Source organism: Oncorhynchus nerka, linkage group LG11, assembly GCF_034236695.1.
Source record: "Oncorhynchus nerka isolate Pitt River linkage group LG11, Oner_Uvic_2.0, whole genome shotgun sequence".
NCBI classification, from domain to species: Eukaryota; Metazoa; Chordata; class Actinopteri; order Salmoniformes; family Salmonidae; genus Oncorhynchus; species Oncorhynchus nerka.
This window is the reverse complement of record NC_088406.1, coordinates 59,311,991-59,384,079: the sequence shown is the minus strand read 5'-3', so window position 1 is coordinate 59,384,079 and position 72,089 is coordinate 59,311,991. Positions and strand designations below refer to the sequence as shown.

The 72,089-nt window shown below is 42.5% G+C and overlaps 1 protein-coding gene across 1 annotated transcript; it reads right to left on the bottom strand.

The window, feature by feature from the left end:
- Positions 1-26,947: 26,947 nt before the first annotated feature.
- LOC115137252 (neuromedin-K receptor-like) lies at positions 26,948-68,679 on the bottom strand. The gene is given in 6 exon segments (XM_065024697.1): positions 26,948-27,071; positions 27,074-27,342; positions 28,952-29,148; positions 60,414-60,564; positions 61,978-62,166; positions 68,020-68,679. Coding segments are annotated over 6 exon segments (1,215 nt in total). The 5' UTR covers positions 68,394-68,679; the 3' UTR covers positions 26,948-27,036.
- Between the last annotated feature and the right edge of the window lie 3,410 nt (positions 68,680-72,089).

Here is a 72,089-nt window from a genome sequence, read left to right as displayed (position 1 = left end):
GAATAAGAACAAGTCTTTGATATTAATTACTAGTCTGCAGCTAGGAATTCGAACGCGAAGAACGACAACCGCCGAAAAATCCATTCTATAACGAAACGAATGAATGTCACTCTGAACTTACCACTATAACCACGAGAGAGAGAGAGAGGGAGAGAGACGGACAATTCTACAAAAGAAACAAACTTTTCACCAGCGATCAAGATGACACACTGACCGTAAATATATATATTGATTGCAATTGTTCCCAAATGAGTGAGCGTTCATGTGCAAAGGATTAGCATTTCAATTGTTATAATTATCACTCTGTAGTGACTTCTTAGTCGACCCCCACGTCCCCTTTTGTCTAACAAGCCGCCATGCCGGTTTAGCCCACTAGGGCACATTCTCCTATCATTTCATGTAACCACATTTACCTTGTTTGTTTGTTTGTTTATGCATTTCTATGAATTACTTAGTTACTAATAAATAAATTATTTAAGACAATTGATGTATGGATGACTCATAGTGAAGACTGGGTTCGTGCAGATAACCAACAATTTACGATGTTTGGAATGAGACTAACGTGAGGTAAAGTAAATAATGAATTAATTCGAAGACTAATTGATAAGATAAAATATCTGAAAAGTTATTTTAGGAAATTATAACTTTGTAATCTGAATATTTTTCCTTGGTGCCCCGACTTCCTAGTAATTATGGTTACATGATTAATCAGTCTAATCGCGTATTAACTAATTACAGAGAATCTTTGATAAATCTATCAGTCTTCAATTAATGATAGTAAAGACACGACACTGGTTTCCGAGCTGGTCATGGGTGCACCTCAGCCACGCTCAAGGTCCTAAACGATATCATAACTGCCATCGACAAAAGACAATACTGTGCAGCCATCTTCATCGACCTGGCCAAGACTTTTAACTCTGCCAATCACCTCATTCTTATCGGCAGACTCAACAGCCTTGGTTTCTCAAATGACTGCCTTGCCTGGTTCACCATACTGTGACCAGTATGCTCTCATTGGCTGGCCCTCACTTCATTTTCATCGCCAAACCACTGGCTCCAGGTCATCTATAAGTCTTTGCTAGGTAGAGCCCAGCCTTATCTCAGCTTACTGGTTACCATAGCAGCACCCACCCGTAGCACGCGCTCCAGCAGTTATATTTCACTGGTCACCCCCAAAGCCAATTCCTCCTTTGGCCGCCTTTCCTTCCAGTTCTCTGCTGCCAATGACGGGAACGAATTGCAAAAATCACTGAAGTTGGAGGCTCATATCTCCCTCACTAACTTTAAGCATCAGCTATCAGAGCAGCTTACAGATCATTGCACCTGTACATAGCCCATCTGTAAATAGCCCATCCAACTACCTCATCCCCATATTGTTATTTATTTTATTTATATATTTTTTTGCTCCTTTGCACCTCAGGATCTCTACTTGTGTCACGACTTCCGCCGAAGTTGGCTCTCCTGCCTGTTCGGGCGGTGCTCGGCGGTCGTCGTCACCGTCCTACTAGCCACTACCGATCCCTTTTTCGTTTGTCTATTGGTTTTGTCTTATTAGTTTCACCTGTGTGTATTTTAGTTTAATTAACGTCCTTATATGTAGTAGGTTGTCCCGCCCTTGTTTTGTGCGGGATTGTTTTTGTATTCATGTCATTTGGTGTAGTGCTTGTGTTTTATTCTCCGGTCTATTTTTGATCCTGTGTTGGATTATTCACCCTGTGTGTTGGGTTGACCGTGTTTTTTGTGCGCCGGAGAATAAACGGTCAAATATCTGAAACCTGCTCTCTGCGCCTGATTCCACCCACCTTGATAAAACGTGAAAACTTGCACATTCATCTTCTGCACATCTATCACTCCAGTGTTTATTTGCTAAATTGTCATTATTTTGCCACTACGGCCTATTTATGGCCTTACCTCCCTAATCTTACTTCATTTTCACACACTGTATACAGACATTTCTATTGTGTTATTGACTGTATGTTTGTTTATTCCATGTGTAACTCTGTGTTGTTGTTTGTGTCGCACTGCTTTGCTTTATCTTGGCCAGGTCGCAGTTGTAAATGAGAACTTATTCTCAACTGGCTTACCTGGTTAAATAAAGGTTCAATCAAATTAAAATAAAAATATTTGAGTGTCAAAACCCACAAAACCTACCACGGTAGTTATTTTATTGCTGGTTATGACACATTGTCACGACTACCGCTGAAGTCGGCTCCTCTCCTTGTTCAGCCGGCATTCGACGTCACCGGCTTTCGAGCCATCGCCGCTCCATTTTTCATTTATCCATTTGTATTGTCTTGTTTTGCACACCTGGTTTACATTCCCCAATGACACTGCATGTATTTATTCCTCTGTTCCCCCTCATGTCTTTGTGTGATATTGTTTGTTTTACGTGTTTTGTAATGCGCCAGGCTGACGTTCTTTATTTCCGTGTTACTTCACAACGCTTGTTTGAATTGTTAAACATTCATGTTTAGTGACTGTTTTTGCTCGCTTTACACCTTTGCCTTGTTGGCTGGAGGTTTTTGACGCAGCTGCGTCCGTCTGTAATCTTTCTCCTGCCGAAATAAAGTGTGCACCTGTTCACAATTATCTGCTCTCCTGCACCTGACTTCACCACAAGTACGCACATGCCTGACACACATACTTTACATTAGAGTGTCAAAACCCACAAAAGCTACCACAAAATACAAAGCATTACGTTACACCATAGCCTAGGTATCAACAGTATGTCTTTGTTATATAATGTTTTGGGAAATTGACCATATAATATTATAATTGTTATTGTGCACACATTGATGTCAGACATGCTCCTACCCCAATGTTCTGTTGCTGATGACTGGGATGAATACAGGAGCAGATTTCAGGAGCAGGACAACTCTCTTTTTGACTGATGAATGATATAAGAGCAGGTACGTGATAGGCTTATCTGGCTTTTATGATTATGATGGTCATAAGTGTCATAAAGTGTATTTTCCTAGTCCAAGAAAAGTGACACAGGGTGGTCATGCTTCTTGACAGTGTCATAAAGTGATTTTTCTTAGTCCAAGTAAAGTGACACAGAATGGTCATAATGCTTCATGAAAGTGTATTTTCTACAAGTTATTTAATTCCTCTTAAATGTAAAGTCCCCATATTTGGGTGCCCTATTAAAATTCAATTCAGACTGGTATTAGACCGGTAGCCCCTATCTGCAAAAGCAGTGTCTGCGGAAAGCTTAGTATCTTGGCTATTGATCTGGGCCTTAAAGTCTTTGGTGTGACATACTACCATATATGGGCATACGAATGTGTAAGGACAGGCCGAGCCGATGACCTCATTTCAAGGTGGCTGCCACCTACATTCCGGTTAGCTTTGTGAAGGATAAACAAAAGGAACACAGATTACGTTGGTTCACACCGAAAGCCGGGACTCCACAGAGCATGAGGATATTTTATTTGTCTGCTTGTGACCTACCGTTAATTCATCACCAGCCCCGAGAGTCAAAATGTTTATTTATTACAACGTTTTCACCAAACCGCAAACATGTTACAAGGTAAGCTTCTATTTGGTCTGTGTTTGAGCTATAGCTACATGGTGGGTATCAAATTAATCCTTATGTTGGTATGAACAAATCTAGCATATTGCCAATGTTATCCGATGACGTATGACGTAATGGCAACATCGAATGTCCACCGAGTGACTATCTTTGCGCATGAAAAATATGATGAAAACACTTGGATATCCCCTTGTATGTCCCCCGACACCACCACAATGTTTGAAAGAGGTTGGTGTTGTAGACATGTCGTTTTTATAGTGAACAACAACGTTAGGAACTTTAGGAACATCTAGTGTGCAAAACCAGTGCAATTACCACATTTGGACACTTTGGAGGGGTTGTAAAGACACGTGAATGTACCCTGGATACCCCATAACACCACCACTATGTTTGAGTGAGGTTGAAATGGTGTTTTTATACTGAACAAATAGCATTTAGGGATTGCAAATATGTAATAGCACTAGAATGATCTAATTTCAACCTCACTGGAGAGGTTTAAGGACACTTGGAAATGTCTTGTAACCACACCTGACACCACTTACTAAAACAGCTGCCCATTTCGAGTTGTTAGGTCTATCAATCCCATTTTGTTTTCTGATATTCTCACATGTTGTGGAAGCCGTATGATATGTTTACAGCTCTGGGCATCAATGATTCACTTATAGCTTGTCAATGAAAGATGACTTTCTAAATAAATAAATAAATAAAAAATGCATTTTGTGTGTGCTTGATCTTGTGTGTTCTGAACTAGTAACTCCTATCTATCTTCTGGTAATTTCAGATGTTTTTTTTTCCAAATATACCAAGTTTTAGCATGTCAGAATCATGTAATTACACATGAATATTACAAAAAATGACAAAACATATGAAGAAAAACAGACACGTTCAACATAGAGGTCTCTGATCATTTCTCTGAACTGACCAATAGGGGGCCAGAACATCTCATTTCAGAGATCTCTGTGAGATGTTCCACGTAAATGGCGCAAAATAAAAAACTAAAAGCAGCTTAACCCAACTCTGTGGAGACCGACGGGGCCTCCAGTGTTATCCAAGCGTGTGAGCGGGTTTGGTAATTTGTACGTTTAAATTGAATTAATGATGATAGATACATAGGAAGTTTCTGCATGAGTGCTTTGTAAATAAACACAAGAGAATGCTGCTCTCTCCTTACATACAGAGAGGCCCAACCTGCTTTTTTGGTAGAAAACACAATGGTGAGTTCTATAACCATCACCAGTAATAAACCTAAGGGCACAATGGAAAACAGCATCTAGTTGTTAAAGTGTAGATGATGCTGCATGCATGTAGATAATAGCACAATAATCTCAAATAGACTTTAAAGTGGCCTGGTCAATTTACCTCCTTTTAACAAAAGTCAGACATTCTTTGTTTCTTGAAAAGAAACCAACCTTCAAGTTCAATTTCTTCACCAACTCAGTGACAGGTTTTATAAATGGCAGTTTGTCATCATGCCAGATACCAAGATATTTGTAGGAAGGAACTCACCGTTCAATCTAGTCATTACAAATTCATTTAAATTTGGGTTATGGGAGCTATTAATAAAAGCATGAATTTTGTTTTCATTTAGCATTAACTTTACATCCAATAGTGACCTCTGCCGTACTAGAAAATCTGATTTCAGATGTGAAAAGGCTTGGCCAACCGATGGAGCAATGGAATACGACACTGCATGCATTTGCATACAAATTAATTAATAAATAAATAAATTACAGCGTTACCACTGTTATTTATATAGATTGTAAACAGTAGTGGGCTGAGTATCAAATCTTGGGGTTTATCTTTATGTAAATCAAGGAACTCAGATTTGACCACATCTACCTTGATGGCCCGAGTTCTGTCATTAAGATAATTACATTTACATTTAAGTCATTTAGCAGACGCTCTTATCCAGAGCGACTTACAAATTGCGAAACCATCGGCAAGCATTAGTACGGAACCCTATCGAGGACAGCTTATTCAACAAAATAACATGGTCTACAGTATCAGAAGCTTTTGACAAGTTTACACACAATTCTTTTTATTATCTAAAGGTTATCTAAGGGTTTGCAATATCATGTACAACAAGCATGGTAGCCGTAGTGGTACTATGTTTAGGTCTGAATCCGGATTGATTAACATTAAGAACACTGTGTACAGATAGAAAATAACGTAGCTGTTTGTTGACCAATGATTCTAGGATTTCCGCAAGACAAGGGAGCCTGGAAATATGTCCATAATTATCGAGATCACTACTATCTCCGCCCTTATGGAGTGGCAGCACAAAGCTGCTTTCCACACTTTTGGAATATTTTCTGACACTGAAGTTTAATAAAACAAATGTGTGCCACTGAGCCAGTAACGAGCGGCGCTGCATACTTAAGCAAAGATGGGTCCAAATGGTCTTCTTGGTGTCAATAGCTAATAAGGCTAATAAGAACTTCTGTTTCTGTGAGTTGCCGAAAAGGAAAACACTGACTACCATTTCCTGAGTCACGTGAGATTGACCGATCATCCATCGAGGCAACTGGAGGCTGTATGTGGGAAGAACAGTCAAGACCAGTATGACCACCATTTATTTCAAGGAGGAAACCAGCTGAGATAAAACACTGGTTAAAAGCATCACAAATCTGAACTTTTTCAGTAATGATGCAGGAGTCTAAAACTACTTGCTTAGGCAGGGAAGTAGAGGGATTAACCCGCTTCAGTGAATTAACGGTTTTCCAGAATTTAGAGAAACAGAGTTTCCAGCTCAGCCCAGTCCATGCTCTTCTCTGTCCTGACACTCCAATGGTGGAACCAGCTTCCCCCTGAAGCTATGACAGCAGAGTCCCTGCCCATCTTCCCCATGTCAATCTTGGTGGGGCAAACAACCAAGTTTTTTTTAGATGCATGCCAGTGAAGCCACTGAACAATACATTAAATTCACTATAACGGTGACAAACGGTGGCCACAAACTGTTAGGGTTTACATAAAGCTGTCCCAACTGGGGATGTATGGCTGACTTGATTAAATAAATATGGTTTCTATTGACTCCTTGTGGATTTGTGTAATGTCGACATGAGTTTTGACTTTTGAACCACACACAAACATTATTACATGTATGTTCAGTAAATTCACATGTTTGTTGAACAACAAGTATAAGCAAGACCAAGCAAACGAGCTTGTGGTAGGCCTATTCGTTCAGCAATTTTGAAATGGACAGCGGCAGAAATTCCGATAGACATTAGTTCAGGTAAATTCAGCAAGATGTTGAGGCCTTAACTTTACTCTTCTTTAAGTCACCACAAAGTCGCCCAGACTCAGCGGTTAGCCTACCAACTGAAGTAGTAGCTGGTCTAAAAAGGAAGGACAATACAATCATGAGGATCCGCTTTTATGGACAATATACAGACGCGCTGACAGAGCATTGAACAAACAAAACAGCCCTCGTAATATGAACTGGAATTACGTGGGTCTATTACTGAACTTTTTGTTTTACAAAAATACTTGAATGGGAAGAGACTGTCACTGACCAACATGGTTACGAGGAGGGGATACTATACTATCATGTTGCTGGATCTGTAAGTTATAGGCATAGTGTCCCCATGAGTGACAGAACACTGAGCCAATCATGGGGCAACTAGAGAACATTACCAACCCTTACGCTCTGTATTTTTCGCTGGCTGCCCCACCCCCACAGAAAGCGCTAAGCTAGGCTGAAACACCTGCATTTTGGAGCGTCATTTCCCCTTCCCCACTATAAATTCATGTTTAAATTGATGTTGTTTTCAACTATAGTAGGTAGTCCATTAGTTGGCTGCACCGCATGAGTTATCACCCATTTGTCCATTTTCGATTGTCATGATGTACTTTATAGAGGCACTCTTGTAGTCATACAAAATTAAACATTCTACACACAAACACATAGAATATTTGTCTAATGGTAGTCACACATTCAAAAATAACCATTAATCAGTCATGAACAGTGCAGTTGGCCCTGCAATCATACAAGCACTTCTCATTGGCCTTCCACAGGCACGGAGTTGCGCTCTGTCAAACTGCGATTAAGACCTACAGAACGTTCCGGCTCCTTCACTGGGATGAAATGGGCGTTCCCGCTGGATCAGGACATTCCACTCGATTCAAAGCGGTGCATTGGAGAAATAACCTGCACAACTCAACTGAGCCTTAGACACCGCACACGGTTGCTGCCTCCCCTGCTGCAAAACAATGATCTACTGCATCCCGATTTTCCAGACTGAGCTCAGGAGTATTTTCTCAGCTTCCTCTTGGGAGTTTTTAAAAGCAATGAACAATAGATTTTAAAAAACAATTGTATTAATTTGAGAAGATTTCCTCTGCATTCAATATCTAAAATATTGCTCCGGGGCAATAACCAAGCGCCTCAGAATCAATTCAAGTACTATCTTATCGTCTCGTTGTTGCCTATGTCTTATTTTGCTCCGGTCTTTTGAGATGAGCCGGTCCTTGAAAACAATGCTCAAAGCAATGCTGCTCCTACTCAAGGTCCTGATGGACCTCCGGGTCCCAAATTAAAGAGTGAGGCCTGCCAGGCACTCACAAAGCAATCACACCCCTATCTGTGCTGCCCCTCTAGCTCAGCAAGGCTAGATTGCTCAGAGAAAGAACATTGGGTCGGGGGAGGGGGATTTAACTTCTCTATGCTATCTTGGAGTGGAGTGGCTCTTTAACAGAACAGCACATGGGGTGAATGCAGCAGTGCACAATTTCGACCCATGAGGGCCATCGTCAACGTCTGCTTGTTTTCGTTCTCTTCTGTTGATCATCAGCTACAGAGTTTCGACCAGGCCCCAAAAAATAGGTGTTTGATCTCCACGGGTGATCATGGAATGTTTGTCAAAAAGCAAGGAGCGAAAACCAGCAGGAGTGTGGAGCTTCGAAGATTGCTGTGGTGCATCCTTGGTTCTATGTGATGTAGGGTGATGCGGTGCTGTCGTCCCCACCTCATGAGTCAGAGGATACCTGACGTAACACATCATGCATCCTCTTGTCCCCTTTGATTCCAGTTCTGATATCAGCAGCCATCCATGCTTTTTTTTTTTTTTTTTCAAAACCTCAGTGTGAATAATCAGACTCGCTTTCCCAATTCATGTTAAATTTGATGTTGTTTTCAGAGGACATTGAGGAAGAGATCGCTTTTTGAAGATGTGAATGCCTTTCGGTGTTAGTTTTCAGTCTTGGGCTGGTGTGCCCAGTCAGTGAGGAAGCAAACCATGTTGATTTCTGAAGAAGATCAATACTTCATGACATATCAATATGTCTATCCTCATTGATTGATCTTATATGCACTGTTGGTTAGAGCCTGAAAGTAAGCATTTCACTGTAAGGTCTACTACACCTGTTGTATTCAGCGCACGTGACAAATAAACTTCGATTTGATTTGATGGGGACTAACCATCCCCAAAAGTATTTGGCTAGTGTTGTTTTTACAAATGATATCAGTGACCACTGTCCTATTGCTTGCATTAGAGATATCAAATTGAAAAACTCTGACCATCGTATTATTGTGAAGAGAAATTTTAAGAAATTCTCACCACAGGTGTTCCTTCATGATCTATATTTTTCAGATCTTTTTTCTACTAGCAGCATACCAAACCCTGTTTTGGCACTTATGCTTCTCTCATCCATTTGTACCTCTCTGGATAATAAACATGCCCCTTTCAAACAACTCAGAGTCAAAAAACTGAACTAATCCATGGTACCCTCCTGCACTCTCAGACCTCCTCTTTATAAGAAATCAAGTCTGGGCCAAGGCTTGTCAGACTGTTAGCTAATTGGCAGCTATTTAGGAGATTGAGAGATAGGTGCAATGCCTCGGTTAAACAGGCCAATCAAACTACTTTCTTAGCGTTATGGCAGACTCTGTTAATGAGCCCTCTAAATTCTGGAAAAACGTTAAATGTACAATATGTTGGCCTTTGTGTGTATCTAACTCGTCCGGAAATAGTTGACTTGAGTAGAACTTTTGTCGGACAAAAACGGACAATGATGAATTGTGTATCCGTGAATGTGTATCCTGTTAGGCCACAGCCTAGCAAAGGCTCAATATTCTTGGCAACAGACAGCACTAAATGTAGCTAATCTCTTTCTAAAGGTTATCATACAGTGTGTAGACTGTATCATAGTAAGGTGCTGTTTGTGATATCGACAGGATGTTGTCCAGGGTGACGCCAAGGTTCTTTGTACTCTGGGAGGGTAACACTGTGGAGTTGTCAACTGTGATGGAGAGGTCTTTGTTCATTGCTTTTAAAGATTCCCAAGAGGAAGCTGAGAAAAAAAACTCCTGAGCTCAGTCTGGAAAAATCTCTCAATGTGATTGACCATTGTTTTGGGAGGCAGCAACCATTTTCACTGTCTAAAGGCTCAGTCAGGCGGCACAGGTTATTGCTCCAATGCTCCGCTTCGACTTGAGTGGAACGTCCGTCGGTCACTAAAGCCAGCGGGAAAACCCATTTCATCCCAGTGAAGGAGCCAGAACGTTCTATAGGTCCTAATCACAGTTTGACAGAGCACCACTCTGTGTCTGTGGCAGGCCAATGAGAAGTGCTTGTATGATTGCAAAGCCCGCTGCACTGTTCATGACTGAGTAATCTGCTTGTGGAGAACATGATAGTCTGTCTCACTGACATCTTCCTGAGGAGGAAAGTTTGTGTGTGTGTTCTTGCATGCGTGTTTGTGTACTGTGTGTTCACGCTTGTGTGTAAGCCACTGCCATTCAAGGATAAATTGCGCTTTGAGGTGAGGTTGATGAAAGCAAAAGAAGAGAAGAGTTAATTAAAACACAACAACAACCCAATGGGAATAGTGTTCTGTGTGACTATGTCGTTAGAGCATGGCACTTGCAACGTCATGGGTTCGATTCTCATTGGGGCCACCCACACGGAAAATGTATGCACGCATGAATGTACGTAGCTTTACATTGGATATATTGTTATTATAATGTAAGGCTGCAGGCAGACAGAAATTTTGTCTCCGAAAATGACGTATTAAGCCTAAATCAACGATGTAATCTCCGTACTTAAAGATAAAAAATTGCCATTAGAGCCAATATTGATGTTGCTTTGTGATGACTTGGACAGTGCAGTTGGCAGGAACCACAGCTGCTAAGTACATTAGAGTGTCTCGTTTGAGAAACAGACGCCTCACAGGTCCTCAACTGGCAGCTTCAATAAATAGTACCCGCAAAACACCAATCTCAACATCAATAGTGAAGAAGCGACTCTGGGATGCTGGCCTTTTAGGCAGAGTTGCAAAGAAAAAGCCATATCTCAGACTGGTCAATAAAAATAAAATAGATGAATAAAATAGGTGCTGTTTGTGGTACCTCTCTGTACTGCTTAACAGAGGTACTGGAGATGATCTATCCATCCATCCATCCATCCATCTGTGTTGAATGGATTGTGCCTTCTGTTTGATCAGGCCCCAAGCCTAGCCGCAGGTGATTCTCCAAATGGCAGCCATGATTAATGTAAGAATGCCAGCTCTCTTTAGGGGCTGGCAACGAGCACGGTTTTAAATGGCTGGTGCTGGCAACTGATTTATTTATACTGGTGGCATATCTGACTGACTGTAGACATATGATATGTGTTTGTGCATTGCATGGAATGTTTAGTTTTGTATGTGTGACTAGCATTATAATCAGGAGTGGATATGTTCCATTCCACTTCCCAAGGACCTTAGAGATGCTTTCAATTTGCCACTCAGAAATCTCAAAATGGTGGTCTGAAAGGAAGATGGAAAGTGGTGAAAATAACGGACAGCAATGCAGGAAAAGCTTCCGATCGTTCATTCAACACAGAACCACACTTAACTACCAGCTCTCACAGCTTTATGCTCACCCTTTTAAGTCCAGGAAGGTGCCGGTTCTTGTCTTCCCTGGTGACTCATTTATAAGGTGTGAGTGTGTGTGTAAGTAGTTTTCTTGATAAGCTTGACTCTCTTTTGTTTGTGTGTGTTCCTCTCCCCTATGGGAATGTACTATGTGAGGCTAGATACATTAACTGCGTGTCTATAGTTGATTGTTCAACTTGATTGTGAGGTCAAATCTGCTGCACAAAAATGGGATTCATTTAAGCCTTTAAATGGATTTATCGTGATGTCGGGCACTTTGCCAAGTGATACCCCCGTTTTCTGGTGAAAAGTAATTAGTCAATGTAAATGAGGCATTTCGATTTCAAAAGGTAACAACAGAAGGTAACAGATTACTTGATCGTTTTGAACAATTATCTCATAATTACATGTTGAGTTAATACAATACAATACCATAACACCTTGGGAAAGTCTCTGTCGATCACTTCTTTGCCCAAATGCCAGCCAAACCCCTACACTTCACATTCTTACGCCTGACTGGTCATTTGAAAATACATCTGGCTTGTCCTACCAAAACACAAATCCCTTTTTCCAATTTCATTGACCTTTCAAACAAAAAAATTGTTGGCCAATAGGCATTTGTCCACGGATAATTAAAACAGAAAAGTTCAACAGGCATTATGCGACATGCATATTTACATCATTGCATATTCATAGCTACAGGCTCTTGTCAAGCTTACCAAAAAGTGATAGAGGGCGAGGGTGAACCCACTGGGCACACACTGGTTGAATCAACGTTGTTTCCACTTCATTTCAATGAAATGACATTGAACCAACATCCGTGCACACTGGGGAATAGAGAGATGGACTAAACCAATGCATCTGCTCCACAAAACAAGTCTCCCTTCAACCTCTACATTGTGATCGACCTCATTGGTATCATTTATCAAACTAGAAAAAATACATTTCCTGAAGAAAATGTGTGTGCTTGCTTCATCTTTTAGTTGTCTTAGATGTATAGTCTAGTTGGAAGTGTGGTTAATATAATTGATTTAGATCGACAAGTCTAGTTGGTCTACATTGTCTCCATTAAAAGTAGTTACAAGCACTATACCAAACTGGCTGACATGGTCTGAGAGATCTTGTATATCCGTTGACACTTAACCCTGCATCTAATCCTACCAGCACCACCATACCCGTATCGCTATGCCTCTCAAACATGCTCTCCCAAGGGCTACTTTCAAGAGATCCTCCACCTACGTCAGGAAGTCCAACTGTGGGAGTAGTGGAGCACAAAGCACAGTGGGGAAGCTGCTATCTGTCCCCAAACAGCACACACACACACACACACACACACACACACACACACACACACACAAACACAAATGCAGGAAGTGCAGCTTAAGGGTATCTTCTACTAGGTACACTCCTCTGTAGGAGCTAGAGGCACTCGTACTCATGTAGGAACATGCTGTGAACACATGGTGAGGCTTGTGGGGGAATATGAACGTCCCCAAGCATTTCATGCAGTAGACCAACATAAAGAACATCACTCTCCCACCACTTCACGCCAAGACTATATGGATTTAGTACTTAATACTTTAGGATTTAGTCGTTGTTTTTCCTTTGTTTTATATCATGTGGTACAACAGCTGATGAAACAAAAACATAAAAATGTGAAGAAACTGGATCCGTGTTATTTCCTGATAGTTACTGATTGAAAATACAATCTACACAGGACCCTCTAATCAGTAGGTTTTCAAGGGCGGGACTTTCGGCATTCTATGGTGACATCACCATGCGGTAAATTGGTTAATAGATCAAAAACAAAGAGAGTTCCAAATTACAGCTAGTTTTCAGTTTTCCTCTCCCCACTCAGACCACTCCCAGACAGTCCTAGCCAAATTATTGCTTGAGAAATTGTTTTTTTGTTAAAAAGCTATTTTTGCCTATTTGAATGGAAATCTGTTACAGTAAGGTTAGCCAGAAGTGATTTGATACTGACATAAAAACTACTGCATTAAAGTAATACTCCCCCCTGTGTATCAGCTATTCAGTGGTAAACAGACATGGGCTTCATTCTCTGTCCTTTTGGGAGAAGCACTGCTGTTTCAAAACAGCACCAAAGAAAAAGACACCAAATGTACGCAAATCGCAACAGCCAATCAGACTCCAAAGAGAGAGTGATACGATTGAGCTACATTGCCAGAGCTCAAATTTATGAAAATGAAGGCATAAATGCATATATAAACGTATACAAATCTCTGGGTGACCTTTCGATCAAAAAAAGGGAGAAATGACAGCCTAAATAATATGTCTTTATCAAAGCCCATCAATACATCCTGTGACTCAGACACACATCAGTGTAGGTTGAAAGATGTGCAAATTAGAATAGATAGTTGGATAGCAGGCGAGGAAGATGAATGCAAATGATAGAAGTGCTGTTGTTGTATTGATGATCAAGGGTACGTTCTCAACGGAAAAAAACGACATCTAAGAAATGTGTGTGTGTGTGTGTTGCGTGTGTATGTGTGGGGCGATCATTTCCATGGGCCCGTGAAAGTAAATGGTGGGAATTCTGTGTTATAGACTCCTCAATAATTCATAGGAAATATCATCATAAAGTCATCAAGCACTTTCACCCTTTCTTTTTATTTGAAAAGAGAGTTTGTCACTTTATTGAGGTCTTGAAGTCTCTGCCTTGATAAAAGTCAACAGAATGCATCTTTACATAATCAAAATCCTTAGAGAAGAGGCTTGGCTCAATATCAATGTACACAAACTAGATATTGTGTCTCTAGTGTGAATCTCTGGGATTTTCCACCTCACACTCTATATTTCACGAGGGACATACTTTCAGGGGCCCAGAATGTTTAATCCACATCTTAAGGATTGTGGGTTGTGTTGAATTCTATTCCTCCCTTCAGATGTGGTCCCTCATTGCTTTTGGATGAAATTGGGGGGGGAACAAAATCATTATTAAACCGCATATACTGTGTTTATTCCCTTTGTTTCTTTTAAGAATGAACATAGGGGATTGGAATTAAGACAAAACAGGATCTTCTTGATCTAGATAAACATTCTGAAAAACGGACCCCTGAATATAGGATTAAACAGGATAGTTGAGGGACTCAGGGAACTGTCTTTTAAAAGACAGGAAAGTGTTTCATTCCATTGTCTGGGGGAAAATTCGAAAGATTGAGGAGACTCCAGTGGTGAATGAAAGTGGATATTTCCAGTACATCTCTGCCAGCCCAACCCTTTCAAAGCAAAGAATCTCGCCTGAGAAGAAGAAAAACACATTTTCTTACGTAAAGGGACTTTCATTTCCACACCAGTGCTCCCCTCTGATTCTTGTTGCATGTCTCACGAAAATGGGTCTAATTTCGAAAAGGAAATTAGTTCCCTTTTGAATTTCAAATAAAAAAATAAAAAAATGTCCAAGAAAGGCTGTTCATTGTGAGTCAAACACGTGTACAGGCATTATTATCAAGCTATGCTGCCTTGCTAGCAGCCATGGGACTGAATTGACAGGTATGTGACATTTTCCACAACTGCCTATGGCAGTAAGGCCTGTCTATATACCTTAATACTTAACCTGACAAGAGCACAGACACAGAGCAGCCACAAGCTGTCGCGCGCACATGCACATGCTGCTCTGCCATGTAGTGCGTAGGTGATAGGATATATTGCTAGGCTGTTACAGTAACAGTACCCTCCAAAGAGCCTATGCATGCCAATTGCCTTATTTAGTGGTGTGATTCCAACCATGACTTGTGTGAGTTTGAAAGAACACTTCCATGGAATCACAGTAGCTGTTATCCAAGATGACATCAGGGCCCGTATACACAAAGCTGCTCAGTGTAGGCATGCTGATCTAGGATCAGTTCTGCCTTTTAGATCAAAATGAATCATTTTATAAAGACAGATGGGGACCTGATCCTATATGGATAATCAAATCAAATCAAAGTGTATTTGTCACGTGCGCCGAATACAACCTTACAGTGAAATGCTTACTTACAGGCTCTAACCAACAGTGCAAAAAAGGTATTAGGTGAACAATAGGTAAGTAAAGAACTAAAAATAACTGTAAAAAAAAGTGAAAAATAACAGTAGCAAGGCTATATACAGTAGTGAGGCTATATACAGGCACTGGTTCGTCGGGCTGATTGAGGTAGTATGTACATGTAGATATAGTGACTATGCATATATGATGAACAGAAAGTAGCAGTAGCGTAAAAGAGGGGTTGGCGGGTGGTGGGTGGGACAAATCAAATCAAATCAAATTTATTTATATAGCCCTTCGTACATCAGCTGATATCTCAAAGTGCTGTACAGAAACCCAGCCTAAAACCCCAAACAGCAAGCAATGCAGGTGTAGAAGCACAATGCAGATAGCCCAGTTAGCCAATGTGCGGGAGCACTGGTTGGTCGGGCCAATTGAGGTAGTATGTACATGAATGTATAGTTAAAGTGACTATGCATATATGATTAACAGAGAGTAGCAGCAGCGTAAAAGAGGGTTTGGGGGGGGCACACAATGCAAATAGTCCAGGTAGCCATTTGATTATCTGTTCAGGAGTCTTATGGCTTGGAGGTAAAAACTGTTGAGAAAAACTGTTGAGTGCCATCCTATACTTGGCACTCCAGTACCGCTTGCCATGCGGTAGTAGAGAGAACAGTCTATGACTGGGGTGGCTGGGGTCTTTGACAATTTTTAGGGCCTTCATCTGACACCGCCTGGTGGATGGCAGGCAGCTTAGCCCCAGTGATGTACTGGGCCGTACGCACTACCCTCTGTAGTGCCATGCGGTCGGAGGCCGAGCATTTGCCGTACCAGGCAGTGATGCAACCAGTCAGGATGCTCTCAATGTTGCAGCTGTAGAACCTTTTGAATATCTGAGGACCCATGCCAAATCTTTTTAGTTTCCCGAGGGGGAAGGCTTTGTCGTGCCCTCTTCACGACTGTTTGGTGTGTTTGAACCATTCTAGTTTGTTGGTGATGTGGACACCAAGGAACTTGAAGCTCTCAACCTGCTCCACTCTGGGATACGATCCCAGATCTCTGAATTATGCATTCAATCAGTGGTGGAAAAAGTAAAAGGTACCTTAATAGAAAAAGGTACCTTAATAGAAAATGACTCAAGTAAAAGTGAGTCACCCAGTAAAATACTACTTGAGTAAAAGTCTAAAGGTATTTGGATTGAAATATTCTTAATTATCAAAAGTAAATGTAATTGCTAAAATATACTTAAGTATCAAAAGTAAAAGTATAAATAATTTCCCATTTCTTATATAAAGCAAACCAGATGGCATCATTTTATTGTTTTTTAAAATGTATAGATAGCCAACACTCATACATAATTTACAAACAAAGCATGTGTTTAGTGATATCTCAAAAAACTACTTATGTAGTACTTTCAAGTATTTTTACTTAAGTACACCACTGCATTCAATTTAGAAGAATGTGTTTCTTATTTTTTATTTTTTATCTCGCTAAACAAGAAGAAATCTAACCTTTGAAATACACATAACATTTTCAGTTTTTCAAAAAAATACTAGATATTAGAATTAATTCCACGTTGTAAAACAAGAAAACGGGGAAAAGTCCAAGGGGGGGGGGGGGCAATAATTCCTGGAGACACTGTAATGTAAAGGGCTCAAATGAAACATTCATATGACCAAAAACATATTCAAGCTAGAGCAGATGCTGGGGGGTGAAGTGTGGGAAGATGAGAGCGAATGGAAGGACGGAGAAATAGCTTTATTGTGCTTCATTACTTCTGCAATAACAACAACAGCTTCAATGACAGCAAGAGATAAACATGATGGCCCTAGTACAATAAGTCTCTTCGCTACATTAGTAACCATGTCACTTTAGACTGCGGTGATGATGTCACTTTAGACTAATGTAATGAGTAACGCCATCAACCCTGCATCGTCCCGTGGCTTCCTTCTACCCTCTTCAGGGAATCACCACACAGAGAAATATTGAAATGATGACGTTTGAGGATAATTATACTGTCAATGCTAAGCATATAGAACTGAGAGAAAGGGAGAGGCAAAGGAACACTAAAACATCTGACCGCAACCAAATAGTTTTCAAAATGTAATAATGTCGAGGGAAATTGTATGTAAGTCGGAAAAGTAAGTAGAACAACCATAGAGTATATCTTGTTCCAACCTTTTTCTGTGTAGTTATCTTTCTTTCAAAAAAGATTTCAACACCAACGCTTCCACCTCAGCTCATGGGGCGGCAGGGTAGCCTAGAAGTTAGAGCGTTGGACTAGTAACCGAAAGGTTGCAAGTTCAAATCCCCGAGCTGACAAGGTACAAATCTGTCGTTCTACCCCTGAACAGGCAGTTAACCCACTGTTCCTAGGCTGTCATTGAAAATAAGAATTTGTTCTTAACTGTCTTGCCTTGTTAAATAAAGGTAAAAAAAAATAATTTTTTAATAAAATAAAAAAATGGTCATGAACAGTGAACACCCAGTTGATACCAAGTGAGGCATGCCTAAAAATTCAGTCTGTCAATTTACCTACTACGATGTACTAAAAGGAAAGGATGTAATAGCTTTACAGGGAGGTAATAGTACATGTCGATGCAAATATGTGGGCAATTAGCTTAAAGTCATGTCTGTCTGTCTGTCGGTCGAAGATCTTGTAAATAGCTCTATAAGTAAAGACAATTGAATAAGGAAGCTCATATGAGGCTGAGGCTGAAATGGCATCCTATTCCCTATATAATGCATTACTTTTGACCAGAGCCCTATGGGTCCTGGTCATGAGTAGGGCACTTACTAGGTAATAGGGTGCCATTTGAGATACAGACAGGGTTTGAAGTGAGTGGCGATTACGACTGAGTTAGTTTTGGTTTCATTTGGAGTGCAGTCAAGTGGAATTATCCGATTGTCGTGTGAGGGTTTCAAGGCAAGGCAAGTCATGGTGTTGGCTCTGCTTCTTGAATATCAATACATTTTCACAAGTCTCTGAACTAAGGGGTAGACAGTAACAGCACAACAGTAGCCTAACCTCTGGCATTTCAAAACCAAAAAAACATGATATTTCAGCTTGACCATGTGGCAAAACCGACCAAAGGTTAAGGTTTTTTTTTCAAATATTGTACTTTAACTATGACTGTTTGCGGTGCCAGGTAGGTTGCATTTGCCTTTTTGGGACTATTTCATTGGTTCCACTGTGCCTGGCAAGCTCAATCGAGCAAACTGCAGCTAAATTATTTGGAAGAAATTAAAACCACTACAGTCAGAAAAGTTCTTCCACAGCTTGTCTTCTGTCCTTCCATGAAGTTGCATAAAGGATGCACATGGAAGATGCAAAGATGAGTCCTCTATCCAATTCTATGCCTCCTCCATAGAGGAATGCCCAGACAAGTTTCACATGGGAGTTGGAGGGTTAGTCACGTCTGACTGGGTTCCGATTGGACGAGCGATTGACTAATATTCCCTTCCACATGCACGACTGCTCCTAGTAGGAAAGCATCTGTTTGACTTTAGTTGAGGATAATTGGTTAGATATCTGCTTTGTTTTGACAGTCCCCCACGCCGCTTTAACAATAGTTTAAGTTCAAGGGATACCCCAATAGCTAAAATCTTCAACACCATGGTAATGTAAATACTGTACCACAGAGGTATTGAGGTATTGGGGATGACAAAACTTGGTGAGGTGTTGTGGGGTGAACACTTTGCTGTTGTTTGAATCACAGACCCTTTTCTTTGTTGAAAAACTGCAGTAGCTAAATTCTGCTACACAATGGCAGTGGTGTAAATTACTCAAGTAAAAATACTTTAAAGTACTACTTAAGTCGTATTGGGAGCGTCTGTTTTTTACTTTACTATTTTCATTTTTGACTACTTTTACTTCACTGCATTCCTAATGAAAATAATGTACTTTTTACTCCTTACATTTTCCCTGACACCAAAAAGTACATGTCACATTTTGAACAGGAAAATGGTCAAATTCACACACTTATCAAGATAACATTCCAGACACTTTAGTGTGGAGTCTTGGAGTGTACTCCTGGTTATTCTTAAATAAATATACAAGAAACAGGTCAACTGGTTTGCTTGGGCTCCCGAGTGGCGCAGTGGTCTAAGGCACTGCACCTCAGTGCTAGAGGCATCACTACAGACACCCTGGTTTGAATCCAGGCTGCATCACAACCGGTCGTGATTGGGAGCCCCATATGGCGGCGCACAATTGGCCCAGTGTCGTCCGGGTTTGGCCGGTGTAGGCCGTCATTGTAAATAAGAATTCGTTCTTAACTGACTTGTATATTTTAGCAATTACATTTACATTTGATACTTAAGTATATTTAAAACCAAATACTTTTAGACTTTTACTGAAGTAGTATTTTAGTGGGTGACTTTTACTTTTGCTTGACATATTTTCAATGAAGATATTTTTACTTTTACTCAAGTATGACAATTGGGTACTTTTTCCACAACTGCATAATGATCATGTAAATACTACAGAATGTTGACACAGTATCAACAAGAAGAATTAGTAGGGACACCTAATAAAGAACATAAAACTATTTTATTTACAGGATCACTTTCCATTGACAATGACAAAGTCCATGTGGTGACGAAAGTCAACCAAAACTCCACCAGTTGGTCATAAACAACTAACACAAAACTGTTCACAATGTACAGAATTGAATGTATTGATTTATGATCACACGTCTTAAATTGGAAGGGCCTGTTCTACTGTTATCACTGTGAAACACTACAAGTTATACATATGCTGCTTGTCACTGTTCTTATCCTGCTTGTAAATGTACATGTAACTCATAAACACTTTTCAATCTAAGCAAACAGTATTTTCCAAGTGTATGTTTCTTCAATTTGGAATGAATTACAATAAAGTGTTGTAAATTCGATATTTTTGGTTGTGTAGATGTAAACATTCACGATAAGACCATAGACAGACCCTTGACATTAAGCTAAGACAGAATGTTGCACATTGATAGCAGAACAATACTGTTTAGTGCAGGCTGGGTTCACATACCTAGATTAAGCCTATTCAAAGCACATTTTGAGTTCATTAATAAACTTAATCTGGGTACACGAAACTGGCCCATATAAAACTAACTTTAGAAGAGGTTGTGCAGAAATACTTTGTACCACATGCATAAGCATCACATTACAACTTTATAAGCACTACATGAACATTCATAATATCTTATGCCAATGTTAAGTCACTACGCAGCATTGGTCAACTGGGAGTTTGTTGTATACTGTCTGCTGCCATTAGCACTGTGAAGGTGTGATGACTGATTACCCTGTGGTATATCCTTATTCAGGGCCCTTTACATTTAAGTGTTATCAAATCAGTTAAATCTGGACAGCTGCAAAGCAAAAAGACCTACCATTTGATAGAGGCACCATTAGTTATACATTAAACCTAAAACATTGTCTTCAGCAACACAAATATACAAAGGACAACTGACATCACAACATTTTTCCCCCCCGTTGTTGCTGTATTTTGCTTCTTGTTGTATCAAACCATATCTTAATGAATACCAACACTGTATCAAAACACTTGGAGTATCGATGAAAAGCTTGATTTGCCATTGAATGATAAAAACTGTAGCTAAAACACACTATGACAACACGTAATGAAATACACGACGCAAATACAGTATTTCTTTACATTCTTGAATCATAACGTCTCTAACGTTTCTTTACATTCTTTCATAAAGGCTTAGAACATTCTATTGGCATTCCCCCAGCAAAACTACACCAGACACACCTCATTAGAAATATGTCAGAATGTTGACGTTATAGAACATTATATTGGCATTCCCCCAGCAACACTACACCAGACACACCTCCATTAGAAATATGTCAGAATGTTGACGTTATAGAACATTATATTGGCATTCCCCCAGCAACACTACACCAGACACACCTCCATTAGAAATATGTCAGAATGTTGACGTTATATAACATTATATTGGCATTCCCCAGCAACACTACACCAGACACACCTCCATTAGAAATATGTCAGAATGTTGACGTTATAGAACATTATATTGGCATTCCCCCAGCAACACTACACCAGACACACCTCCATTAGAAATATGTCAGAATGTTGACGTTATAGAACATTCTATTGGCATTCTCCAGCAACACTACACCAGACACACCTCCATTAGAAATATGTCAGAATGTTGACGTTATAGAACATTATATTGGCATTCCCCCAGCAACACTACACCAGACACACCTCCATTAGAAATATGTCAGAATGTTGACGTTATAGAACATTCTATTGGCATTCCCCAGCAACACTACACCAGACACACCTCCATTAGAAATATGTCAGAATGTTGACGTTATAGAACATTATATTGGCATTCCCCCAGCAACACTACACCAGACACACCTCCATTAGAAATATGTCAGAATGTTGACGTTATAGAACATTCTATTGGCATTCCCCAGCAACACTACACCAGACACACCTCCATTAGAAATATGTCAGAATGTTGACGTTATAGAACATTAGGACAACCTGTCCCTAATCTTAGACAATGGCGTCTTTACAATGACATTAGAACAATAAGTGACCCACAAGTAATACATCAGATTAGGTAAGTCATGTCATTGTAAGTGATCTTACAACTAATACAAAAGCTTAAGTGGCATATAACTACAATGGTTTAACGTCACTATCTTCACATATTCTGGTAAGACCGTGTTGACTTCACGTCTAGGGAAACGTTGGAAGGAATCCTCGCAGAGAAGATGAATGGCGATATTAAACTGAATCTAGCCTGATCTCACTGTAATATATGCATTCACATCCCTATCAAATCGAATGGTCACATTAGCTCATGTCAAAACAAGCACATGAAAGTGCGTGTCACGAAAACAACATCTAGAAAATGTCTTTGATCAAAGTTATAATGCTCTTAATGTCATTCGAGTAACCTGCTCTCTGCCGTTACAACATCGTGCCAAATTCCTGCCTCTGTATCACCATAGCATTTTCTAGAATGACTCCAATCCTCACATTTTATTGCATAAATGCACTGCTTTACAATTAGGTATCATGCTCAAGTATTACACTAAATAACTACATTCCGTCACTTGTGATGCAGCCTGTCACAGCGATGCAACCCCACTGATATTTGATAACGCTATTGAATGTGACTCGTTGTGTGTACAGTTTGTTACCTTTACTACCGGCTGTTTTTTTTCTTCTCCATCCACACAGCTGTTATTTTCATGTTATCTTTAAGTCAAGCTGAGGGCCACAGGTGGGTAGTCTGTCATCTGGAGAAAAAACCCCATTACATTTCAATTCAAACTGTGACAAAATACAACACTTCACCGAATACAAGGGCCTTGGGGGGCCAAGGTAAGACCGGTGCATCAGACTTTGAATCATCTTTGCCCCATGAGGGAGTTGGCAGAAGACCCCCTAGAGACCCCCTATCAGACAGCCGTGGAACCTGAGCTATGGTATGTAATGTCTTTATACTGCGCTGGGCTATTGGGTAGAACACGGCTCGTTGGTCAGGGGAAGAAATACCCTAAACCAAACGTGGTTATTCTCTTGTTGGAGTGTCGAGCCAAACAAGACAAAGGCTGAAGAGACGCCTGGTGCTAGTGCCAGCACTTGATTTAAACCCAGAAGGATTACACACACATATATATAGTACATGCACGCAAGCACACACACACACACAGGGGAGAAATACCACCCCTCTAATTGATGGCCCAAGGCTTTACCTGACATCTAGATTCTAAACACTGTGGTCATATATAACCACTGTACTGTGGACGCACACACACACACACACACACTGTGATCATGAAAACTCTGCTCCGTGGGCACATGCACGCACGCACGCACGCACACACACACACACTGTGATCATGAAAACTCTGCTCCGTGGGCACATGCACACACACACATCTAAACACTGTGATCGTATAAAAAACTCATTGTGGCCATTTCTTTCAAAGCTACAGTACTATATGTACGTACAATGCAGGAGGTGATGTTATTCTCAATGGGAATATGAAGGCAAAATAAAAGGAGGTGGGCAGCTAAAAAACAAAGACGAGCACTTGTCATCTGCTACTTTCATTCCACATCGGTTTTCCCTGCACGTGTTTTCCTATTTGAAAGCGTGTATCAACCACAAAGCTACCCAAACATAGAAAAACATGGACACTGCTTTAAAACATTAGCAGTAACAAATGGGCATCTATTTACGCTGTTCTAAGCATTCGGATTCAGATCAATGACGCCGCTTTAAATAAACAATTAGCTAGTTATTTATGTGCACATTTGTGTGGTCGTTAGTTTGCTTTGTTGCCAATGGTGGCCTAATGTTGACCATGTAGGACTATGGAGGAAAAACAATGTGCATACACACGAACACCTAACACGCACACACACACACACAAACGTGTACTCTCACATGCACTCACACACAAGGACACGCACTTGCACACGCACGGGACTATGGGAAAAAAAGGTTGAGGGACCATTTGGTAATCAAACCAGATTCACTGCAGCGATGGCATGCCATCAAAACTCAATTAACAAAGATATTTCTTACTGGCGCGTTTAATCAACAGTTTTTTCCATTGGAAATCACTAAGTGGCTAAAGAGGTTACAACTGGGGCATAATGGAGGGATAGACGGATACTTTGGTCATTCTATACAGGATGTAACTACATGACATAAGACTTGACAGTCTGTGCCGTGCCGTAGAATATGTGCCGTGCTTACGAAGACCGTATGTATGCCATATGAAGCCTTTATAAAAGTCGCAGTTTGTTTAAACTGGGACCAGTCATTCTATACATGACGTAAGACTACAGCTAAAAGACACTGCCAAAAATGGTAACTACGGGCACAGGTATCGGTTGCTCCAGAAAATGTTCTCTCTCTGGTATCTAGCAAGCCTATATCTTAAACACAGGTCAATCAAATGTGCTGATGTTAGAGCAGCACATGAGGATCTGGCACACGGTCGTCTAGCCTATACAGTTTACAATAGCATGACCCAGAAACTAACACGACAAGCCCAGTGTTTCAATCATAGCTCTGTAAGCAAAATATCAAAGGAGGGAATGTTTAGGTGTACTCTGAGGTGTCCGTGTGTATTTTATGGGCCCCTCCATGGCATGTTAATTTTAAATCTCCCACCGTGCTGAGTGTGTGTGTGTGTGTATGTATGTGTGTATGTATGTATGTATGTATGTATGTATGTATGTATGTATGTATGTATGTATGTATGTATGTATGTATGTGTGTGTGTGTGTGTGTGTGTGTGTGTGTGTGTGATGAGAAAGGATCATTCAGCTCAATGCGGAACGTGCATACAGAAGAACCGTCGTCAGCGAGGCATGGATTCTGCCTGTTTCCCCCCAGCACATCATTGTAAAATGGAATACTGGCCAACATTATTGCGTAAGCAATACGTTGATGACGTAGCATGCTGTCGCTCTTCACATGAACTCTGTACATTGTTTCAAATCTATACAGTATTTCATAATATACAATATGTTATATACAGTGAGCTTAAAAAGTATTGGGACAGGGATATATTTTTTGCTGTTTTGGCTGTGTACGCCAGCACTTTGGATTTGAAATGATACAATGACAATGCCGTTAAAATTCAGTCTTTTAGCTTTAATTTGGGGGTATGTGCATCTATATCAAGTGAATCGTTTAGAAATTACAGCACTTCTTGTACAGTACATACTCCTCCCATTTTAGGGGACCAAAAGCAGTGGGAAAAAATTACTTACAAGTTTAGTATTTGTAGTGCTGAGCAATTAACCGAGATGTAGATTCTTTTTCAGTTTCTAAAACCACTAATTGACCAAAGTCAGTTCAATTATTTGAATTCCATTTATTTCTGAGGTTTTCTGTGAGCTCAATGTGCACATTGCACAACTGTGCAATATAGTAGGGAGTTGTAGTTTCCAACATGCCAATATTCCACATAGTTTAGTGCATAAAAAGTGGTGATTAACTACAATGACCATAAGCCATTGCTCATCTACTTGTCCACTCTGTGTTTCTTTTAAGCCTGCTACTGAAGACAGAAGAATGTGGAATCATGAGGGGATATAGAGAGTAGCTGTTGCTTCGGAGGTATCTACCTAAAAATAGATGATATAAGTGATTGATAGTTGGTATTCAGCAGTCATAAAAGTATGCCTCATTGACGTTGAAGAACTACAAAATAGTGATTTTGTCAGACGGCATAGGCAGCAGCTCTATAGAGATGAGACTGTTTCGGTGGTGTTTCAGATTGTTTTGTGCCCAATGTAATGTATCGTGTCCTTTTGGAGTCACTTTTATCGTCAATTAGAATACTTTTCTAAACACTGATTATGGAAAATCCTGAATGAATCGTGAATAACGATGAGTGAGAAAGTTAGAGACGCACAAATATCATACCCCCAAGACATGCTAACCTCTCACCATTACTGCTCACCTCTCACCATTATAATAACAGCATTGAGGGGTTATGGTATTTGTGCATAATCAAACAGTGCTGTCATTTCTAAACAGTTCACCCAATATGGATGGAAATACCCTCAAATTAAAGCTGACAGTCTACACTTTAGTATGCTATATGAAGTCTTTGTAAGTTGTAGTTTGTTTAAAATGGGACCAGTCATTCTATACATCACATAAGACTACAGCTAAAACACACTGCTACAAATGGTAGCTATGGACACACTACCTAAAGATATAGGTTGCTCCAGAAAATGTTTTCTCTCTGGTATCTACTGTAGCAGAGAGAATCTAAAAGTGCTGTAATGTTGTCAACGGTTCACTCGATATGGATGAAAATACCCAACCAATTAAAGTTGACAATCTGCACGTTAACCTCATATCATTTCAAATCCAAAGTGCTGGTGTACAGAGCCAAAACAGCAAACACATTTTCACTGGCCAAATACTTTTGGAGCGGAGTGTACAAAACATCAAGAACACCTTCCTAATATTGAATTGCCTCAATTCATCGGGGCATGGAATCTAGGTGTCGAACGCATTCTACAGGGATGGTGGCCCATGTTGACTCCAATGCTCCCCACGGTTGTGTCAAGTTGGCTGGATGTCCTTTGGGTGGTGGACCATTCTTGATAGACACGGGAAACGTGGAGCGTGGAAAAAACCCCCAGCAAAATCCTTCTTTGACCGTTTTCCTCCCCTTCATCTACACTGATTGAAGTGGATCAATAAGGGAACATATCGTTCACCTGGATTCACCTGGTCAGTCTGTCATGGAAAGAGCAGGTGTTCATCATGTTTTGAACACTCAGTAGCCATTGCATTCAGGATGTTACTTGGCCAGGCATTTTTTGTCAATCTTTTTTTCTTATGGACGTTTTTATATACAGTACACTTCAGTGATTTTCATAGCATTACAGACCGAACAACAATATGCTATTTGATGGTTATATTTGACAATTAATTCCTGCTTCTCATCTAAAATGTGTTTTCTCTGAACCCTTTGAAAAGTGTGTGTTTGCATGTGTGTGTATTGACAGGGACAGCGTGTATGTATGTTTGTAATGTCCACCCGTCTCTGCATGTACTGTACACACATGCCTGTGTGTTTGCTCATGCCTGACAGTGTGTGTCTGCATCCAGTATGCCCTCCTTTAGGAGAAGTCCTCAGCCTCAGCATTGGGGCGCAGCCTGCCTTCGCCTTGGTCCCGTTCCCATTGCAACCGAGCCCATTTTCCATTCTCTGGTTGACGTAGCTCTTCTTCCTGGCCTGGTTCTGGTTGTTTGTTCCGTCTACAGGGTCATACACCACTACCACGGAGGTATCCATGCGGGACAGGGTGTACATGCTGCTCTGGCGGGCCGGGTGGAGACGGGTGGCCCTCAGCTCCAGCTCATCATAGCTGGACACCTGGACGAAGGGGCACCAGCGGAACGCCCGCTTGAAGCCAGCCCGGAACCTGGGGGGGGGGGAAAGGGGCGAATAGAGGGGGGGGGGGGGGGTGAATGAGATTTGATTTTGTGAACGGGGTCGTGTTCCAAGGCCACGCTGTTTGTCAAATGTTTTCCAACAGAAAAGGAGATTCTGTGTTCTTATTGGACGAGTTCAAGTAGCACAGCACCTGTGTCACTACGTTTCAGAACGTTTTCTACCTACTGAACACAATCCAGGTTTCATATAATGATCTGATTTTCACAAGGCAGCAGTAAACAAATTACATACTAATGTGTACAGTGCAGTGAGGTTGAAGAGAGACTTGTATAATGACATTAAACATCAACCGAAAGCACACAGCAACAAATAAACAATTAGGAAACAGGAAACTAAACCTAATCGACTGCAACATACACAGCCCTGTGTTCTCCATCAATTTAAAGTCAACTAATGACCCAGATAATAAACAACAAAATACAGTACTTAGATAAATACATCAAATAAAACATTTGTAATATAGAGTTCTGTCCAGGGATATACTTCAAACTCTACCAAAACTGGAGATTTTGGCTCGGACCAGATTTACTTATATATAGCCAAGAAATATTTACTTCTGTTGTTTTTATATATTCACATCATGAAAGGGGGGCAAAGCAACCACACAGCACATCCTTCCTGAATAGCCTGATTGTGTCGATGGTAAGAGCGCTATGTGCTTTAGATAATTGCCTGTGTGAACCTAAGTGCACTGGGGAGCTTCATTCACAAGCTAGCGTTCATCAACGCTCAGAGTCTGGATTCAGAGCACTGAAGCTTCTTCAAGGAGGTCTTGGCTCTGTGTTTAATATGGTTATGACATTTCCGAGGCCAGGCGAAGGACAGACTAAGGCATAAAGCTTGTCAAGATGGATACACAATTTCTATGCTCTTTTCATGCCATTCGGACTAATTGACCATGGAAATACAGATACAGCAAGTATGTGTAGGTTTGTGGGAGTGTGTGTGTACACGAGGGTCTTATATGACTACACCCGACGTCATACCTCCAGGTTCTGTTACCTGCATTGTTCCTGTTTGCAGAGAGAATGAGTCACACAGGTACCGAACGACTCACCTTAAACACTGAGTGGCTTAAAAGAACATGTTCCGAAAGCATGCAACGGTAACCAATTGAAATGATGCTTTGATTTCCAGGTCTCTTTCAGCATTTCTCAGTGATGTCCTTGGAGTAGCTTTACTCTCAAGCCTCAGTCCTAAAATACCTTAATGTGTTTTTTTTGTTGGTTATTTTGCATTTTCAAGAGGGCATGAACATCACAAAAGGAACTGTTATCAGGGTTGCCATTGCCTGGACCTTTGTTGAAGCACATCTCTCGTGTGCTCTGTTCAGAGGATTACAGGATATTCATATAGGAGATTCGAATGCACCTTAGTTGTTTTTCAAGTATTGTTATGAACCTATACAGAGGCAGGCCAACAGCATAAATATACTTTCCACGCCCTTTCCAACCATCGACCATGAAAATATAGCTACGTGGGTATGTATGTGTGTGTATGTGCCTCCGCCCGTGAATGCTCCCATTTCTGCTTGCCTTAGCGGTCTCCCTGTGTGCACATGTGTGTATTCTCCTTACCTGCTGTTGAGGCAGCAGTAGATGATGGGATTGTACATGGTGGAGCTCATGGCCAGCCACATCACTGACAGGTAGACCTGCTGGATGGACTTCCACCTCATCAGAGCCTTGTTGAGGCCCGTCACGATGAAGTAGACGTGGTACGGCAGCCAGCAGAGGGCGAAGGTCACCACCACAATGATCATCATCTTGACCACCTGGGGGTGAGGGAGGGAGTGTGGGGGGGGGTGTAACATTAGTTCAATTCCCGTTCAACCCTGTGAGGCGAGCTGTCTGGAAACTGTGCGGCGTCTGCTGATAAAGAGGCAAATTCTCCTGCCACTCGATCAGCCAGACAACTGAAGCTAATTAGGTTGTGAAGTGCGCTCTGCAGTTATTATTCAAGGGAGAGCAAAGAGAGCTGTCTCTCCTTCCTTTGGAGAAGATAAATGAAGGTTCAGCCTGTTTCCTTCTTCCACATCACCTAGCTGCATCGGCTTTAATGAGTGTGTGTGCTTTAGTGAGCCTGGTAAGAGCTGTATGTTACTGTAGATATAGTGGCAAGAAAAAGTACGAACCCTTTGTAAATACCAGAATTTCTGCATAAATTCACCATAAAATTCGATCTGATCATCATCTAGGTCACAACAATAGACAAACACAGTCTGCTTAAACTAATAACACACAAACAATAAGTTTTCATGTCTTTATTGAACCCACTGTGTAAACATTCCCAGTGCAGGGTGGGAAAAGTATGTGAACACTTGGATTTATTAACTGGTTGCCCCTCCTTTGGCAGCAATAACCTCAACCAAACGGTTTCTGTAGTTGCGGATTAGATCTGCACAACGGTCAGGAGGAATATTGGACCATTCTTCTTCACAGAACTGTTTCAGTTCAGCAATATTCTTGGGTTGTCTGTTGTGAATTGCTCTCGAGTTCATGCCACAGCATCTCAAATCGGGTTGAGGTCAGGACTGGGCCACTCCAGAAGGCGTATTTTCTTCTGTTGAAGCCATTCTGTTGTTGATTTACTTCCGTGTTTTGGGTCGTTGTCCTGTTGCGTCACCCAACTTCTGTTCAGCTTCAATTGGTGGACAGATAGCCCAACACTCTCCTGCAAAATGTCTTGATAAACTTGGGAATTTATTTTTCAGTCGATGATAGCAAGCTGTCCAGGCCCTGAGGCAGCAAAGCAGCCCCAAACCATGATGCTCCCTCCACCATTATTTACAGTTGGGATGAGGTTTTGATGTTTGTGTGCTGTGCCCTTTTCTCCACACATAGTGTTGTGTGTTCCTTCCAAACAAATCAAATGTAGTTTCATCTGTCCACAGAATATTTTGCCAGTAGCTGTGGAACATCCAGATGCACTTTTGCAAACTTCAGACGTGCAGCAATGGTTTTTTTGGATAGCAGTGGCTTCTTCCGTGGTGTCCTCCCATGAACACCATTCTTGTTTGATGTTTTACGTATCGTAGACTCGTCAACAGAAATGTTAGCATGTTCCAGAGATTTCTGTATGTCTTAAGCTGACACTAGGGTTCTTCTTAACCTTATTGGGCATTCTGCACTGTGCTCTTGCAATCATCTTTGCAGGACAGCCACTCCTAGGGAGAGTAGCAACAGTACTGAACTTTCTCCATTTATAGACAATTTGTCTTACCGTGGACTGATGGTCAAGGCTTTTAGAGATATTTTTGTAGCCCTTTCTAGCTTTATGCAAGTCAACAATTCTTAATCTTAGGTCTTCTGCGATCTCTTTGTTCGAGGCATGATTCACATCAGGCAATGCTTCTTGTGAATAACAAACTCAAATGTGTGTTTTTATAGGGCAAGTCAGCTTTAACCAACATCTCCAATCCTGTCTCATTGATTGGACTCCAGGTTAGCTGACTCCTGACTCCAATTAGCTTTTGGAGAAGTCATTAGCCTAGGGGTTCACATATACTTTTTCTAACCTACACTGGTGAATGCTGAAATGATGTATTCAATATAGACAAGAAAAACACAACAATTTGTGTGTTATTAGTTTAAGCAGACTGTGTTTGTCTATTGTTGTGATTTAGATGAAGATCAAATCAAATTTGAGACCAATTTACACAGAAATCCAGGTAATTCCAAAGTGTTCACATACTTTTTCTTAACACTGTATGTTAGTGTTGGTTAGATATCAAAATGCCTTTCTTGCTTAAAAAACCCCACTCCAGATCCAGGTCCTTTGCTCAAAGATGAAGCAAAATACAAAAATTAAATTAAAAAAAACGACCAATTTTAACGCCACACACATCAGCCATTTAAACCTTAATTTTCCATCAGGGAGAAACTGGTGACGAAAACACAGTTTCTGAAAGACACATCAACAGCAGGTTTGAAATGGGAAGAAGTGAACTCCAGCTTTTAGTCTCTTATCACCAGTTGGTGGTATTCTGTAGTCTGCACCACAGTCCCCGAAGTATTTCAGAAACCGAAGACGCTTTTCAGGGTCGGTCCTCTTCACAGGAAGGGGTGATCTTTGCTCCAGGTGGGCGGCAGATCCGATAGTCAGGAGAGAATAACAGAGCTTGTGTGTGTCTGTGTGTCCATTGCGGAAAGACTGCTATTTTGATTGCACATCTCTCTCTTCCCCTCAAAAGGACCTGAGGCCCCGAAGATTAAAGAAACGGAAGCTGACCATTTGGCCTACCGAGAGACTGGCAGGAAAGCTGAGAAAAGACTTCCGCTCCTTTTGTCTTCTTTGATTTTAGTTACCCTTTGAATCCCCAGGACATGGCTTCGCTTCTGAAGAGAGAGCTTGGATTTGTCCCAAATGTCACCATCTTCCCTATACAGTAGTGCACTACTATATATGGGTTAGGTTAGGCTAACCCTATGGGTTAGGTTAAATAGGGAGCAATTTGGGATTAAGCCCTTAGCTTTGTGTAGGTAGGCTGCACAATGGCGTGGATGCTAGATGGTGGTGGGAGTTATCGCAAAAGCAAATATGGTCATGTTCAAGGTTGAACGGACTTATTCAAAAACGGAATAACAGCAAGGAAAATATACACCTAAAGACTTACTAGATCAGTGTTAATGCCAAATAGAAGGATGAGCATATGTATGTCAAATTAAAAATAATACTGAAAAGCATCTAGGTTAGGGTGACCAGACGTCCCCGTTTTTGGTGGCCTGTCCCCGGCTGGAGCTGTCCCCGGAAATGTCCCCGCTTTTAACTGTACGTTAAAAACAGCCTGCAAAGTGAAAAAATATTTTACGTGGCAAGAAAGACCGGGCAGCAAAGCCCACCGGTTGACGTCTCAATCACGTTGTGCTTGTTTTGTCCAGCAGCTATAGCAGCTTCATTATCTCTTCTACTGACTACTTGCTCGCGCTAGTTTTCGAGAAAACTGCTGTGGAGAACTCAGCCAGAAGCTAGAAAGTGTCGAGTTTAGCCACATCACCACAAACGTCTGTTCAAGCCAGGTACAATTGTTTGAGATACTAGCTAATGATGTTATTATGTCACAATTTATTATATAGATAGATGATCTGCTTTATAAGGTTTTAAATAGGTTTTGCTAGCAAACATTAGCTATGTTGACTAAGTTAACGTTATCTAGCTACTTTCATGGTAGCTAGGTTAAAAAACGTTCACATGGAAACATGCAGTGGACGGGCTATTTTGAAAATATGATTATATTAAATGAATGCATAATTCTGAGAATATTTATTTGTAGATTACAAATTTGAATAGTTTGGCATTATAAGTAGTGTGTGAAAATATATTTCGAAATCTTCATGGATAACATTAGCGTAATGTTTTCTGTTAGAGTGGAGAGGAGGAAGACTGGATAGGAAGAAGAGTGAAAGAGAGAGGAGGAAAGGTAAAGATATGATTGCAGAGCCTGCCAATTTATTATTCCAAACAATGTTTTTGAGATAAAATACAAAAATTAGGCAAGCAATGGGAATCTGTTAACCAAAGTCTTTGATCTAATAGTGTACTATTTATTATTAATGGTTGGAGAGGAAGGAGAAGGGAAAAATGGAGTAAAAAGAGTGAAGCGAGGAGAGTGAGGTGGAAAGGTAAAGAGAAGGAAAGGAAGAAAGAGCAGGAGGACGAGTGAAGAAAAGAGGAGGAGAAGAAAAAGTTAAGAGAGTAAGAAGAGTGACACGAAGAGAGTGAAGAAGAGCAGACAGGAGGCACAATGGCTCTTTCCGAGAAACTGAAATGCCATTTTAATGACAAGATGAGAGGATTTCCATTTATACGCTCAGGTCAAGACGATAGAATGGTTCACTGCACCCGTTGTAATTGCTCTTTTTCAATTGGCAGTGGGGAAGAACGGCAGTGGTAGAACATCAACAGGCGAAAAAGCGTAAAGCCTGTCTGATTGGCCGTATTGGTATGCACTCTGTCACCACATTCTTCAAGAAGGTAGAGCCTTCCCAAGAAGAATATGATTTAGCTGTGCAGGAGGGTGTCTTTGCATACCCACATTATGCGACACAATCATAGTTACAGATCTATGGACTGCACAGCACAACTCACACGGAAGCTTTATGAGTTTACTATGAGTTTATGAGTTTGAATAATTTTTCAGTTTTTGATTTGTTAAAAAAGTTTGAAATATCCAATAAATGTCGTTCCACTTCATGATTGTGTCCCACTTGTTGTTGATTCTTCACAAAAAAATAGTTTTATATCTTTATGTTCGAAGCCTGAAATGTGGCAAAAGGTCGCAAAGTTCAAGGGGGCCGAATACTTTCGCAAGGCACTGTATATGATGGCAGCACAACTGTGGAAACAAAACTGCTGGATTTTGTTGAATTGAAAGGAGAAACAGCAGAGGAAATTGCAGCTGAGGTCCTGGTGGTCATCCAAAAATGTAACCTGGAAAACAAAGTCGTGGCATTCTCTGCCGACAACACAAATACCAAAGTGCTCTACAGCGGGAGGTGATTGGCTTAGGCTGTCCTGCCCACATCATTCATAACACAGCCAGAACAGGTTTTGGATATGATTCCCCTTGATGTTGAGTACCTGCTCACAAAGATATTTGGATATTTTCACCGTCAGAGTAGAAAGACTGAAAAGCTTTTGCGATTTTGTTGGCCATTTTAGGACACAGCAATGTTCGCTGGCTGTCCATGCTCCCTGCTCTAGAAAGAGTGCTGAAAATGTATATGCCATTGAAATCCTTTTTTATTTCTGAAGACAAATGCCCTTTTGTCCTGCGAACAATGTTCAAAGATCCACTGACTGAACTTTGGCTGGCCTTTGTCCATGGAAACTTGACCGTATTCAGTGACACGATCAAGATGCTTGGAGGCCAGGACCACTGTGCTGTGGAGTCCGCTGCAATTCTGAGAAACATTGAGGCAAAATTGACTGCAAGACGTGATGACAACTTCATTACAGTTTTGGTCAGAGGACTTCTGAGAGAGCTGGAGACATGTCTAAAGAGAGCTTTCTCAAAACATCCCAATCATTCTTCATTACGGCTGTGAACTACTTGCAAGCATGGGGAAAGCACACATATAATCTAAAAGATTTACATCGTCTCCTTTTAAAAAGGCAACCTCAGCGTGAAGAGATCCAGAAGGCAGCAGGCACACTGCAGGAAAAATGCCCCAATGTGACCATCAATGAGGATGCATTGTGTGACGAGGATACTGGCCTGCAAGAGTTCCTAAAAGGGGAAATCGCTTGAAGAATGGAAAACATCCGAGACACCGCTTAGTCAGAGATGGAGCACGGTGGTTACCCACTTCAAAGAGGACGACATCCCACACACTAACCTGGCTAGATTAGCGTCCGTTGTCATGTGCTTACCTGGAAGTAATGCACCAGTCGAGAGAGTGTTCTCCCAAATGAATGATCTATGGACAGCAGCAAGAAATAGGTTCACTGTTCCTACCATCAAGGCCATGCTTATTGTGACAAACTTCAACCTCCCCTGCCAGGAGTTCATGGAGAAGACAGCGCAATCCTGAAGAAAATACATTATTCTGAGAAATATACAGATTAGGTTGGTATCAGTATACAATGTAGGTACCGACCTCATCATCGTCTTATTTCTTTATTATGTTGTTAAGTATTTCACACATACTATTGTCTGTTTTTTCAATTTTGCTCATGTTCTATTCTGCTCTTATTCTACCCAGACTACCAGGACCACTGAATGGCTGTTCAGATCAGTTCTACCCAGACTACAGGACCACTGAATGGCTGTTCAGATCAGTTCTACCCAGACTACAGGACCACTGAATGGCTGTTCAGATCAGTTCTACCCAGACTACAGGACCACTGAATGGCTGTTCAGATCAGTTCTACCCAGACTACCAGAACCACTGAATGGCTGTTCAGATCAGTTCTACCCAGACTACCAGGACCACTGAATGGCTGTTCAGATCGGACAGTTCTGTCTTGTCTGTAGTGTTTCTGTAATATAGTTGTTTTCTCTATCACAGTGTGGCTGTTAGACTAAATACATGTAACCGGAATTGTCCCCCTTTTTTATTTCATAGATAATAACATTGGATATTTTAATGATATATTGACCGCCGAACTGGAAATGTCCCCGGTTTTCATTTCAGAAATCTGGTCACCTTAATCTAGGTAGAAAGATGTCTTTATTCTGGAAATATACCCATCTTCCCTGTCCTGTTGCATTGTGGATACAGGTAGCGTACATTCTCTCTCTCTCTCAGCAACAAGTGGACCTGTGGACGAGCATGGGAAAAGAGTCGGCTGTCTTCTCACAGTGGGTGATTCAACAGAAGGGATTTTCATAAAAGCTCAGAGGCTCAGAAGAGCAAAGTTCAGAGCACACCACACGACTGAGCCCAGACAGGCAGAGAGCAAAAGAGCAAAAAGAAGTGAAGGAAAACAACCCGGAGAGAAAACGAAAATAAAAATTTTCCTCATCTCTATTTCTGGCAGCCAATATGGAGTGACAGAAAAGTTCACGGATGCCTGCGCAATAATTGAAACAAGGCAAGACGATCTTATATTTCGCATGTCCATGACGTGGATAGTACTTGTTTTCTTTCTGTCCTTGATTGAGCTTGTGTGGCTTGATGTAGCCATTGGAACCAATGGCATAATTCCAAAAGTGCAAACCCTAACCTACTTGGCACTCCTGGCAATGCCCAATCAAGCTCTCAAAGTACTTCAGTGAAAACAAATGCTACTTAAACCCAGGTCTGGCTGGCATATCGACGGTATTGTACAAAAGGACAGTACATGAAATGTGTTGTTTTCAGTGTTTCTTGGGAGGATAAGGAAGCCATACTAGCATACCTAGTAAAATGCCAGTCATTGCCTGTGGCTACATGAGGTCATGTCCTATAATAACCAATAGAAACAATGGTCAGGTAGTCTTCATGTCACAGACAAACGTGGTGTACCAAATGGCACCCTATTCCCTTTAAAGTCGACTACTTCTGTCCAGTTGAGGACAGCTGTAACGAGTGCACTGAGGGAGTGAGCGTTTTAATAAATAAAAGAAACAATCCAAAACAAGAAACAACGCACAGCAACGACACAAAAACAATAACGCCTGGGGAAGGAACCAAAGGGAGTGACATATATAGGTAATCAGGGAAGTGATGGGTCCAGGTGAGTCTGATGACGCGCAGGTGCGAGTAACGATGGTGACAGGTGTGCGCCATAACGAGCAGCCTGGTGACCTAGAGGCCGGAGAGGGAGCACACGTGACAACAGCAGATGATAAGTCAGGGTTTTTAAGTTTTAGTAAGATAAGCGGACAACTGCTATTTTCAATCACTTATCTGTATTTGTAATCTGAAAGAAATGTATTAACATTAAGAAATGTTACTCCTAGCAAATAACAGCAACACATGCCTTAAAGAAGCATTTACATTTTAAATATCAGGAGATATAGATAAAAACAGACTCAATTATTTTCTCCTTTTCCATGTCAGTAAGTGAAGATAAAAATGGAGGGTGGTTGTTCTCTGACAAGGAGAAAAGACATGTCCTTGCTAGAGGACACTTGTTGCTAAAATGAATGGACAGCTCAACAAAACAAAAGCCTGTGGGTGGGAGAAAACTAGAGAGGTCGCAGAATGTGTTAGTAACACTACTGCTGGCCTGGTCAGCTAAGGCCATATGGATTCTGTTTTAGCATTAATTGGGAGGGGGGGGGGGACTAGAGCGGTCACACAATGTGTTAGTAACACTACTGCTGGCCTGGTCAGCTAAGGCCATATGGATTCTGTCGGTCTGCGTTAAGTGGGTTGGTTCCCTGTTATTGATCTGTACGCCATGAAAATAAAGAGCTAGGGGATCTATTGACCACTGGGTAAAAGAGACACAGACACAGTCACAGCAACAAACACATGCGAGCGCACACATACACACACATGAGAATGCATACAAATGTGCACGCAGACACACACACACAGCAGATCAAAACCAAATGGAAAGGACAGTATAACCCCGAACCAGCTGAATGAACCACAAATTAACCATCATTCATCCCAATGACTATCCTAGTAAAAAGCAAATGAACTGGCATCTCGCTCAACACTCGAGCACACACATTGAAGAGCAGGGGAGGTAGAGACTCAAAAACAAGCAAGAATAAATACAACCTAAAAGCCTGCGGAGCTATCAAGAATGGATCAGGTATGCATTCATTCATAGGGAGAGCAGTGGGATGTATTTACTCATAAGTGTCACTCGCCGTAGGGTGGCAGGGAAGGAGCGATGTGTTTCGCAGAAAGAGTAACTGTCTGATTAGGTAGGTGATGAGGTGGGTTGATTACGCCCAATTTGCCAATTTTTTTGCCCTCCCCATTTACGCAATCTGAAGCAACCGCCTGCTGTCAGCAATCATTAGTGTTGGTGGTGACTCAGTTATCTGGACGGTATGACCCCTTGCAGGCAGGCAGGCACACACACCCCATACAGAGAACCTGGCGGTTCTGTTTCTTCTCCCTGCTAGACCTGGGTTCAAATAGTAAGTGTTAACTTTCAAATAGAGCACTTCAGGTGCACTTGTTTGAGCTTGAGCCTTGTACAATGGAACAGTCCCAAACACCGCCCATCTCATGGCACTCCAACTATGATTCAACCAGTGTTTGCCCAGTTGGTTTCTTCTAATGGCCTCTATCGATGCCTCCGGAACTCTGATGGAAATGTTCGGAAATAGTGTTTTCCACGCAATCCTCTCTGAAAGGAAGAGATTTTGTGGTTATTGTAACGGTTTTCTATTGGTGAAGGAGAGTCGGACCAAAATGCAGCGTGTAGATTGCGATCCATGTTTAATGGAAAAAACACACGTAAACACGAATCAATACAAAAAACAATAAACGTAACGAAAACCGAAACAGCCTAAACTGGTGCAAACTAACAGTAGATAGTTACAAGGACACTAAGGACAATCACCCACAATACAACCAAAGAATATTGCTGCCTAAATATGGTTCCCAATCAGAGACAACGATAACCACCTGCCTCTGATTGAGAACCACTCCAGACAGCCATAGACTTTCCTAGAACACCCTACTAAGCTACAATCCCACTAACATACACACCAAAACCCCCAGACAAAACACACCACAATACAAAAACTCCATGCCACACCCTGGCCTGACCCAATACATAAGATAAACACAAAATACTTAGACCCGGGCGTGACAGAACCCCCCCCCCTAAGGTGCGGACTCCCGAACGCACCTCAAAACAAATAGGGAGGGTCCGGGTGGGCGTCTGTCCATGGTGGCGGTTCCGGCGCGGGACGTGGACCCCACTCAGTTAATGTCTTAGTCCCTCTTCCTCGCGTCCCTGGATAGTCCACCCTCGCCGCCGACCATGGCCTAGTAGTCCTCACCCAGAACCCCACTGGACTGAAGGACAGCTCGGGACTGAGACAGCTCGGGAGTGAGAGAAAGCTCGGGAGTGAGAGAAAGCTCGGGAGTGAGAGAAAGCTCGGGCAGGTAGATAGATCTACCAGATCCTGGCTGGCTGGTGGTCTCAGCAGATCCTGGCTGACTGGCAGATCCTGGCTGACTGGTGCTACTGGCAGATCCTGGCCGACTGGCACTTCTGGCAGATCCTGGCTGATCCTGGCTGACTGGCAGATCCTGGCCGACTGGCAGATCTGGAAGAGTCTGGCCGACTGGCAGATCTGGAAGAGTCTGGCCGACTGGCAGATCTGGAAGAGTCTGGCCGACTGGCAGATCTGGAAGAGTCTGGCTGACTGGCAGATCTGGAAGAGTCTGGTTGACTGGCAGATCTGGAAGAGTCTGGCTGACTGGCAGATCTGGAAGAGTCTGGCTGACTGGCAGATCTGGAAGAGTCTGGCTGACTGGCAGATCTGGAAGAGTCTGGCTGACTGGCAGATCTGGAAGAGTCTGGCTGACTGGCAGATCTGGAAGAGTCTGGCTGACTGGCAGATCTGGAAGAGTCTGGCTGACTGGCAGATCTGGAAGAGTCTGGCGACGCTGGGCAGACTGGCGACGCTGGGCAGACTGGCGGCGCTGGGCAGACTGGCGATGCTGGGCAGACTGGCGGCGCTGGGCAGACTGGCGGCGCTGGGCAGACTGGCGGCGCTGGGCAGACTGGAGACTCCGGCAGCGCAGGAGAAGAGAAAGGCTCCGACAGCGCTAAACAGGCGGAAAACTCCGGCAGCGCAGGAGAGGAGACAGGCTCTGGCTGCGCTAAACAGGCGGGAGACTCCGGCAGCGCAGGAGAGGAGACAGGCTCTGGCTGCGCTGAACAGGCGGGAGGCTCCGGCAGCGCAGGAGAGGAGACAGGCTCTGGCTGCGCTGAAGAGGCGAGGACGCACAGGAAGCCTGGTGCGGGGAGCTGCTACCGGAGGACTAGAGTGTGGAGGTGGCACAGGATGGGCTAGACTGTGAAGGCGTACTGGAGATCTTGAGAGCAGTGTTGGCACAGGACGTGTAAGGCTAGGGATGTGCACAGGAGGCCTGGTGCGTGAGGCTGGCACCAACTTCACCAGCCGACTAACACGCACCTCAGGACGAGTATGGAGCGCTAACCCAGGTGCCATCAAATCCCCGACACGTTCCGTCGGTCGAATTCCATGCAAAAAGCACCAACACAGCAACTCCCTCATTTCTCTCTCCTCCAATTTCCCCATTAACTCCTTCACAGTCTCTGTTTTGCTCACCTCCAACACCGGCTCTGGTTCTGGTCTCCTCCTTGGCTCCTCACGATAAACAGGGAGAGTTGGCTCAGGTCTGACTCCTGACTCTGCCACACTCTCCCTTAGCCTCCCCCCAAGAAATTTTTGGGGCCGATTCTCAGGCTTACGTCCGCGTCGCCGTGCTGCCTCCTCATATCTGCGCCTCTCAGCTTTCACCGCCTCCAGTTCCTCCTTGGGGCGGCGATATTCTCCAGCCTGAGCCCAGGGTCCTTCTCCGTTTAGGATTTCCTCCCATGTCCAGAAATCCTTATAGCGCTTCTCCTCTTTGGGCTGCTCCTGCCTGTTGACACACTGCTTGGTCCGTTTGTGGTGGGTGATTCTGTAACGGTTTTCTATTGGTGAAGGAGAGTCGGACCAAAATGCAGCGTGTAGATTGCGATCCATGTTTAATGGAAAAAACACACGTAAACACGAATCAATACAAAAAACAATAAACGTAACGAAAACCGAAACAGCCTAAACTGGTGCAAACTAACAGTATATAGTTACAAGGACACTAAGGACAATCACCCACAATACAACCAAAGAATATGGCTGCCTAAATATGGTTCCCAATCAGAGACAACGATAACCACCTGCCTCTGATTGAGAACCACTCCAGACAGCCATAGACTTTCCTAGAACACCCTACTAAGCTACAATCCCACTAACATACACACCAAAACCCCCAGACAAAACACACCACAATACAAAAACTCCATGCCACACCCTGGCCTGACCCAATACATAAGATAAACACAAAATACTTAGACCAGGGCGTGACAGTTATAGGGTTCACTGATTGCGAGGTAAAACACAACACCAACCTCATCACTCTAAGCTGGGTAAGTTAAAGGGTGTTTTCAAACGTCAAAATGAGTCTTCTGTTGAGATAAGCACTTTCCAGGCCATCTGTTTTGTAGCGTTTAGAAAACTCTTAAGAGAGCAATGTTCAATGCAGTCCATGTTCATGTTTTTCTTTCCTTCTCACATAAGAGAACTAAGAGAATGGTTATTAAATTAAATTACGAAAATAAATGGCCAACTCATTCCCTGAGGCCTTCAATAGCAAGTGACCAATTTTCTATTTTTGGTTTCAAAGGCTCATTTGTTCAAAGAAAAAAAAATGTACTGAGAAATGCTCTTTCAAAAACATCAATGCAACTAATGTGAAAGACTGTACAGTACTTTCTGCTCGTTGAGTGACATTGTGACAGACATTTATGAAGTCACATGCTGATTACAGGTTCAAGAAAATAGACAAAAAGAGTTTAAAAATACTGTAAGTCAACCAAATGTACTATTTAATGTGGGATCAATTCATTACCAAGACAAGTCCTGGTAAGGACATGAAATCCTTCAAAAGCCCAAAACAAATACAGCATATTTAATTCACCCTGGCTCAACCCAAAGAAGCTACAAATCCTTTGAATTCAGTCCTACAGAACACCTACTGATTTGAATATACAGTCTACTCAAATAATCAGAGAATATCTATTTACACACCCAGAAGCTACAATAAATAAACTGTCTATCCTTTCTTTCTTTCATATTATTGTCAATATTACCATATTATGCCCTCAAGACCTCACAATAACCACTTGGAAGCAAATAGAAAACGAACATCAGTTGATTTAAACTAACACCGGGGGAGAAACCTTGTGTTATAAATACTGAATGTTAATGATCATTTAAATTTGGATAATGGATCTTGAATTATTCAGTAAGAGAGCTGAACGGTCTTGGGGCATGTCGTCCCCGACATAAGATTGATATTGCATGGTAATGTTGGTAAGTGACTAAAAATAAGTTACACTAGAGGAAAACCAGAGGATGCTACTAACAATGAGAGAGAGAAATAGTGAGAGAAAAAGAGAGAGATACAGAAAGAGCATTGTAAGGTTTTGTGGTGGAAGTATCATGTTATGGGTATGCTTGTCACTGGCAAAGCGAGTTTCAGGATCAAAAGAAAAATGAAAGGAGCAAAGCCCAGGTAAAAAGGTAGAGGAAACAATGCCTCAGTTTTCTGAATACCTAACCCTGGGACAGTTTGATTTTTCAGCGGAACAATTACATACATTTAATGCCAAAGGCTTTCCAAGAGGTGTTGAGTGTTCCTAAATGATCCAGCCTCAGTCCTGGTTTAAATCTGCCTAAAAATCTGAGACAAGGCTAGAATATTGCTGTCCAACAATGATTCCCAACCAAATATACTGAGCAATGTTGAAAAAACAATGGATAGATGTTGTCCTAAGAGTTGTGCCAAGCTGATAGAAAGGCAGCAATATGTGAAGACTATGCAACCGATGTGTAGACTGTCGCTGGGCACATTATATAGGGAATAGGGTACCATTTGGAATGCATGAACAGTCAGGACGGCAGGAGTAATCCTCCCAGTCTATCTGCCCAGCTCCGAAGGAGCCCGTGTATCACGTGTGTGTACCGTGGGGATTACCAAACAGTCTTATTGGATTTTTTAAAAGGCAAAAATTCAGGTCTCCCCAGGTAATCCATCTATCCACCACCCACACGTCAACAGCAAAATGCATCAAACTGCTTTCAAATCCTGCTTCGCTGCCAGACACTCTGAATCGATGATTCTTCGAGCGACTTCACTCTTTACCCAGATGGGATAATGGATTCTCAGGTGTCATTACAAGGCATTGGTCAAAAGCCTTATGTCATTTTTGCCCAGAGATAGAGCTTTTGTGTACGCCAACAGACTGGGACCAAATATGACCTGGACTACCAGGCCTGGTCTGCATGGTGGAGGGTTCAAGCAACAAAAGGAGATGCAAGGCTCCTCCGACGTCATTTCAGTTGAATGGAGATGACGGGATGTAATAATGATGGGAATTATGGCTTTTATAGCTAGTCAATGCTTCCTGACACACTTCCAACCTGACCTGTGCTCATGTTAATAATAACATGTCCATCTCACCTGGCTGAGAAAGCGAGAAAGATCAATTAGGCTGCTGGTGACCCGAGATTAGTATTTAATTCACTGTATATACTGTTCACCTTTCTCATGGCCTCGCGATGGAATGCCCCAAAAAATACATCAGAAGAAATGATCTATCTTCAAAGCCTTTGAAACAAAGGCCCACAACAAAATGGTAGCCCAGCCACTTGGTTTGCTATGTAACTGAGGGATGATAAACAAAAATATGACAGAGTGGGCAAGTCAAAAGATTCAGGGACCCTATTGGAAGATCTTAAACTCTCGCACCCATTATCTGTACTATATGTATTATATGTACCACTCCACTTCAATGGGAGAACACAAACAGCCTCTGGTGTCTGCTGAGGTAAAAGTAGGCTTCCACTTTTAACAAAACATAATGGAGGATATTGCTTTTTCTCTGTTCTAATTATTGACAGCTGCTGCTAACCATTTAAAAATTAGAGGACATACTATGGAGAGAAAAAGTAATGGCGTCTTTTTGTAAGCACTAACTCCGCTATGGACAAAGCAAATGTGGAAATTTTGGGCGTTATTTGGATAACGGCAAAAATAATTTAAGAATGTATGTACACGGAACAAAAATATAAATGCAACATGCAACAATTTCAAAGATTTTACTGAGTTACAGTTCATATAAGGAAATCAGTCAATTGAAACATTCATTAGGCCCTAATCTATGGATTTCACATGACTGGGAATACAGATATGCTTCTGTGTCACGTTCTGACCTTAGTTCTTTTGTTATGTCTTTGTTTTAGTATGGTCAGGGCGTGAGTTGGGTGGGTTGTCTATGTTCGTTTTTATATGATTTGCTATTTCTGTGTTTGGCCTGGTATGGTTCTCAATCAGAGGTAACTGTCAATCGTTGTCCCTGATTGAGAACCATATTTAGGGAGCCTGTTTTCTATTGTGTTTCGTGGGTGATTGTTTTCAGTTTTGTGTCTACACCAGACATGACTGTTTCGTTTCGTTCATGCTTCGTTGTTATTTTATTTAGTGTTCTTATGATAATAAATTATCAATATGGACACTTACCACGCTGCATTTTGGTCCTCCTCTTCTCCTTCATACGACGACCGTTACAATCTGTTGGTAACAGATACATTTAAAAAATAAGGTAGGGGCGTGGATCAGTCAGCATCTGGTGTCACGCAGCGCGACGCATCTACTTTGCATAGAGGTGCTCAGGCTGTTGATTGTGGCCTGTGGAATGTTGACCCACTACTCTCCAATGGCTGTGCGAAGTTGCTGGACATTGGCGGGAATTGGAACACGCTGTCGTACACGTTGATCCAGAGCATCCCAAACATGCTCAATGGGTGACATGTTTGGTGAGTATGCAGGCCATGGAAGAACTGGGACATTTTCAGCTTTTAGGAATTGTGTACAGATCCTTGCAACATGGGGCTGTGTATTAATCATGCTGATAATCATGCGGTCATGGCGGTGGATGAATGGCACAACAATGGGCCTCTGGATCTCGTCACAGTATCTCTGTGCATTGAAATTGACATCGATAAAATGCAATTGTGTTTATTGTCCGTGGCTTATACCTGCCCATACCATAACCCCACCACCACCACAAGGAACTCTGTTCACAACGTTGACATCAGCAAACTGCTCGTCCACATGATGCCATACACATCGTCTGCCATCTGCCCCGGTACAGTTGAAACCAGGATTCATCTGTGAAGAGCACACATCTCCAGCATGCCAGTCGCCATCGAAGGTGAGCATTTGCCCACTGAAGTCGGTTATGGCGACAAACTGCAGACCGGTCAAGACCCTGGTGAATACGATGAGCACACAGATTAGCTTCTCAGTGATGGTTTCTGACAGTTTGTGCAGAAATTCTTCGGTTATGCAAACCCACAGTTTCATCAGCTGTCCGGGTGGCTGGTCTCAGACGATCCCACAGGTGAAGAAGCCAGATGTGGAGGACCTGAGCTGGCTTGGTTACACGTGTTCTGCGGTTGTGAAGCCGGTTGGACGTACTGCCAAATTCTCTAAAACGACATTGGAAGCGGTTCACAGTAGAGAAATTAACATTTTATTGTCCCCAGCACAAGGTGCACCTGTGTAATGATCATGCTGTTTTATCACCTTCTTCATATGCCAGACCTGTCAAGTGGCTGGATTATCTTGGCAAATGAGAAATGTTCACTAACAGGGATATAATCTAACATTTGAGAAAAAAATAAGCTTTTTGTGCATATGAACAATTTCTGGGATATTTTATTTCAGCTCATGAAACATGGGACCATCACTTTACATGTTGTGTTTATATTTTTGTTCATTATAATAAAATAAAACAAAGCACATGAAGCCTTCATAATTCATAAAAGGTGATGTTAACTGACTGATATTACCTCAAAGAAGAAAATGTATAAGATCTCCTCAAAGAAGAAAATGTATAAGATCTCCTAAGCTTGTGTTAACCTCAGACCTTATTTTTGGCGTTTATCCCAAATCCCTATTCTTTCCCCCTTAATTTTCACTATAGGATTGGCTGAACGACCCAGAGGTAAGTCATTTCCGAGTTGTAAGACTACAAGCTGGCGAACTCTATTGAGAAAGTGGTATTTGTTCAGCTAAAGGTTTATGATTGGGCTCTTTCTAGCCTGTATAAAACCACAGAGCAATGACATGATATTGGTGTAGCCTACTCCTACTTTTTATTATTCGATTGCAATTGATGTTATCCATTAAATACAACTGTGTTTAACTGAAAATAATTCTGGTATGGTAATTTCATATCAAGATTGGGGGTAAAATATCCCTTGATTGTCCATATTTGAAATGTGTAACTAAATCATGTCAACCGTGATTGAGTTATACAGCCTTTACTTTATCAAATGAAAATGTAAGCTAACAAAGTTATTTCAAATGGCATATATTATTTGACCATTTAAGATGAAACGTTTGAATGAAATATAGGCCTATTATAATCCAATAAGTGTTGTTACATTTAGCATCCTTACAGTTTCAGATGCTCCTAATAGGTCGACATTTCTTCGGGGACGGGAGTTAGAGAACCTCGATGCAGCTGTCTGGTATCATAATCATTTGACACGGTAACAACGAAAGATCAACTTTTTTTCCTGGCTTATTCTTGTGGGTTTTTGGTTGCAAGAAAGTTTGCTTTAACACACAGGTGCATGTAATCTCCCGTTTCGTAGCATTTTAAGAAACGCAGGGCCAGTGGTATTGCTTAGCACAGTTCTGCATACTGCCTGTTGGCTGCAATGCACCCCCCTGGTTTAGATGTTTCTGCTTGAATAAAAAGTAGTGTTGGAGCTTGATTGATAACTTCAGCACTGCTGAAGTAAATGTGCATAATATTAAGCTGCAATACTTTGTATAAACATGGGGTATGTGGATCGGGGTGAAGTGCGGGGGGGGGGTGCTGTGGGATTATTTAAGTTACTCTTTGAAGAGGTAGGGTTTCAGATGTTTTTGGAAGATGGGCAGGGACTCTGCTGTCCTAGCTTCAGGGGGAAGCTGGTTCCACTATTGGGGTGCCAAGACAGAGAAGAGCTTGGACTGGGCTGAGCGGGAACTGCCCTCCCGTAGGGGTGGAGTGGTCAAGTGACCAGAGGTGGCAAAATGGAGTTGGGGTTGGGTTGGGGTGTTGGGTTTGAGCATAGACTGATGGTAGGAAGGTGCAGTTCCTCTTGCTGCTTCATAGGCAAGTACAATGGTCTTGTAGTGGATGTGAGTTTCGACTGGAAGCCAGTGGAGAGTGCTGGGGAGTAGGGCGAAATGGGAGAACTTGGGAAGGTTGAACACCAGGCGGGCTGCAGTGTTCTGGATACGTTGCAGGTGTTTGATGGCACAAGCGGGGAGCCCAGACAACAGCAAGTCGCAGTAGTCCAGACGGGAGATGAGAAGCACCTGGATTAGGACCGTGGAGTTGTCAACCGTGATGGAGAAGTGTTGGAGTGGACAGGCCTTCCCCGGGAGGAAGAGCAGCTTCACCTTGTCGAGGTTGAACTTGAGGTGGTGGGCCAACATCCAAGCTGATATACAGTGCATTTGGAACATTTTTAGGCCCCTTGACTTTTCCCACATTTTGTTACATTACAGCCTTGTTCTAAAATGTGTGTAGATTGATGTCATTTTTAAATTTAACCCAACACCCAATTATGACAAAGAGAAAAAAGGTTGAAACATTTTGTTGTTGAAATAACAGAAATACCTTAGTTACATAAGAATTCAGACCCTTTGCTATGAGACTAGAAATTGAGCTCAGGTTTATCCTGTTTCCATTGATATTCCTACAACTTAATTTTTTAAGAACACATTTTTATTTTCAATGACTGCCTAGGAACAATGGGTTAACTGCCTGTTCAGGGGCAGAACGACAGATTTGTACCTTTTCAGCTCTGGGGTTTGAACTTGCAACCTTCTGGTTACTAGTCTCACGCTCTAACCACTAGGCTACCCTGCCGCCCCTGGTAAATTCAATTGATTGGACATTATTTCGAAAGGCACACACCTGTATACGTAAGGTCCCACAGCTGACAGTGCATGTCAGAGCAAAAAACCAAGCCATGAGGTCGAAGGAATTGTCCGTAGAGCTCCGAGACAGGGTTGTGTCGAGGCACAGATCTGTGAAAGGGTACCAAAAAATGTCAGCAGCATTGAAAGTCCCCAAGAATACAGTGGCCTCCATCATTCTTAAAATGCAAGAAGTTTGGAACCACCAAGACTCTTCCTAGAGCTGAGTAATCGGGTGAGAAGGGCCTTGATCAGGGAGGTGACCAAGTAGATAGTAAATAGTTTCCTAGGGTTAGAGGCAGAAGCTTGACATTTGGAGTGATATAATGTGGCTTTAGCAGTGGATACAGAGGAAGAGGTAGAGAGGAGGGAGTGAAAGGTTGATAGGTCCTCTGGAAGTTTTGTTTTTCCTCCATTTTCGCTCAGCTCCCCGCTCACAATTAGTCACTCAGCCACGAAGCAGGAAGGAAGGGCCGAACAGCCTCTAGTAAAGATGAGGTCAAGCGTATTAACTGCCTTGTGATTGGGAGGGGACTAGGAAAGGGTGAGGTCAGAATAGGCAAGGAGGGTAAAGAAAGAGTAATAAATAAATTAATTGAAGGCAGACGTCGGGAGGTTGAAGTCGCCAAGTACAAAGAGCTGTGAGCCATTGTCAGGAAATTAGTTTATCAAGGTGTCAAGCTCATTGATGATGTAAGATGACAAAATTGTCAATCTTGAGTGCACAAGTTAGTGACAGCATGGCATTCAAATGAGGAGATGGACAGATGAGCGAGGGAGAAAAGAAAAAACCTCCACTTACAAGAAATGAGTAGCCCTGTGCCACCACCAGAAGCTCTGACTATGAGAGAAAATGTAGTCAGATGAAGAGAGCTGCTGGAGTAGCACTATTCTCTGTGGGGATCCATGTCTCCGTCAGGGCCAAAAAGTCAAGGGAAACTGAAGGGCACAATAGGCTGAGATGAACTCCGCGTTTTTGACAGCAGATCGGCAGAGACCAGGAATCCCACATGGGTTGTGCACACAGGGTACAATAAATTAGAAGGGTTGCAGCCAAGGGGTGGGGAGGATCTGGACAGCTTTCAGTGGGATGAGTGAACAGGTATAAAAAAAAACACACATCTGAAAATATCTAGGTAAGATACTCAAAGTGAGAGAGTGGTGTGGAGCCTTCCTCTCTTTCCTACCTCAAACAACTCTGCAGAACCGCCTTTGTTTCGGTGACGGTCTTAGTTTTGCAACGAGATCATCGGTTTCAGCTGCCGCTGAGAAAACAGGGGAGTCTAAAGAACTCATACTAATTGCTAATTGCCTTGCAAAGGTGAAGAGCATACCTCCTGGTCAGTACGGATTGCCTAGGAGAGGAGAAACCACTCCCCCTCTAATACATCCACTGATTACCAAAACAACAACAGTCACAAATTGCCCCGCCCCCCTTAATCCTGGTTGATGTGTCAACAATAATCTGCACATTAACCACCAAGTACGCTGCTGGGAACACAGGCAGCACTTAAAGCAGAAAGACAGTTAAAAAAAAGACAGTACCAGACAACAAAATATAAAGACAATAATTATACTTATCAATCCTGGAGATATCAGGAGTCCTCTAGCTAGAGAATGACCCAGAATAGAGGAAACCTTTAGACAGCGCCAGGTCAATTCAAGATATGTTTAATGCCAAAAACATCCACAGTCCCTATTGATCAGCACCATGATCAGCACTTTGGGTACACAATTTTCCATTATTCAGGCATTCGTCTAACAGTACCTTTGGCTTGTAAAGATAATCCAGTATGTACGCATCAAATGGATCCAGATCATGACAATACAGTGCTCTACTCCTCAAGCAAATTTTGATTTCGTTTTTGGAAAACAGGATAATAAGAAACTTAAGAGGAAAACAGCTAGGCTCAGTGTGGCCTGACAGAGCAGAACAGTACCTGAGGCCACTAACGCCCTACTCAGACTGTCTCTGTGCACCTAACCTTATCTGAACCCCATTCACCTGGGCCCATATTTATAAAGCGCTTCAGAGTAGGAGTGCTGATCTTATACTTTTTAAATAAACAAAATATATTTGATACTTTTTAACCTTTTCACACGTACCAAGAAACAGGTGTGATCATTCTACAGTGGTCCCTGCAGCGTACGCTCAAACCAGTGTGATTAGAATGCTTAGTTAGAAGTGGTCTGTAGATTTGGTCAGTAGTTGTGTGGTTCAATAGTTGTGGGGTCTGTAGTTTTGGTCAGTAGTTGTGGTGTTCTGTAGTTGTGTGGTTGTGGTCAGCAGTTGATGTTGTGGTCCATAGTTGTGGTCAGTGGTGGTGGTCAGTCGTTTTGTGGTTGTGGTCATTAGTTGTTTAGTGTTTTTCGATTGATGCAACAGTCAGCATTTGAGCTGGCCACTGTTTTTTCAGAAACATTTTGCACAAACACAGTCCTTACAAAGTTATGTCCTGAATGTGAACAGTTTATTTTTGGATGTAATGTTCAGACATTCAGAGAAGTACAATCCTCCAAACCGCAAAATGTAGGCTACATTTGTCCTAGCGCTAACTGAGAAAAGATGAACATAACACAAGCAGTCATATTTAGATAACTCTCGGCTGACAGAAACTACAATATGAATTAGGCAATAGCAATTACTATTTATAATTCATCACATCACGGGTGAGCTCACCATTGATCGAAATAATTGAGTAAAACACTTTCTAGTAATCTAAAGTTATCCGACGATGGGTAGTTTGTGCACACCGCCATGTTTGTTTTTTACTTGAAAGATGAGAGAACCAATTCCTTTAACTCAATTTAACATCTTTGGTCTGACTGTTATGCAGGTGAGTGAGGACCCAAAAGCGCTTTAACAGAAACAGAGTCTTTTAATGTCAAAACACAGGGAAGACATAGATCCTCTTCAGATGTAACGATTGACAACATAGACAACCCGCAGAGAGGGCGACAAACAAATTATAAAGTCCTCTGATCTTAACAGGAGAGTCCCCTTCTAGCAGCAGAGGAGAATAGCAGGGTTAGCGCCGACAGACTGCTGGTCTCTCCGGGTAGGCGCGGGTTGTAGAGGACAGAGGTACCTGATCACACGTAGCATCTGATGAAGAGGCAGATTACGACAGGACAGGACAAGGGTGAAGCAAACGAGAATCTGACAAAGACAGAAGCCGAAACAGAGAGAGAAATAGAGACCAAATCAGAGGGAAAAAAGGGAACAGGTGGGAGAGAGTAAACGAGGTAGTTAGAGGAGATGAGGAACAGCTGGGGGAAGGAAAGGGAGAGAAGGTAACCTAATATGACCAGCAGGGGGAAACGAAGAGAAGAGAAAGAACAGGAACAAGACATAACATGACAATACATGACAGTACCCCCCAACTCACCGAGCGCCTCCTGGCGCACTCGAGGAGGAAACCTGGCGGCAACGGAGGAAATCATCGATAAGCGAACGGTCCAGCACGTCCCGAGATGGAACCCAACTCCTTTCCTCAGGACCTTACCCCTCCCAATCCACTAGGTACTGATGACCACGGCCCCGAGGACGCATGTCCAAAATCTTACGGACCCTGTAGATAGGTGCGCCCTCGACAAGGATGGGGGGGAAGACGAACGGGGTGCGAAGAAAGGGCTTAACACAGGAGACATGGAAGACCGGGTGGGACGCGACGAAGATGTCGCGGAAGAAGAAGTCGCACTGCGACAGGATTAATGACCTGAGAAATACGGAACGGACCAATGAACCGCGGGGTCAACTTGCGAGAAGCTGTCTTAAGGGGAAGGTTTTGAGTGGAAAGCCATACTCTCTGACCGCGACAATATCTAGGACTCTTAGTCCTACGCTTATTAGCGGCTCTCACAGTCTGCGCCCTATAACGGCAAAGTGCAGACCTGACCCTCTTCCAGGTGCGCTCACAACGTTGGACAAAAGCCTGAGCGGAGGGACGCTGGACTCGGCGAGCTGAGACGGGAACAGAGGAGGCTGGTACCCGAGGCTACTCTGAAAAGGAGATAGCCCGGTCGCAGACGAAGGAAGCGAGTTGTGAGCATATTCTGCCCAGGGAGCTGTTCTGCCCAAGACGCAGGGTTTCGAAAAGAAAGACTGCGTAAGATGCGACCAATAGTCTGATTGGCCCGTTCTGCTTGACCGTTAGACTGGGGGTGAAAGCCGGAAGAGAGACTGACGGAAGCCCCAATCAAAGGCAAAACTCCCTCCAAAATTGAGGCGTGAATTGCGGACCCCTGTCGAAACGGCGTCTGACGGAAGGCCATGAATTCTGAAAACATTCTCAATGATGATTTGTGCCGTCTCTTTAGCAGAAGGAAGCTTAGCGAGGGGAATAAAATGAGCCACCTTAGAGAACCTATCGACTACCGTTAGAATAACAGTCTTCCCTGCTGACGAAGGCAGTCCGGTAATAAAATCTAAGGCGATGTGAGACCACGGTCGAGAGGGAATGAAGCGGTCTGAGACGGCCGGCAGGAGGAGTTACCGGACTACCGGTCTGCGCGCAGTCCGAACAAGCAGCCACGAAACGACGCGTGTCACGCTCCTGAGTGGGCCACCAAAACGCTGGCGAATGGAAGCAAGCGTACCCGAACGCCGGGGTGGCCGGCTAACTTGGCAGAGTGAGCCCACTGAAGAACGGCCAGACGAGTAGGAACGGGAACGAAAAGAAGGTTCTTAGGACAAGCGCGCGGCGACGGAGTGTGAGTGAGTGAGTGCTTGCTTTACCTGCCTCTCAATTCCCCAGACAGTCAACCCGACAACACGCCCCTCAGGGAGAATCCCCTCGGGGTCGGTAGAGGCTACTGAAGAACTGAAGAGACGGGATAACGCATCAGGCTTGGTGTTCTTAGAGCCCGGACGATAAGAAATAACGAACTCGAAACGAGCGAAAAACAGCGCCCAATGAGCCTGACGCGCATTAAGTCGTTTGGCAGAACGGATGTACTCAAGGTTCCTATGGTCAGTCCAAGCGACAAAAGGAACAGTCGCCCCCTCCAACCACTGTCGCCATTCGCCTAGGGCTAAGCGGATGGCGAGCAGTTCGCGGTTTCCCACATCATAGTTACGTTCCGATGGCGACAGGCGATGAGAAAAATACGCGCAAGGGTGAACCTTGTTGTCAGAGAGGGAGCGCTGGGAAAGAATGGCTCCCACGCCCACCTCTGACGCGTCAACCTCGACAATGAACTGTCTAGAGACGTCAGGTGTAACAAGGATAGGTGCGGATGTAAAACGCTTCTTGAGGAGATCAAAAGCTCCCTGGGCCAAAACGGACCACTTAACCTCTTCAGTCGACCCTCTACTTTTTTGAACATTTTGTTAAAAATCGCGCAACATTTCAGCGCCCTGCTACTCATGCCAGGAATATAGTACGTTCATATGGTTAGAATGTGTGTATAGGAAACCCTCGGACGTTTTTAAAACTGGTTAAATCACGACTGTGGCTATTACATAACGTGCGTTACATCGGAAAGCGCAGGAAAACCTGATCACAGAAAATGGAAATAAATATCCTTGCGCCACTACCGCAATTGTTAACAGTGAGCCGAATTAGATAAGACCGAGCATTCAACTCCCACAGCATCCCCATGTTGTCGAGTATCTTGTGAATTTAATCATCTTTGATTCTTGGTTGAACCGAAAGAGGGCACCGCTTACCTCCGGTCTCCGCCCAGATCATTCCGGAAGAGCTCTCTCCTGAAATTTTTTCCAAGACGACAGCTAATGATATCTACATCGCCTACGGATGATTTTTATCGCTTATTAACGTTTACTAATACCTAAAGTAGCATTACAAACGTATTTCGAAGTGTTTTGTGAAAGTTTATCGTCTACTTTTTGAATTTTAAAAAATGACGTTACGTTGTGAAATCGCTGTTTTTCGTTTATCACACAGTCTACATATAACGATATCTTGGCTTTATATGGCCCGATTTAATCTAAATAAAGACCCAATAGTGTTTATGGGACATCTAGGAGTGCCAACAAAGAAGATGGTGAAAGGTAATGACTGTTTTCTATTTTATTGTGCGGTTTGTGTAACGCCGAAATGCTAATTATTTTGTTTACGTCCCCTGCTGTGCTTTTCTGTTGTAGTGTATTGGTGCATGCTATCAGATAATAGCTTCTCATGCTGTCGCCGAAAAGCATTTTAAAAATCTGACTTGTTGCCTGGATTCACAACGAGTGTAGCTTTAATTTGATACCCTGCATGTGTATTTTAATGAACTTTTGAGTTTTGACTAATACTATTAGCATTTAGCGTAGCGCATTTGCATTTCCAGAGCTCTAGTTGGGACGCAAGCGTCCCAGGTAGAGGTAAGAGGTTAAAGCACGTCTTGACAGAAGTAAGGGCTGTGAGAGGAGCTGCCACCTGACCGAAATTACGGATGAAACGACGATAGAAATTCGCGAAGCCGAGAAAGCGCTGCAGCTCGACGCGTGATTTAGGGACGGGCCAATCGATGACAGATTGGACCTTAGCGGGATCCATCTTAATGCCTTCAGCGGAAATAACAGAACCGAGAAATGTGACGGAGGAGGCATGAAAAGAGCACTTCTCAGCCTTCACATAAAGACAATTCTCTAAAAGGCACTGGAGGACACGTCGAACGTGCTGAACATGAATCTGGAGTGACGGTGAAAAAATCAGGATATCGTCAAGGTAAACGAAAACAAAGATGTTCAGCATGTCTCTCAGGACATCATTCACTAATGCCTGAAAGACAGCTGGAGCGTTAGCGAGGCCGAACGGCAGAACCCGGTATTCAAAGTGCCCTAACGGAGTGTTAAACGCCGTTTTCCACTCGTCCCCCTCCCTGATGCGCACGAGATGGTAAGCGTTACAAAGGTCCAACTTAGTGAAAAACCTGGCTCCCTGCAGGATCTCGAAGGCTGAAGACATAAGGGGAAGCGGATAACGATTCTTAACCGTTATGTCATTCAGCCCTCGATAATCACGCAGGGGCGCAGGGACCCGTCCTTCTTCTTAACAAAAAAAAACCCCGCTCCGGCGGGAGAGGAGGAGGAACTACGGTACCGGCGTCGAGAGCTACAGACAAATAATCTTTGAGAGCCTTACGTTCGGGAGCCGACAGAGAGTATAGTCTACCCCGGGGGGGAGTGGTTCCCGGAAGGAGATCAATACTACAATCATACGACCGGTGCGGAGGAAGAGAGGTGGCCCTGGACCGACTGAACACCGTGCGCAGATCGTGATATTCCTCCGGCACCCCCGTCAAATCACCAGGCTCCTCCTGTGAAGAAGAGACAGAGGAAACAGGAGGGATAGCAGACATTAAACACTTCACATGACAAGAGACGTTCCAGGAGAGGATAGAATTACTGGACCAATTAATAGAAGGATTATGACACACTAGCCAGGGATGGCCCAAAACAACAGGAGTAAAAGGTGAACGAAAAATTAAAAAAGAAATGGTCTCGCTATGATTACCAGAGACAGTGAGGGTTAAAGGTAGCGTTTCACGCTGAATCCTGGGGAGAGGGCTACCATCCAAAGCGAACAAGGCCGTGGACTCCCCTAACCGTCTGAGAGGAATGTCATGTTCCCGAGCCCAGGCTTCGTCCATAAAGCAGCCCTCCGCCCCCAGAGTCTATCAAGGCACTGCAGGAAGCTGCCGAACCGGTCCAGCGTAGATGGACCGACAAGGTAGTACAGGATCTTGAAGGAGAGACCTGAGTAGTAGCGCTCACCAGTAGCCCTCCGCTTACTGATGAGCTCTGGCCTTTTACTGGACATGAAGTGACAAAATGACCAGCGGAACCGCAATAGAGACAGAGGCGGTTGGAGATTCTCCGTTCCCTCTCCTTAGTCGAGATGCGGATACCCCCCAGCTGCATAGGCTCAGCACCCGAGCCAGTGGAGGAAGATGGTAGTGATGCGGAGAGGGGGGCAACGGATAACGCAAGCTCCCTTCCACGAGCTCGGTGACGAAGATCAACCCGTCGTTCTATGCGAATAGCGAGTTCAATCAAGGAATCCACGCTGGGAGGAACCTCCCGGGAGAGAATCTCATCCTTTACCTCCGCGCGGAGACCCTCCAGAAAACGAGCGAGCAAAGCCGGCTCGTTCCAGTCACTGGAGGCAGCAAGAGTGCGAAACTCAATAGAGTAATCTGTTATGGATCGATTACCTTGACATAGGGAAGACAGGACCCTGGAAGCTTCTTCCCCAAAAACAGAACGATCAAAAACCTGTATCATCTCCTCCTTAAAGTCCTGATACTGGTTAGTACACTCAGCCCTCGCCTCCCAGATTGCCGTGCCCCACTCACGAGCCCGTCCAGTAAGGAGAGATATGACGTAGGCGATACGAGCTGTGCCCCTGGAGTAAGTGTTGGGCTGGAGAGAAAACACAATATCACACTGGGTGAGGAACGAGCGGCATTCAGTGGGCTCCCCAGAGTAACACGGCGGGTTATTAATTCTGGGCTCCGGAGATTCGGAAACCCTGGAAGTGGCCGGTGGATCGAGGCGGAGATGGTGAATCTGTTTCGAGAGGTCGGAGGCTTGGGCGGCCAGGGTCTCAACGGCATGTCGAGCAGCAGACAATTCCTGCTCGTGTCTGCCTAGCATCGCTCCCTGGATCTCGACGGCTGAGTGGAGAGGATCCGACGTCGCTGGGTCCATTCTTGGTCAGATTCTTCTGTTATGCAGGTGAGTGAGGACCCAAAAGCGCTTTAACAGAAACAGAGTCTTTTAATGTCAAAACACAGGGAAGACATAGATCCTCTTCAGATGTAACGATTGACAACATAGACAACCCGCAGAGAGGGCGACAAACAAATTATAAAGTCCTCTGATCTTAACAGGAGAGTCCCCTTCTAGCAGCAGAGGAGAATAGCAGGGTTAGCGCCGACAGACTGCTGGTCTCTCCGGGTAGGCGCGGGTTGTAGAGGACAGAGGTACCTGATCACACGTAGCATCTGATGAAGAGGCAGATTACGACAGGACAGGACAAGGGTGAAGCAAATGAGAATCTGACAAAGACAGAAGCCGAAACAGAGAGAGAAATAGAGACCAAATCAGAGGGAAAAAAGGGAACAGGTGGGAGAGAGTAAACGAGGTAGTTAGAGGAGATGAGGAACAGCTGGGGGAAGGAAAGGGAGAGAAGGTAACCTAATACGACCAGCAGGGGGAAACGAAGAGAAGAGAAAGAACAGGAACAAGACATAACATGACAATACATGACACTGACAGACGTTTACGTGACACCCACTTTCCCAACAAGTTCAACAAAAAGTTAGAGCATATGAAATCGTACACTACTTCTCTACTATTCAAATCAGAACAAAAATATCTGCTAACAATCAAAAGTTACAGCAGTTTGTCAGAGTTTAAAGTGATGTAAAGTAGCTAACGTCAGCTAACAGCTCTCTCATGTCTCTTCACTGAGGTCCCAAACAGAACCGTTGCTATTAATAATCACACACACAGAGGAGCCCATGGGACAGCGAAGGCAAAAACCATGAGGAGGGTGATTGAATTTAGAACAATAGTGTAATGATGATGAAGAATTGTGAACACCAAGAAAGAAGCTACAAGGAGGCAGCCAAGCCAAGAGCGTGTCGTCTTCCTTCTCAGTATCGTACACCATGCTCTAAATAACTCAACTGGCTAGTTTTCCTGTCTGTAAGTAGAAGAGTGCTACCCTGATTGGATAGATGGAAGCCGTCTCCGTTCACTCGCTTCATATTTCACCTAATCACTTCTGAGCGCATGTTTCGGTCTAATCATATAAATTACTGCGGCCTCCTGTCAGCCTGCTACTATGATAAATCAATAGTCGAGGACGTTTGCTAGCAGCTATCAATGTGAATTATACCTAACAAGCGAAGTGAGAGTAGGAAAGAAGAAGAAACGCTGATCTGCATCCTGACTGAGTGACAGCAAACTTGTCTGCCAGCTTGCCCTCCAAGTTTGGAGGATAAGACACACAGACACAGTCACACACATCCGCATGCTGTTCCTAATCTGCATCTGTTTTGTCCTATAAACCTGCAGATAGATATTTTTCCAACATATATTTAGGCATAATAAAACACTTTTCCATTCACGAATATCAACTGTCAATTTATGGATACGAATACGAGTATAGCCAGGTTGCCACACCCCTAATAACAACACACTAGAATCTGATACGTAGGCTAACGGGGGAAAACTTTTTCCCGTTGTTTTTTATTGCGTGTGAAAACTTCTTTCAATTTTTACACGGGTCAACATAGGCATTTTAAATGAAGGAGAGTTGTGTAGTCTATTCGGTTCAGTCAGTCAGCATCAGTCATGTGTATTTTCCTGCAGCTTTCTGAAACAGCACAGGAACGTGTGTGTGTGTGTGTGTCTACACTTTGTGTAGCCAATAGTGATGATGCTAATGAAAAACTACTTCTGGTGGAAATGAAAAACCTTCTCAATGAAATGTTAACTACGAAGTGGCCTATGCATACTGTACCTGGTAGAATGATATCAATCTAAAGGCCATTTGTTTTGCAAACTCTTGCAAAACACCGCCCAAAATCTAAATGTATATTTTTTCCAGACCTCAAAAGCAACCCTTGATTAGGTTTACGCATTGTTATGGACTTAGAACATCCAATGGTGCTGTTTTTCTCTTTACAAAGTGTGGTTTTGAGAGCAAAAACCTTTTTTTTTAAATGAGGAGGGAAATGAAACATGAAAAAATTGAGGAAACGGAATATGGGAAGAAACAAGACGAATCAGGCAAAACATCAAATAGATTTTATATAACTATGCTCAGTTAACATGTGTGTGTCCCTTGGGTTTAAAGGTGCTCAGAGGGAAGGGGTTCCCCTTTTCCAGCCAGTGGGTCTCTCTTCCCACTGATCTCCCTCCAGTCCAGAGAGGACTCTCATCCAAATACATAGTGATTTTTGGGGGGGTTTATTTGTATAAAACTTAAGCAATGCCTCATTGTCTTCAGTGTTCTATTATTACAGTTTGCATATAGTGTCGTGTTCTAGTAGCAGAGTGTATACAAGTGTAGTAGTCCTAGTATAGTTATTTCTGATTAAATGTGTGATCTAACTGCCGAAACAGTCCAAAGTAATACGATTGATATATAGTAGTATATCAAAGTAATCAGACCAATTATTTTTCTACATTTAACTTTGACTATATGTACAGTAACTGCTTTGCTTTAAATAGTCAAGTAAAACTTCTTCCACTACCACAAAAATACTTTTAAAGAGCTAAATCAAGCCCAACTACTTTACTTCATGTAAAGTTACCATCTAGTTCATTGTGATCTTACAGGCAAAACTAGATCAGCACTCCAACTCCGAGATGCTTTATGAATATGGGCCTGGGGGTGGAGGTGACCTTCTCACGGTTGAAACTCTATGGTTTATCCAGAGGTATTGTTCGGATACATAGAAAGGTCTCTTCACATACAATAGCCTCGCCTGGTCCATTCGTGTTTTAGCCAACTTCACACTCCATCTCTCTTGTCTCTGTGGTCTGTAGAGTGTGGACACTCTAGTGCCTCCAGTCCAATCCTTATCACTCATATTAATTCCCAGTGGAGGTGCATCTCCCATATTTCCTGTCGGCCTAAGGCCATTTGCCCAGCAGGGCTCCCAGTTTAAAGGGACAATCTGGAATTAGTACAAACATGTTTTAACTCAAATGGATGGCCAGTTCTTGCATCCATATCTTCATCTATGAATTTGAGAGTGGTTACATTTATCCAGCCCCATACCTTAGCTGCTTAGCAAAAAAGTGGTAGGGTGGCAGTTTTGTTGTTGTTTGAATCCCAGATTGCCCCTTTAAGGAGCCTCTTAGTCTTACTACCAGGATGGACAGGGCCTGACCCACCCACTGTGGTCGATACTGAATCCCATTGACACACATTTCTAAGAGACAAAATGGGTCAAAATCCCAAACAAAATGTAATCTGTTTATTGGAGTGTGTACCAAAAATCTTTGGTTTCCAATGAATTTGTCCGGTTTCTGTTTAACACAACCACTTTCTTAGGAAGCACATTTTATTCTCAAAACCAGAAAACAACACTGACAAGTCAACTGTTCTCACTGTCTGAGTTTTCCTGTGACTCACAGAGTAGACAGTCCGGAGAGTATATCCAAGTGTTGACTTTTGACATCAGTACGAGATGGAGGGCCAAGCTCACAGTGCCTCGGGAGTCCATTAGCATTCAAAGCTAGCGCTGCATGTCAAAAAGCAACTACGTCAAAAAAAACAAGGTCGATGGAGGAACGGCGACCACGAGTCAGAAAAAAACTAACGTCTTAAACTTGTTTTTCATAGACTTAAAGGTCTGTGCTGTGTTGCAGTGATCAGGTTGTGTTGCTAGGTTTTCGTCCGCGGAGATTGACCAATGTGATGGATTAGGTGACCCAGACTGTAACGTAATAGTTATTGTGAATGAAAAGAAACACATAAAGATACAGTAAATCCTCCATTATCTTTATATCTTTATATATTATCATTATATAAACACACTCTGAGTTTGTCCCCTTAGTACAGTATGTGTGTAGTATGTGTGTTTTGATGTATTGTATGTCGCCCTAGTACACTAACCCTTTGCCAACTCACTAGAGTGATTTTTTTGGGCACTTTGAAGATACAGTCAAAAGCTCATTACACAACAATTAATCTCTCTGTCTTGTGAAAATCCTTGTGGATGGCGTATATAGCATTGCTACTGCCTTAAAGTTCCTGAGACCTGAAGCGCTGTCACCCCAGAACCAGAGATGCCTTTTCTGGGTCAGTGGTACTGACAGAGCATCGTTAAATACATTGTGTTTGTTGTGTCGTGGGTTATTATCCTGGGTCTGTTCTGGATTTACCTTCCTCTTGGCCCGGAGCTGGCCGTGGTAGTTGTCAGATGAATCCCCCGGGATCTCTCCCCCCCACAGTGTCACCCCGACGATGGTGTAGGTGATGCCCATTACCATTAGGGGCAGTAGGTAGACCAGTAGCATCACAAGGATATGAAACCTGGGCACGACAGGGAGGAGAAGAAAACCAGAATGTAAACAAAGATGATTGATTAGAAACAACAATGATGGCTCTGGCCCATTTTTAAAGAGGATATGTGGGCAGAGAAGTAAGGGATGAGAGGAGGGAGGAAAATATGGGGTAAGGTAAACTAGACATGATAAAAAGAGCAGTTCAAATCTGAGAGAGAGAGAGAGAGAGAGAGAGAGAGAGAGAGAGAGAGAGAGAACCAGTGTGTACTTCCAGAGAGGAGAAAAGCAGAAGGTGAGAGAGAGAGAGAGAAGCCAACTGTAGGTGCTAATAGGATGACGCGTTTATACTGTAACACAGCAAAATGGATGAGGTGAGATAACACATTGACATGTAGAGAGAAGATTGAAAAGAAGGGCTATGCTAAGCTAACCTAGAGAGGGCAAGCTAATCATCTCTATCTCAACTGGTACAGTCACGTCTTTCCATTGTCACAGCCAATGTGTGATGAGCGCTCCGGCACAATATGGCTGTCATAATGCACCATAATGCTGCCATCATGCAACCCTGAAGAAGGCCACGAGGTGAAATAACAATAAATACGCTTTTCTATCAACTTCCACTGTCCTGCAAGAGTTGCTGAATATCCTCCTCACTTCAGTTTGATCCTCAATTCATGAACCTTGGTTGGAGAGCGAGGTAGCAGCAGTGTTCCCATAATGCATAAGCTATCATAATGTGTAACCATGTAAAACTGAGTGAAATGAAGACACTTCTGATGATGAAAGAGGGTGTTAAACGAGTCTCATATGAAGTAGTCATATAGACGTCTAGAATGAGGTGGCCTGGTACGATGTACCGCGGCCAGCATGAGTTCAAATCTGACCTACTGTGTTTTCAGCACTCTCTCTCCTACCTTTCACCTCAATCTCTCTCAATCCAATAAACAAAGAAACTTTAAAGATACAGTTGAAGTCGGAGGTTTACAAACACTTAGTTTGGAGTCATTAAAACTCAATTACACCAGCTCTGTCAGGAGGAATGGGACAAAATGCACCCAACTTATTGTGGGAAGCTTGTGGAAGGCTCCCCGAAACATTTGACCCAAATTAAACAATTTAGAGTCAATGCTACTAAATACTAATTGAGTGTATGTAAACTTCTGACCCACTGGAAATGTGATGAAAGAAATAAAAGCTGAAATAAATCATTCTCTACACTATTATTCTGACATTTCACATTCTTAAAATAAAGTGGTGATCCTAACTGACCTAAAACAGGGTATTCATACTAGGATTAAATGTCAGGAATTGTGAAAAACTGTATTTGGCTAAGGTGTATGTAACCTTCTGACCTCAACTGTATATACTGTATATTTTTTATAAGGCTTGAATGAGGCTAGTCTACAAAGGAGGCTACTGGGCTAAAGGTGGCGTTACTCACATGAAGGGGTCGTCCTCCTTGCGGGGCCAGGCCACATAGCAGATGGTCCGGCGGGGCAGGATGCGGATGGTGGAGTAGAAGCAGAGGGGGAAGGCCAGCACCACAGCCAGCGCCCAGATACACATGATCACCACCTTGGTGGCTGTGGCCGACAGCCGTGGCTTCAGAGGGTGGATGATGGCCATGTACCTGCAGGGGTCAAGATGTTGAAATGGGGTTGAAGGGCAAATATAAGGAAAGGGAAAGGGGACACCTAGTCAGTTGTACAACTGAGTGCATTCAACTGAAATGGGTCTTCGCATTTTACCCAACCCCTCTGAATCAGAGGAAGTCCGCTCATTAATTTAATTTAATTTAATCTATTGAAGATAGTGGGATATTGGTCATGTTGCACTTCCTAAGGCTTCCACTAGATGTCAACCGTCTTTAGAAACTTATTTGAGGCTTCTACTGTAAAGGAAGGGCTCATAAGGGCTGTTTGAGTCAGTGGTCTGGCAGAGTGCCACAGGCTCGTGACACGCGGTCATGAGAGAGTTAGCTCTCGTTCCATTGCTTTTCTCCAGACAAAGGAATTCTCCGGTTGGAACAATATTGAAGATTAATGTTAACATCCTAAAGATTGATTCTATACATCGTTTGACATGTTTCTACGGACTGTAACGGAACTTTTTGACATTTTGTCTGGTCCTAGTGAACGCGGTTCGTGAGTTTCAATTTGTTTAGCAAACGCGCTAACAAAAGTATCTATTTGGACAGAAATGATGGACATTATCGAACAAATCAAACATTTATTGTGGAATTAGGATTCCTGGGAGTGCATTCTGATGAAGATCATCAAAGGTAAGTGAATATTTATAATGCTATTTCTGACTAATGTTGACTACCCAACATGGCGGATATTTCTCTGACTGGTTTGGGCTCTGAGTGCCGTACTCAGATTATTGCATGGTATGCTTTTTCCGTAAAGTAAAAAAAATAATCTGACACAGTGGTTACATTAAGGAGAAGTTTATCTAAAGTTCCATGAACAAAACATACATCTATTGTGTAACATGAAGTATTATGAGTGTCATCTGATGAAGATCATCAAAGGTTAGTGATTCATTTGATCTATATTTCTGCTTATTGTGACACCACTCTTTGGCAGGAAAAATGACTGTGTTTTTCTGTGACTTGGTCGTGACCTAACATAATCGTTTGTGGTGCTTTCGCTGTAAAGCCTTTTTGAAATCTGACACTGTGGCTGGATTAACGACAATTTTAACTTTAAAATGGTGTAAAATACTTGTATGCTTGAGGAATTTTAATTATGAGATTTTTGTTGTTTTGAATTTGGCGCCCTGCACTTTTACTGGCTGTTGGCAGGGTGAGACGCTACCGTCCCGAGTATCCCAGAGAGGTTAATTTAGTTTTAGTAGTGGCAAATAACTTAAATGAATGGGTGAAGATTATATAACATGTTTGACATGCAATTTGAATGATTTAATTCAATTCCTGTACTGAATTGAGAAGGAATTGACTGCAACCTTGCTCCTGTCTTGGTCTCCTGTGTTTCCAAAACACAAAGATGTTCCACTTGAGGTCTGGCGGTCTCTATTGTAACATGGATTCATTCATATCAAACCAGAGGCTTTAGAACAAAGCCACGGACAAAGCTGAAACAATGGATCGCCAAATTAGTGGGAGATTACTCTAAACACGCTGTAAGCCTGGGGACACACTTTATTATCCTGCTGTGTCCTCTGATTTGCCTCAATTTATGACTGTCCATTACTGAGAGCCATGACTCGTTGATGCTAATGCTAATTATCATCTCCTTTCCTTGAATGAAGCGCCTCGCTAACAGACAAGTTCCCTTCCGGACTCTGTTTCTGATAACTTTCAGAGCCCTGGCTGCCACCTCAATGACAGACGGAAATCCCCCAAAGGGAAGACACCAGAGAGCAGTCTGTGCAGTCCCTTAACTCGTCTGTAATCACTTGGCATTTAGTCTGAGTGGCACTTGGGCCCTGGTATTGAGATGAGAGGAATTAGTCCATTTAACTTCAGTAGCAGTCCAGGTGAATGAAGTGTGTGTGTGTGTGTGGGAGGGGGGGGAGCTGCTCTTTCAGGGCTTCATTGTATTTCATCACAGAAATCTCATTATGGTATTTTCCTGACGTCCTTTTCTTAGGCGAAAGCAATACCCAAAGGCAGCTTCGACCAAAATTGATACTTGCAATGAAGCATTTTGTCATTTCTTTAGGCATAAAAGGGATAAAAGGTGGAAGTAATGCATGAAAAGGGTAGAGGGTGAAAATCCTGCAGTAGCCTACACATCAGTCTTCTAAAATGTCTTTACTCTCCCTTTGCATCACAAAATTAGCAATGAAAGAATTCGAGCATTTCATTCATTAAAGGTCCAGTGCAGTCAAAAACTGGATTTATCTGTGTTCTATATATATTTCCACACTATGAGGTTGGAATAATACTGTAAAAATTGGAATATTATGATAATGACCTTTAAGTGTAAGAGCTGTTTGAAAAGACCACCTAAATTCAGCCTATTTTGTTGGGATGGAGTTTTATCCTGCCTGGTGACACCACCTCCGCCAATAACAGCTAACTTACTTGAGAAATTGCTTTCTGCTAAGACGCTATTCTTGTTTCTTTTTGACTATTCTAATTGAAAACAATCACAGTAAGGTACTTCATTTTTATGCAGAAATGATTTGATATTGAGATTAAAAAAAACATCTGCATATTGGATCTTTAATGATTCTGTAACTTGCATAGTCTCAGCCGGTAACATCAGTTATGGGCTGCTGTGCCTAACATGACCGTCTAAGAACAACAAAGAATAATGAAGTGAGGAACTTGCTTGAAGAGTGTCCTTTACCAACAATGATAAATCTAATCAGTCCCATCTCAAAGAATACACTTGCTGACAGACTGGCACCTCGTCACACTCTTCCCGCTAAAAGTGAGTGTGTGTGGGAGGATGTCTTGCCGTTTTTCTTATAATAGGTGTGTGTAGGAGTCTTATCTGAAGTGCTGTTCACACAGGAAATAGGGATGGAGGGGTGGAATGGGGGCACATTCTGCCCTTAATAGAAGTGGGGGGGGCACATTTGCGGTTGGCCACCACATTGCAACCCTGTGCCATTTCCAATGCGACAGACTGTCTAGATTGCGCTGCACATCAGTTCAGCCATGCAACAAGTAGGACTAGAGGTTATGTGTTTCAATCTGGGTCAAATCTATGTTCTCTTGTCCTCTTGTTCTCCTCATCTCTGGCATGGGGTGATCAGATTGAAGGGACACTTAAAAAGATGGAATTTGTCTGCCTCGGCTGCAGGAAGGTCATGGAGAGCAGAGCTAAAGGGTGCTCCTTTTGTGTTGTCGCAGCGTTGCAGGAGATACCAGTGGCTCACACTCACTGCTTCTCCTCCATTATCACACCATAGCTCTACAGTATATGATGTAACATGGGGATATTGATCAATATCAAATTAGTCCCATTTGAAATGATAATCTCATTAAGTGACAAGAGAGCCATTGGGGGATTTTGTGTTGTGTGTGTGTGTGTGTGTGTGTGTGTGTGTGTGTGCCAAGCCACTTGTGTTTGATGCAAGGGTGTGTGTGTGTACATGCATGCCTTTTATGGAAGTGTGTGTGTGTGCGTGCGTGTGTGCATGCGTTATTTTTACAAACCAAGTCTGGCATCTGGCTTTGGCTAGGGTATAAACAACCCTTCAGGCCTGTTGTGTCGGGAAACAATTCACTTTGAGGTCAAAACAACAAGTCCTGTCTTCTCTGTCTCATCTCTTTAGCAGACTATCGGAGAATGGTGTCAACAGTAGGACAGCAACTCATAGTGTTTGACTGACACCCCGTTGAGTGAATACTACTCAGCTAAAACGCCAATTCCAATCAATCTGCTGTCAAATGAGTGAATCATTTCAATTCACTGCAACCAATCAACCAATCAATTTCTTACAGAAATAAGAGGAGAGCCGAGATGACTCTCTGTGTATACAGTGCATACACTGTATATCAATGCACTTCATAGTTAACACCAGATCCGTTTGTGCTATAGCCAGCTCCTATGATCATAATCAAGCCATGTATTGGCATGACAAGGCATAATAATGACCATAGGAGTTGGCAATGCAGCGCCGATCCAAGCATACTATCAATATTTAACTACACATTTATCTAAGGGGTAGCGTTTCTCTGAATGGTCAACTGATGTGAAGTGGACGCACACTAACACAACCCTCAGAGGCACCTCCATCACCGGAATGGATGTGTGTAGGCTTCCCCAGTGACACCCCCTGAAGACGCCATTAATAAGATATTAGCGTCTGACAATGTCCAATAACAGTGCGGGCTTGTGCCAATTTGTCAAACGATTGTAATTAGGGGCGTTGTCCAAACGTAGGTTTTGGTTTCCTCGAGTGTCAGTAAAGGCGAGTGAAGAGTGGTTACTGGCGTTTCTGTATTTATTTTTGGTCATATGAGTGTATACCTACACACACAAACAGGTGCACACACTCACACGCTACACTGCCACCCCCTACGCAGATGCAAGCATATGATCGCCCGTGCACGCACACACACACACACACACAATACTCTGCCACCCCACATGCAAGCAGGCCATCAGTCAATGTGACATCGTGTCAATGTGACATTCTACCTGCTACACAGAGCGTGTTGTTTTGAGAGCAGAGGAGCAGAGGGGAAGAGCGTCCTTATTCTATTTTTATTTTTAGTCCAGTTTCTCACAAGTACTCATTAAATTGTTGCTAGTGGTTGTACTAAATTATCCTCTGATTACACATGTTGCTTTTGTATACAATGTGACGCTGCCATTGGACGTGACACAACGCGAGCACAACATGGACAGTATAGCAGCTTTCAGTGATTTCAAAGGAAGCATTCCCCCAATGGGCTGATGACTGACGGCAATACCAGATGCCTGTCGGCTATAGCGTAGCAGGGCCATAATGATGACAAACCTGCAGTTACTGATATGCCAGAACACACAACAGAAACCTGACACCAGCTCCGTCTAGATTTACAGTTTGAATCACAAGGACATTTCCAACATAGAGCCTGTAATACAGCTGTGCTCTGATGGTCTGGACAGATGGCAGTAGTCTGGATAGTCCATGTCTCTTGATATGAGTGCCAAGGTAATTTAAGAAATATTTTTCACCTGCCCTGACCTCCATCAAGAAGATGAAAAGCATTGCTAATTTTACAGTTACTAATCTTTTTTTAAATCATTATCCTCTGTGGTCGGTGCTGCTTTGAACCTCTCCACTGACTCCGAAGGCATAAATGTACACACATGCTTGTACGCAGGCATCCACATCCACAGACACACAGGCACGCATCATGCACGCACGCAAACTCATGATTACACATGCAATAGACTGCCTTCCCCAGCATAGACACACGTAGGCACGAACACACACACAAATTAACATTCATGCATGCATGCACAGACACACGCTCACACACAATATATACCCTACACGAATATACAGGCATACACACACACAGGCATGCACACACACAGGCATGCACACACACACACACACACACTAACTCACACAACCCACTGTCATCACATGCAGGTATGCACACACACACACACACACACACACACACACACACACACACACACACACACACACACACACACACACACACAGCCTACTGCCTAGATAGAATAAACAATGAAACATACATTTCCTTAAACAGAAAAAAATGCAGCTATGGTGTATGATCTCCATTCAATAACAACTTGAGGGAGATGGGGGAGGGTGGGGGGGGGGGTATACCAGTCCCCTACAACCTCATCAGCATCACCATGAAGAGTGAATCCTATGGGGTTTTTACTGGTGGAAAATGCTTGTAAGGAATCATGAGAAGTGCTGAATAATAAAGTGTATATATCACCATCATAATCATAATAATTCATAGTTAATCATAATACATAAATACCATTATTGATTTAAAAAGTAGGCATGATCAGCATCAGTTGCCTACCTATCAACGGCAATTGCAGTCATCGAATAGATGCTTGCGAACACGGAGGTGACGGGGAAAAAGTTGTGAAACCTGCAATAAGCCTCTCCGAAGTACCAGTCTCCGTGGGCAGCATATATGAAATTAATTAATGTGTTGAAGGCGGCCATGGATGCGTCCGAAAATGCCAAGTTCAAAAGGAAATAGTTGGTGACTGTCCGCATTCGTTTGTGGGCGAGAATTATCCATATGACGATGAGGTTTCCGAACACAGCCACCGCCAAAACGGAGCTGTAGGCGACCGACCACAGGGCAACTTGCCAAGGCGGCTGAACAAACTGATTCGTAAAGTTCCCCGTTGTTATGTTCGATCCATTGAGTGCCACAGCTGCCATTGTGACTTCAATTGTCACTTCCTACTGTGGAATAAGTATTTTTTTCAGGCTGTGTCCTTGAAATCTTTAGAGAAACAGAGTAGTTAGCTGCACCACCGCGCGCAACGCACCTATCCGCAATACGCCAGTAAAAATGATCTCAACTTTGAATAAAAAGACCTGTCAGCTTCGACTCCACCGCAGTCGCCTGAACGCATCCCATTTAAAATTTTAGCTTTGAGTGCATGCCTCTACTTTGGTGAAGATGGCAAATACGAAGTATAAGTTTCCATCCGCATCCACCACTTGCCTCCTGTTGAATGTGAGCGCGATGGCACCGCGGGGCCCCCAAGCATATGCAGTATAAACTGTGCGCGCAGATAATGACGTACCACCAGTAGAAGATGGCACAGGCACAAATAGGCTAGAAAACTCGATTGATTCTGGCACTCCTAATTTTAAACTCTGTGCGGGACAAATCGGTCGGATCAGGCGTCTGCCAACACTCAGTAAACCTAAAAAACACAATCCCTAGTGACAACATGATGTTTGAATATTTGGAAATCCCCAGCATGCATTCAAATATCAGACATCATATCCATATTTTTCATATTTTATCTTCTTACCACATTTGATCAATTCTGTCAAACAATTAGGGCTTTGATTTGTTACTGATATCTATGCAAATATGTACTTTTGGGAGATATGGTTCATGTTTAAGTGTAAACAGTAGCCTGTTAAGTCATATACCTTAAATGTTTCCACCATGGCATGATGGCATGCATGTCATGTTAGGTTGATGCAGCCCAAGCCTTACAAAAATAAAGTCAACAAAATCACCTGAAAAAAAATACATGTGGTTTTCAGATACAGGTATGAAGACATATGTTTGAATGAATCACGTGAAAAATGTCACCAATCAGACACACGGTTTTTGGACACCTGTGAAGTTTCACATGACTCAGAGGTTGTTTCCCAACACTTCACATGTGATATTCTACATTTGACATACTGTATGTGCTTTGTCAATGGCAGGATTAGCACCCAGGTCTCCCACTGGAGTAGCCAATGTCTTGACCATTAGACCAAGAGGGCCAACAATGGGTTTCTCTCCCAGTGTACTGTTAATTCCAAATTCAGAATTTGCTCGAATTGAGCTGTAATTTACGATTTTTTATATCAAAAGCATTACAAGAATATGTTTTGACTTTGTGTAAAGTATCTGTTAGCAAATTTTGGTAAATTGATAAAGCACACTTTCTTTAGACTCATTGTCATTTTCTTTCCATTGCATCATTGTTTTTTGCTGTATAGATGATGTATTTTGGATGTTTTCAGTGTATTTTAAATGCTTTCAGACCATGCGATTAATCACGATTAAAAAAAAGAGTGCACTAAAATTGAGTGCTGAGCAATTACTCAAAATGTTGGTTCTTTTTTGTTTTTTAAACAACTAATGGACCGACGTCGGTTCTATTATTTTAATTCCATTTCGCTCATTTTTTTTTGTGACGCAATACGCAGTTTCTCAAGAGAGAAATCAGATCAAGCCAGAACTTTGCCGATGTAGTAGGTTGTTGTGGTTTCCAAAAGGCCAATATTCGACATAGTTTAGCCCTGAAAACATGGTAAGTAATTACAATGACCATAATCCATTGCGCCCCTACTTGGCGAGTCTGAAGCAGAGAGAAGAATCTGAAGAATGCGCGATCGAGAGGGGTAGAATAGTTGATTCATGAGGTATCTTTACCTGAAATGACTTGATCTAAAAATGATGGTTGGTATTCAGCAGTCATAAAAGTATGCCTTATTTACTTTAAAGACAGCATAGGAAGCAGCTCTATAGAGATGAGATGATGACTTGGAATGAAATAATAACGTCATCAAACAGGCCTAAATCAAATGTAATTTACACAACTGACATTTTTTATTAAAGTAAAGTCATCTGAATAAATGATGGTTGATAAGCAGACAGTATTGTGCAGTCACTACCATCATGGGTGTAACGGTGGGTGAGTGATGGGTGTGGAGTCAGACGCAGAGAGCAAAAGTAAACGGGAAAAAAAGCTTTCATGTCCTCTACAAAGTAACAGGTCCAAACATGGGTGAAGCCCTAAACACAGGTGCAAACAAACCCAAAACCTTAGTTACAAAACCCGGACAGCGAAAACCCAAATGACAACGATACACCACAAACGTAACAATAACAACAAGCCCGCACAAACACCAGCGGGCAAAACAAACTTAAATAACACCCATCCCAAAACCCCAACAAGGAACAGGTGAAAACAGTTAGATAAAAACAAACTAAAAGGAAAAAGGGACCGGTGGCAGCTAGTAGACCGGCGCCACCCGAACAGGAAGGGGAGCCACCTTCGGTGGTATTCGTGACAATGGGACTGTTAATAATAGTTTGATTCTGTGGTGTTGCAGCATTCAACCTATGTAATGCATAGTGCATTTAATGTAAAAAATTAAATAAAATTGCGAATACCGTGTTTAAAAAAAAAATTTGAACCGAAACTGGGCCGACTTCAAAAAGCACGTATCGCTTAGCAATAACTAACTTGAATTAACTGATTTAATTCTGACAGCCATAATTCAAAATGATTTATTTGTTGAAAAGTATCTGTTCACATTAATTCCAGTAGCAAACACACATTTTCAAATACATTCAAATCCATTTTATGCCTGAATATTAAATAAAACATAAACCAATGGAAAGCTAACAATAACAGAAGCTAAAAATAGCTAGCTAGGACGAAATGGAAGACTAGCCGTCGCCTATCACAAAGCTAGCTAGCAGTTAGCAATTAGCATGCGACAACTAGATACAACTTTCTTAGAAAGTAACCTTCTAAAATACACATCATTAGCGTGGTTCATATGTGCACATGTAAATACAATCATACAAAAGTGAGCTAGCTACTTAGCGTAGCTACACTCAAGTACAGTGCTTTCAAAAAGCATTCAGACCACTTGACGTTTTCCACATTTAGTTACGTTACAGCCTTATTAAAAATTGTATTAAATACTTTTTTCTCTCAATCTACACACAACACCACATAACGACAAAGTGAAAACAGGTTTTTAGAATACCTTATTTATATGTGCTACTGGTCAAAAGTTTTAGAACACATTCAAGGGTTTTTCTTTATTTGTACTATTTCCTACATTGTAGAATAATAGTGAAGACATCAAAACTAGAAAATAACATATATGAATCATGTAGTAACCAAAAAAGTGTTATTCCACAAATTAACTTTCAAGAAAAATGCATTCCAGGTGACTACCTTATGAAGCTGGTTGAGAGAATGCCAAAAGTGTTCAAAGCTGTCATCAAGGCTAAAGGGTGGCTATTTGAAGAATCTCCAATTTAAAATATATTTTGATTTGTTTAACACTTTTCTGGTTACTACATGATTCCACATGTATTATTTCATAGTTTTGATGTCTTCACTATCATTCTACAATGTAGAAAATAGCAAAAATAAAGAAAAACTTTTGACCGGTAGTGTAAGTATTCACACCCTTTGCAATGAGAATCGAAGTTGAGCTCAGGTGCGTCCTGTTTCCATTGATCATCCTTGAGGCGTTTCAACAACTTGGAGTCCACCTGTGGTAAATTAAATTGATTGGACAGGACTTGGAAAGGCACACACCAGTTTATATAAGGTCCCACAGTTGACAGTGCATTTCAGAGCAAAAACCAAGCCA